Source organism: Arachis hypogaea, chromosome 6 (genome assembly GCF_003086295.3).
Source record: "Arachis hypogaea cultivar Tifrunner chromosome 6, arahy.Tifrunner.gnm2.J5K5, whole genome shotgun sequence".
In the NCBI taxonomy this organism is placed as follows: domain Eukaryota; kingdom Viridiplantae; phylum Streptophyta; class Magnoliopsida; order Fabales; family Fabaceae; genus Arachis; species Arachis hypogaea.
Window position 1 is genome coordinate 64,987,241 of NC_092041.1, and position 72,089 is coordinate 65,059,329.

At 38.6% G+C, this 72,089-nt stretch overlaps 3 non-coding genes across 3 annotated transcripts; 2 read left to right on the forward strand and 1 right to left on the reverse strand.

Annotated features, from left to right (window-relative positions):
* Positions 1-33,024: 33,024 nt before the first annotated feature.
* On the reverse strand, positions 33,025-33,128 carry LOC112699600 (small nucleolar RNA R71). The gene has a single exon (XR_003152545.1). It is a non-coding gene; the product is annotated as a small nucleolar RNA R71 (small nucleolar RNA).
* Positions 33,129-40,924: 7,796 nt separating this feature from the next.
* On the forward strand, positions 40,925-41,028 carry LOC112699601 (small nucleolar RNA R71). The gene has a single exon (XR_003152546.1). It is a non-coding gene; the product is annotated as a small nucleolar RNA R71 (small nucleolar RNA).
* Positions 41,029-67,461: 26,433 nt separating this feature from the next.
* Positions 67,462-67,569, forward strand: LOC112700199 (small nucleolar RNA R71). The gene has a single exon (XR_003153113.1). It is a non-coding gene; the product is annotated as a small nucleolar RNA R71 (small nucleolar RNA).
* Positions 67,570-72,089: the final 4,520 nt, after the last annotated feature.

The window sequence follows — 72,089 nt, forward strand, 5'->3', positions numbered from 1 at the left end:
GCATGCATCTTGTGTCTTGATCCAAAATTTTCATGTTTTGGGTCATTTTTGTGTTTTTCATTCAAAATTTGATTTCAAAAATATCTTTTCCTTATTTCCCTCCAAAATTTCGAAATTTTGGGATTGACTTGGTCAAAAATTTTTAAAAATTAGTTGTTTCTTACAAGTCAAGTCAAAATTTCAATCTTAAAAATCTTATCTTTTTAAAATCTTTTTCAAAAACCATATCTTTTTCATTTTTTTCTATTTTTCGAAAATTTCAAAAATCTTTTTCAAATTATTTTCAAAATCTTTTTCTTATCTTTATTTGATATTTTCGAAAATTCACTAATAATTAATGTGATTGGTTCAAAAATTTGAAGTTTGTTACTTTCTTGTTAAGAAAGGTTCAATCTTTAAGTTCTAGAATCTTATCTTGTAGTTTCTTGTTAGTGAAATTATTTTTAAAATTAAATCTTTTTCAAAATATCTTTTTCAAATATATCTTTTTATCTTTTATCTTATCTTTTTCAAAAAAATTTTATCTTTTTCAAAATTTGATTTCAAAATATCTTATCTAACTTCTTATCTTCTTATCTTTTTCAAAATTTGATTTCAAATCTTTTTCAATCAACTAACTAACTTTTTATTTGTTTCTTATCTTTTTCAAAACCATCTAACTACTTTTCCCTCTCTAATTTTCGAAAATTCTCCCTCTCTTTTTCAAAAATTCTTTTTAATTATTTTACATTTTAATTTTAAACTTATTTTGTTTTTAATTTTCGAAAATCACTAACTCTTTTTCAAAAATTATTTTCGAATTCTTCCTTCTCTTTTCTTCTTCTATTTAATTATTTAATTACTAACACTTCTCCTCACCTCTCTTCATCCAAATCCGAATCCATCCTTCCTCTTTCTTCTACCCCTTTCTTCTTCTACTAACATAAAGGAATCTATATACTGTGACATAGAGGATTCCTTTTTCTTTTCTTGTTTTCTTCTCTTTCTTATGAGCAGGAACAAGGATAAAGGCACTCTTGTTGAAGCTGATCCAGAACCTGAAAGGACTCTGAAGAGAAAATTAAGAGAAGCTAAATTACAACCATCCAGAAATAACCTTTCAGAAATTTTCGAACAGGAGAAGGACATGGCAGACGCAAATAATAATGATAATAATGCAAGGAGAATGCTTGGTGACTTCACAAAGCCAACATCCAAGTTTGATGGAAGAAGCATCTCCATTCCTGCCATTGGAGCCAATAACTTTGAGCTTAAGCCTCAACTAGTTGCTTTAATGCAACAAAACTGCAAGTTTTATGGACTTCCATCTGAAGATCCTTATCAGTTCTTAACTGAGTTCTTGCAGGTCTGTGATACTGTAAAGACAAATGGAGTTAATCCTGAAGTCTACAGACTCATGCTTTTCCCTTTTGCTGTAAGAGACAGAGCTAGAATATGGTTGGATTCACAACCTAAGGATAGTCTGGACTCCTGGGATAAGCTGGTCACTGACTTTTTGGATAAATTCTTTCCTCCTCAAAAGCTGAGCAAGCTGAGAGTGGATGTTCAAACCTTCAAACAAAAAGATGGTGAATCCCTCTATGAAGCTTGGGAAAGATACAAGCAGCTGACCAAGAGATGTCCATTTGACATGTTTTCAGAATGGACCCTATTAGATATATTCTATTATGGTCTCTCTGAATTTTCGAAAATGTCATTGGACCATTCTGCAGGTGGATCTATTCACCTGAAGAAAACGCCTGAAGAGGCTCAAGAACTCATTGACATGGTTGCAAACAACCAGTTCATGTACACCTCTGAGAGGAATTCCGTGAATAATGGGGTCCCTCAGAAGAAAAGAGTTCTTGAAATTGATGCTCTGAATGCCATATTGGCTCAGAACAAAATGTTGACTCAACAGGTCAACATAATCTCTCAAAATCTGAATGGATTGCAACATGCATCCAACAGTACTAGAGAGGTAGCTTCTGAAGAAGCTTATGATCTTGAGAACCCTGCCATGGCAGAGGTTAATTACTTAGGTGAACCTTATGGAAACACCTATAACTCATCATGGAGAAATCATCCAAATTTCTCATGGAAGGATCAACAAAAACCTCAACAGGGTTTTAACAATGGTGGACGCAATAGGCTGAATAATAGTAAGCCATATCCATCATCTTCTCAGCAACAGACAGAGAACTCTGAACAAAATAATTCTAATTTAGCTAATATAGTCTCTGATCTGTCAAAGGCCACTTTCAGTTTCATGAATGAAACAAGATCCTCCATTAGAAATTTGGAGGCACAAGTGGGCCAGCTGAGTAAGAAGGTTATTGAAACTCCTCCCAGTATTCTCCCAAGCAATACAGAAGAAAATCCAAAAGGAGAGTGCAAAGCCATTGACTTAGTCAACATGGCCGAATGCATCAAGGAGGAGAAGGACGAAAATCCCAGAGAGGAAGACCTCCTGGGACGTCCTTCAAGCAAGAAGGAGCTTCCTATTAAGGATCCTGAGGAATCTGAGGCTCATACAGAGACCATAGAGATTCCATTAAATCTCCTTCTGCCATTCATGAGCTCTGACTATTATTCATCCTCTGAAGAGGATGAAGATGTGACTGGTAAGCAAGTTGCTCAATATCTAGGAGCTATCATGAAACTGAATGCCAAGCTATTTGGTAATGAGACTTGGGAAAGTGAACCTCCCTTGTTCATTAATGATTTGGATACTTGGATTCAGGAAACTCTACCTCAAAAGAGACAAGATCCTGGCAAGTTCTTAATACCTTGCACCATTGGCACCATGAGCTTTGAAAAAGCTCTATGTGATCTTGGGTCAGGGATAAATCTTATGCCACTCTCTGTAATGGAGAAGTTGGGGATCATTGAGGTACAACCTGCCTTGTTCTCATTAAAATTGGCAGATAAATCCATAAGACAAGCTCATGGGATAGTAGAGGACGTGCTAGTAAAGGTTGAAGACCTTTACATCCCTACTGACTTTATCATCCTAGACACTAGGAAGGAAGATGATGAATGCATCATCCTAGGAAGACCTTTCCTAGCCACAGCAGGAGCTGTGATAGATGTCAATAGAGGAGAGTTAGTCCTTCAATTGAATGGAGAATATCTTGTATTTCAAGTACATGGCAATCCCTCTATGACAAAAGAGAGTAAGCATGAAGAGCTTCTCTCAGTTCAAGGCCAAGAAGAACCCACACAGTCAAACTCTAAGTTTGGTGTTGTGAGGCCACAACCAAGCTCTAAGTTTGGTGTTCAAACCCCATATCCAAACTCTAAGTTTGGTGTTGGGACTAGACAACATTGACTTGATTGCTCTGTGGCCCCATGAGAGCCACTGTCAAGCTATTGACATTAAAGAAGCGCTTGTTGGGAGGCAACCCAATTTTATTTATCTAATTTTATTTTATTTTGTTTCTTTGTTATTTTTGTGTTTAATAAGGTACATGATCATGAGGAGTCACGAAAAAAATCAAAAAAAATTAAAAACAGAGTCAAAAACAGAAGAAAAAAATTTTCACCTTGGAGGACGCACGGGCCGGCGTTCAGCGCCCAGAAGATGCATCTGGCCAGCGTTCAGCGCCAGAACAGAGCATCTTCCTGGCGCTGAACGCCCAAAACAAGCAACATCCTGGCGTTTAACGCCAGGATGCGCACGCAGAGGACAATCTGGCGCTGAACGCCAGAAACAAGCTTGAAACTGGCGTTCAACGCCAGAATCAAGCATCACATGGGCGTTTAACGCCCAGAACAAGCACCAATGGGCGTTTGAACGCCAGAATGGTGCATGAAGGCAATTTACACGCCTATAGGGTGAAGGAATGGTATTTCTTTTCACCTCAGGACCTGTGGACCCCACAGGATCCCTACCTCAGGATCTGTGGACCCCACAGGATCCCCACCTACCCAATTCTCACCTTCCCTCTTAATCCTACTTTTGTGATTTGAATATCCATGTCACAATTCCCAATACCCTTCACATCAACCTCCTCTTCCCCATAAACCCCACCTACCCCCATTACATTCAAATTCAATTTCCCACCCATTCCCACCCAAAATGGCCGAAAACACTACCCATTCTTCTCTCATATAGCCGAACCCACTTCTCTCCCTCTCTTCCAATTTCTCTTCTTCTTCTTCTTCTACTCTTCTTTTCTTTTTGCTCGAGGACGAGCAAATTTTAAGTTTGGTGTGGTAAAAAGCCTAGCTTTTTATTTTTCATTCACCATCAATGGCACCCAAGACCGGAGTTTCCTCAAGAAAAGGAAAAGGGAAGGCAAAAGCTTCCACTTCCGAGTCATGGGAGAAGGAGAGATTCATCTCCAAGAGCCACCAAGACCACTTCTATGATGTTGTGGCAAAGAAGAAGGTGATCCCTGAGGTCCCCTTCAAGCTCAAAAAGAATGAGTATCCGGAAATCCGACATGAGATCCAAAGAAGAGGGTGGGAAGTCATAACCAACCCCATGCAACAAGTCGGATTATTGATGGTTCAAGAGTTCTATGCTAATGCATGGATCACAAGGAACCATGATCAAAGTATGAACCCGAATCCAAAGAACTATCTCACAATGGTTCGGGGGAAATACTTAGATTTCAGCCCGGAAAATGTGAGGTTGGCGTTTCATCTACCCATGATGCAAGGTGATGAACGCCCCTACACAAGGAGGGTCAACTTCAATCAAAGGTTGGACCAAGTCCTAATGGACATTTGTGTGGAAGGCGCCCAATGGAGAGTAGACTCCAAAGGCAAACCGGTCCAACTAAGAAGACTGGACCTCAAGCCTGTAGCTAGAGGATGGCTGGAGTTCATCCAAAGATCCATCATCCCTACAAGCAACCGATCTGAAGTTACTGTGGATCGGGCCATCATGATTCATAGCATCATGATTGGAGAGGAAGTAGAGGTTCATGAAGTCATAGCCAATGAACTCTACAAAATAGCTGACAAGCCTTCATACATGGCACGGCTAGCCTTCCCCCACCTCATATGCCATTTATGCTACTCAGCTGGAGTTATCATAGATGGAGATGTCTCCATTGAAGAAGACAAGCCCATCACCAAGAAGAGGATGGAGCAAACAAGGGAAGTCCCTCACGGCCCCCAAGGAGAACATGAGGAAGTTCATCAACAAATGCCTCATGGAATGCACTTTCCTCCCAACAACTATTGGGAGCAACTCAGTACCTCCTTAGAAGACTTGAGCCAAAACGTGGAACAACTAAGGGTGGAACACCATGAACACGCCCTCACTCTTCAAGAAATAAGAGAAGATCAAAGAGCCATGAGGGAAGAGCAACAAAGGCAAGGAAGGGACATAGAAGAGTTGAAGAACATCATTGGTCCTTCAAGAAGAAGACGCCACTAGAGGTGGATTCATTCCTTGTTCTTTATTTTTTTTTCTGTTTTCGGTTTTTAAGTGTTATGTTTGTCTATGTTTTTTGTGTTTCTACTTCATGATCATTAGTGTGTAACCATGCCTTAAAGCTATGAATAAAATCCATTAGTCCTTCACCTCTCTTAAAAGAAAAATGTTTTAATTCAAAAGAACAAGAAGTACATAATTTTCGAAATTATTAGTGAATTTGATTTAATTATATTGATGTGGTGGCAATAATTTTTGTTTTCTGAATGAATGAATGAACAGTGCATATTTTTGATCTTGTTGTTTATGAGTGTTAAAATTGTTGGCTCTTGAAAGAATGATGAACAAAGAGAAATGTTATTGATGATCTGAAAAACATCATGAAATTGATTCTTGAAGCAAGAAAAAGCAGTGAAAAAGCAAAAGCTTGTGAAAAAAAAAAAGTGGCGAAAATTTTAGCAAAGATCCAAGGCTTTGAGCATTAATGGATAGGAGGGCCCAAGGAAATAAAATCCAGGCCTAAGCGGCTAAATCAAGCTGTCCCTAACCATGTGCTTGTGTCATGAAGGTTCAAGTGAAAAGCTTGAGACTGAGTGGTTAAAGTTGTGATCCAAAGCAAAAGAGTGTGCTTAAGAGCTCTGGACACCACTAACTGGGGACTTTAGCAAAGCTGAGTCACAATCTGAAAAGGTTCACCCAGTTATGTGTCTGTGGCATTTGTGTATCCGGTGGTAATACTGGAAGACAAAGTGCTTAGGGCCACGGCCAAGACTCATAAAGTAGTTGTGTTCAAGAATCAACATGCCTAACTAGGAAAGTCAATAACACTATCTGAAATTCTAAGTTCCTAGAGAAGCCAATCACTCTAAACTTCAAAGGAAAAAGTGAGATGCCAAAACTGTTCAGAAGCAAAAAGCTACAAGTCCCGCTCATGTAATTAAATTAATATTCATTGATATTTTGGACTTTATAGTATATTCTCTTCTTTTTATCCTATTTGATTTTCAGTTGCTTGGGGACAAGCAACAATTTAAGTTTGGTGTTGTGATGAGCGGATAATTTATACGCTTTTTGGCATTGTTTTCATATAGTTTTTAGTAAGTTTGAGCTACTTTTAGGGATGTTTTCATTAGTTTTTATGTTAAATTCACATTTCTGGACTTTACTATGAGTTTGTGTGTTTTTCTGTGATTTCAGGTAAATTCTGACTGAAATTGAGGGATTTGAGCAAAACTCTGAAGAAGGCTGACAAAAGGACTGCTGATGCTGTTGGATTCTGACCTCCCTGCACTCGAAATAGATCTTCTGGAGCTACAGAACTCCAATTGGAAAGTAGACATCCAGGGCTTTCCAGCAATATATAATAGTTCATACTTTATTCGAAGAATGACGACGTAACTTGGCGTTAAACGCCAAGTACACGCTGCTGTCTGGAGTTAAACGCCAGAAAAACGTCATGATCCGGAGTTAAATGCCCAAAACACGTCATAACTCAAACTTCAACTCCAAGAAATGCCTTAGCTCGTGGAATGATCAAGCTCAGCCCAAGCACACACCAAGTGGGCCCCGGAAGTGGATTTATGCATTAATTACTTACTCATGTAAACCCTAGTAGCTAGTCTAGTATATATAGGACATTTATCTATTGTATTAGACATCTTTGATCTCAGTTTTGTTTTATTCTTCATCTTAGGGGATCATTGATCACGTTAGAGGGGCTGGCCATTCGGCCATGCCTGAACTCTTTGCTTATGTATTTTCAACGGTGGAGTTTCTGCACACCATAGATTAAGGGTGTGGAGCTCTGCTGTACCTCAAGTATTAATGAAATTCTATTCTCTTTTATTCAATTCTCTCTTATTCTTATTCCAAGATATTCATTCGTACCCAAGAACATGATGAATGTGATGAGTCAAAATTACCCTCATCATTATTCTCACTTATGAATGTATGTGATTGACAACCACTTCTGTTCTACATGCAACCGAGCTTGAATGCGTATCTCTTAGATTCCCCAACAGAATCTTCGTGGTATAAGCTAGATAGATGGCGGCATTTATGAGGATCCGGAAAGTCTCACCTTGTCTGTGGTATTCCGAGTAGGATCCTGGGAATCCGGAAAGTCCAACCTTGTCTGTGGTGTTCCGAGTAGGATTCCGGTAATGAGTGACCGTGACGTGCTTCAAACTTTAACCTGCTGGGCGTCAGTGATAGACGCAAAAGAGGGATTCTATTCCAGTAGGAGCGGGAACCAACCGGTGATTAGCCGTACTGTGACAGAGTGCGTTAGCATAGTTTTCACTGCGAGGATGGGATGTAGCCATCAGCCATGGGTGATGCCTCCAGACTGGTTAGCTGTGCGAGTGACAGCCGCACAGGTTATTTCCCCGTGAGGAATGAAAGTAGCCACAGTTGATGGTGAACCCCTATACAAAGCTTGCCATGGAAAGGAGTAAGAAGGATTGAGTAGAAGCAGTAGGAGAGCAGGCGTCCAAGAGCTCTACAGCATCTCCATCCGCTTATCTGAAATTCCTACCAATGAATCTGCATAAGTCTTCTATCCCTTTTATTATTCCTTTTTATTATTTTATTTTGAATCTAATCAAGTATCATGTTTAATCTGCCTAACTGAGATTTACAAGGTGACCATAGCTTGCTTCATACCAACAATCTCTGTGGATTCGACCCTTAATCACGTAAGGTTTATTACTTGGACGACCCAGTACAATTGCTGGTTAGTTGAACGAGATTGTGAAGGAAATAAACAATGTCCTCAGAGTATACATCCTACAAGTAGAAGAAACAAGTGATCACAATTTCGTCCACCAGAGACACAAGAAATTCCAGTGGATAGCATAGAGCATAACTTCGTATTGGAACAAGTAGAGGATGCTGTCATTGAAGAAGAAGAAGAGTTGGTTGAAGATTTAGGAGACGCTGAACCCCCACATGAATACAGAGTTGTGGAGAATTTCGACGAAGACGTTACAATTGATGCTAAGGAGGATAGTGCACAACCCCCAAGGCAGGTATCTTATGAGGAATTGGACGGAATAACACATGACACATGTTTCCTGATGATGATTATCACAAGTCAAGTTCTCTTGGTAATGAACTTGCATCCGCAAGTGAATTCTGTGAGATAGAAGAATCTTCCCCAAATGAATACGAAGATAATGCAGAGATCAACTTTTCTCAACCTTCCAATTATGACTCAAGCGATGAGGAAGATATCAGTGACTTTGATCAAGACATGGTTGAAATGGAAGAAATTTGCTAAGAAGTGGAGGAATTCACAAGAGACCACAAGGGAGTAGAGCTTGCAGAACCACTGAAAACACTGATCCCAAGGCCATTACCACCCAACACAAACTTCAAGTGGGTAAAATCCTTGACCTTTATCTTCAATTTTCCACTTGAATATGGTTTGCTTGAGACAGATGGCCAACTTAGAGCTCTATGCGGCTTCAAGAGTAAAAGGGAAATGACTCGCACTCAGAGCTGGTATGCAAGATTCAATGAGGTTTCACACTTCAATTTGAGGTGCAACAATTGGTGTCAAACTCAATTGAAAGGATCTCAGAAGCTATTTGGTCACTGCAGTGAGAATTCAGATTACTCACCACCCGACTGGAAAAATGAAGATCAAGACAAACACGGGTGTAAAAGTAGAGTTTGGGATCCTGGAATCTATTCTGACATTCAACACCCCGGGAGCCTGGAAGCCTGTTTGAAACTGCTCAAAGGCTTTACGTACCCTGTTTGGGACCCCAGAGGATACTGGCATTCCAAACACTGGTGTAGATTTCTGGACGAATTCAAGCACAAGCCACCATAGCAGGAAGCTCATCAAATGTCCAACTTAAGGACTTTAACTAAAAGTGCTAGGTGGGAGACAACCCACCATGGTATGATCATTCCTTCTCTATTTCACTCAGTTTTTGAATTTTGTTTGAACCTGAATTTCTGCATAACATTCATTGCATTTTGCATTCTGCATATTGCATAGAAAAAGAGAGATAGCACGCGACGCGACAGCGTCGCTGACGCGTCCGCGTCACAAGTGCAATAAAAGAACAGAGAGTCATGCTGGAGCGTGGCTGGAGGCGTGCCAATGACACAACTCAACCCACGTGACCGCGTCACATGGGAATAATGGCCTCCCACGGGACCGCGTGACCCACGCGGCCGCATGACCAAGATTTCGACGTCAAAGTGGTGCACACCCGAAAGTTGTGCGAGAGTGGTGCTGGATTGGTGCTGAACGCATAATCCTTCCCACGCGACCGCATCATATTCCTTTAGAGCCCACTCACGCGATCGCATGCCCCATGCGATCGCGTCACTTAAAATTTGGCACTAATAATAAATTGAACAGAGAGTTGTGCGAGCGCGAGGCTGCCCTCGCGCCAGTAGCATGAATTGCGTCACGCGACCGCGTGATTGACGCGATCGTGTCAATCAGTATCAGCGCAAGTTGCGCGACCGCGTGCCCACGCGGCCGCATCGCCAGCATCGCACACCTTAACCTTATATGCCAAAATATCTTATCTTTTCTTCCCCAATCCTAATTTCTTCTATCTTTTCTTCTTTCTTCTTTCTTTCTTACTTTATTTCTTTCACTTCTCATTCCTTTTCACCTTCATCCTATTTTACTTCATTTATTTGCATATTTCATTCATTGCATTTTAAAATTGTGCATATTTTTCTTTCCTTTTCTGAATTTTTTATTGGTGTTAAAAATTTTTTCTTATTCAACCGTTGCATATTTTCTTGAATTTATTTTGGTAACTTGTTTTACACTGTGGGATGATATTAATTATCTGCCAATGCCAATCTTTTATGATACTTGCACTCCATTTGCATTGGCATGAACTTGTATTGATACTTCCATTACCCACTCTCCTCCCCTATGTTACAAATTTTATACCACTGGTATGCCATGGCTTCTATTATTTTCTCACGTACATGTTGAAGCTTCCATGTAAATGAGACCCTTATCATTTGGCATTACCCCACTCATACTTTATTTATTTTCTTATCTTTATTTATGGGTTACTTTTTCTTCCCTTTTTCTTTCAGGATGGCCACCCGGAGGGGAACCGGAAGACGTTTACATGGGGAGACAGACAAGTCCATCTACAAAATCTTGAAGAAAAGCATCAGTTGGAACAACCCATCCACCTGCACATCTCAGCATGCACCGAGGATGGTGTAATCTTCAAGTGTGGGAAGGTCGATACCGATCTCCATGGGTTAGTACTTTCTTGTCTCAAACACCAATGTTTAAATTTTCTTTGTAGATTAGTTGTTGCATTTGCATACTTGTTTGATTTTTTCATATTTTACCACTTGGTTAAAATAATATTTTCTTTTTCAAGAAACCTTTTAGAGCATTTCACTAATTTAAATAAAATTTAATGTTACATTTGTTTGAAGAAATATTATTTTGGAACATGGTTTAGAGTTCGGACACACAAAACCTGTGAGATTTTGAGCCTATTTGAATTGGTTGCATTTTATCAACCAAAATTTTGCTTTAGTGTGTATTTTTCTCTCTAAAATTGTGATATTTGTCTTGCTTAATTCTATATTTCCATTATTTGATGTATGCATGCACTTACATGATTGAGGCATTTGTTTCACTGAGCTTACATACCCATATGGCCTTACCTTTCATTATCCCTTGCAAACCAATGTTGAGCCTATTATACCCCTTTATTCTTTACTTTAGCACATCATTAACTCTAAGCGGAAAACAATAATATCCTTAATTTGAATCCTTGGTTAGCTTAGACTAGTGAGAGTGCTCATGAATTAAGTGTGGGGAAGTGAATTTGGAAATATTTGGTTTGAGAATTGAGTATGTTAGAATTTTCTGAAAATGTGAAAGAAATGTGTAGGACATGATTCATGCATCCAATAATTTAATCATATGCATTGAAAAAAAAAAGAAGAGAAAAAGAGCAAATAAGAAAAAGGGGACAAAATGCCCCAAAGTAAGTAGTAAAGGCAATGCATATGTACTGTACTTGAAATTAGAATGCATGAATATGTGGAAAACATGGTTAATGGATGGTTAGATGTTGTATTATGATTACATGGATTGTTTAAGTTAGGTGGGAAAGTTTCAGTTAATTAAGGATTCAGATTTTAGTCCACTTGGCCAAATATAATCCTACCTTGACCCTAACCCCATTACAACCCTTAAAAGACCTATTGATATGTGCATTTATGCATTAAATTTTTGTTGATTGGTAGAAGAAAAACAAGCCTTAGAAAGCAAGGTTAGTAGAGAATTGAGAGAATCGAACCTTAAACACTTGAGTGATTAGAGTGTATACACTACCAGTGAGGGTTCGATGCTCAATCCCTTGTTCCCGGCTTTCATGAGCTATTTTCTCCTTGCAAGTCTATTTGTACTTCATTTTTATGATTTGAATTAGTGAAATCCAGTTCATATATGTTCTTAAAAGAATTGTTTACTTTTAACCAAGTAGGTAGAAGCATGTTGCATTTAGTTGCATTCATAGGTTGCATCTCATACATTCTATCATTCCTCTTCATCTTTATAGCTTTTCTTGAGCTTAGCATGAGGACATGCTAATCTTTAAGTGTGGGGAGGTTGATAAACCACTATTTTATGGTTTATCTTGTGCTCAATTGAGTGGTTTTTATCAACTCTTTACCCACTTATTCATACTATTTGCATGTTTTATATTTTCCTTCCTGATTTTGTGCATTGATTGAAAACATGCTTCTTTGGACTTATATTTGCTTATTATTAATCCTCTCTTATTACCATTAGATGCCTTGATATGTGTGTTAAGTGTTTTCAGAGATTACAAGGAAGGAATGGCTCAGAGGATGGAAAGGAAGCATGCAAAAGTGGAAGGAATACAATAAGTTGGAGAAATTGCTAAGCTGTCCAGCCTGACCTCTTCACACTCAAACGGCTATAACTTTACCTACAGAGGTCCAAACGACGCGGTTGCAGTTGTGTTGGAAAGCTAACGTCTGGGGCTTCGATTTGATAGATAATTTTCCATAGCTGCCTTGACGCCAAGCGATGACAAAAGAAATGTAGAAAAGAATTCATAAACTACAACTAAATACAAAGAAACTAAAAGGGAAGTAGAATGCTACAACTACAAGGAAATAATTAAAGATGAAAAAGGAAATTAGAAGAGAAGAAGAAGTAGATCTAGATCTACGAACTAAGAACTCTAATCTAGAGAGAGGAGAGAGCTTCTCTGTCTAGAAATTAACTAAAGCATGATGAAAACTAAACTCTCAAACTCATTAAATAACTGATTCTAAACTCCCTTATCACTAAGTCTCCCATCCCCCTTCAGTTATTGGGTTAAATAACATCAGAAATGAGTTAGATTGGGCCCAAAATACTTCAGAAATTGTTGGCCACAAGTTACCTTTAGTGAGTCACGTGTAGCTTCCCACGCGTACACGTACATCACACGTAGGCATCTTTAAACGCCAGGTAACTATAGCAAATCTTATATCATTCTGAAGCCCTAGATGTTAGCTTTCATACGTGGCCAAAACCGCCTCATTTGTACCTTTGTAGCATAAGTAATGGCCGATTAAGTGAGAAGAGGTCAGGATTGACAGCTTTGTGATTCCTTCATTTCTTCATGAGTTCTCCATTCTACATGCTTTTTTTTCATTCCCACAATCCAATCTTTGCCTCCTTAACCTGAAATCACTTAACAAACATATCAAGGCATCTAATGGAATCAAGGTGAATTAAATTTAGCTATTTAAGACCTAAAAATCATGTTTTCACTCTTAAGCACAATTAAAGGAGAATTTACAAAACCATGCCATATTGAATAAATGGAAGAAAAGTTTACAAAAACCTCTAAATTCAATACAAGATAAACCCTAAAAATGGGGTTTATCAACCTCCCCACACTTAAACGATAGCATGTTCTCATGCTAAACCAATAATGAAACAAGGGGTATGACATTTATTCAATGCAACCTATCTATATGCATCCTCTCTAATTGAATGCAACTAAATGCAAAATGATTCTACCTACTTGGTTAAAAATAAATCAATCCTCCAAGAGCATGTATAAATGGTAGGCAAAATTGTGATCATCAACAATGGCATTCAACTTGGTATGTTCATTTATAACTCGGCACTTTCTTCACAACCTCGCACAACTAACCAGCAAGTGCACTAGGTCGTCCAAGTAATAAACCTTACGTGAGTAAGGGTCAATCCCACAGAGATTGTTGGTATGAAGCGAGCTATGGTCATCTTATAAATCTCAGTTAGGCGGATAATAATTGGTTATGGAGTTTTCGAATAATAATAATAAATAAACAAAAAATAAAGATAGAAATACTTATGTAAATCATTGATGGAAATTTCGGACAGGCGTATGAAGATGCTGTGCTCCTTCTGAATCTCTGCTTTCCTACTACCTTCATCCAATCCTTCTTACTCCTTTCCATGGCAAGCTGTATGTAGGGCATCACCATTGTCAATGGCTACATCCCATCCTCTCAGTGATAAAGGTCCAAATGCTCTGTCATAGCACGGCTAATCATCTGTCGGTTCTCAATTATGTCGGAATAGAATCCATTGATTCTTTTGCATTTGTCATTACACCCAACAATCACGAGTTTGAAGCTCGTCACAGTCATTCAATCCCTGAATCCTACTCGGAATACCCCAGACAAGGTTTAGACTTTTCGGATTCTCATGAATGCCACCATCAATTCTAGCTTATACCACGAAGATTCTGATTAAGGAATCTAAGAGATATGCATTCGGTGTGAGGTAGAACGGAAGTGGTTGTCAGTCACGCGTTCATAGGTGAGAATGATGATGAGTGTCACATATCATCACATTCATCATGGTGAAGTGCAAGGAATATCTTAGAACAGGAATAAACTGAATTGAATAGAAAATAGTAGTAATTGCATTAAAACTTGAGGTACAATAGAGCTCCACACACTTAAGCTATGGTGTGTAGAAACTGCACCATTGAAAACACATAAGTGATGGTCCAGGCATGGCCGAATGGCCAGCCCCCAAAATGTGATATGAATTCAAAAATAGGGAGAAGGACCCTTAGTACAATTGTAAAAAGTTCTATTTATACTAGACTAGCTACTAGGGTTTACAGAAATAAGTAATTGATGCAGAAATCCACTTCCGGGGCCGACTTGGTGTGTGCTTGGGCTGAGCTTGAGCTTTACACATGTTTCTGGTGTTTGACTCCAGAATGCAGCTTGGAACTGGCGTTGAGCGCCAGTTATCGTCATCTAATCTCGAATAAAGTATGAATAATTATATATTGCTGGAAAGCTCTGGATATCTACTTTCCAATGCCGTTGAGAGCGCACCATTTAGAGTTTTGTAGCTCCAGAAAATCCATTTCGAGTACAGGGAGGTCATAATCCAACAGCATCAGCAGTCCTTTGTCAGCCTTTTATCAGAGTTTTGCTCAGGTCCCTCAATTTAAGCCAGAAATTACCTAAAATCACAGAAAAACACACAAACTCATAGTAAAGTCCAGAAATGTGAATTTAGCATAAAACCCAATGAAAACATCCCTAAAAGTAACTGTATCCTACTAAAAACTACCTAAAAACAATGCCAAAAAGCGTATCCGCTAATCACAACACCAAACTTAAATTGTTGCTTGTCCCCAAGCAACTGAAAATCAATTAGGGTAAAAAGAAGAGAATATACTATAAAGCTCAGAATATCAATGAATATTAATTCTAATTAGATGAGCGGGACTTGTATCATTTTGCTTCTAAACAGTTTTGGCATCTCACTTTATCCTTTGAAGTTTAGAATGATTGGCATCTCTAGGAACTTAGAATTTCAGATAGTGTTATTGATTCTCCTAGTTAAGTTTGTTGATTCTTGAACACAGCTACTTTCATGTGTCTTGGCCGTGGCCCTAAGCACTTTGTTTTCCAGTATTACCACTGGATACATAAATGCCACAGACATATGACTGGGTGAACCTTTTCAGATTGTGACTCAGCTTTGCTAAAGTCCCCAGTTAGAGGTGTCCAGAGCTCTTAAGCACACTCTTTTTGCTTTGGATCACGACTTTAACCACTCAGTCTCAAGCTTTTCACTTGGACCTGCATGCCACAAGCACATGGTTAGGGACAACTTGATTTAGCCGCTTAGGCCTGGATTTTATTTCCTTGGGCCCTCCTATCCATTGATACTCAAAGCCTTGGATCCTTTTTACCCTTGCCTTTTGGTTTTAAGGGCTATTGGCTTTTACTACTTGCTTTTTCTTTTTCTTTCTATTATTTTTTTTTGCCACTTTTTTTCGCAAGCTTTTGCTGTTCACTGCTTTTTCTTGCTTCAAGAATTAATTTCATGATTTTTCAGATTATCAATAGCATTTCTCTTTGTTCATCATTCTTTCAAGAGCCAACAATTTTAACATTCATAAACAACAAGATAAAAAATATGCATTGTTCAAGCATTCATTCATAAAACAAAAAGTATTATCACCATATCAATATAATTAAACTAAATTCAAGGATAAATTCAAAACTCATGTACTTCTTGTTCTTTTGTATTAAAAACATGTTTCATTTAAGAAAGGTGAAGGATTCATGGAATTATTCATAGCTTTAAGACATAGTTACTACATAATAATGATCATGTAATAAAGACACAAACATAGATAACATAAAGCTTAAAAATAAAAAAACAGAGAAATAAGAACAAGGAATGAGTCCACCTTAGTGATGGTGGCACTTTCTTCTTGAAGAACCAATGATGTCCTTGAGCTCTTCTATGTCTCTTCCTTGCCTTTGTTGTTCCTCCCTCATTGCTCTTTGATCTTCTCTAATTTCATGGAGAATTATGGAGTGTTCTTAATTTTCTACCCTTAATTGATCCATATTGTAACTCAAGTCTTCTAGAGAAGTGTTGAGTTGTTCCCAATAGTTGTTGGGAGGAAAGTGCATCCCTTGAGGCATCTCCGGGATTCCTTGGTGATGAGCTTTCTCATGCATCTCTTGGGATCCATGAGTGGGCTCTCTTGTTTGCTCCATCCTCTTCTTAGTGATGGGCTTGTCCTCTTCAATGAGGATGTCTCCTTCTATGATAACTCCAGCTGAGTAGCATAGATGGCAAATAAGATGAGGAAAAGCTAGCCTTGCCAAGGTAGAGGGCTTTTTGGCTATTTTGTAGAATTCAAGGGGGATGAGTTCATGAACTTCTACTTCCTCTCCAATCATGATGCTATGGATCATGATGGCCCGATCCACAATAACTTCGGATCGATTGCTAGTGGGGATGATGGAGCGTTGGATGAACTCCAACCATCCTCTAGCCATAGGCTTGAGGTCCAGTCTTCTTAATTGAACTAGCTTGCCTTTGGAGTCTCTTTTCCATTGAGCTCCGTCAACACATATGTCCATAAGGACTTGGTCCAACCTTTGATCAAAGTTGACTCTTCTTGTGTAGGGGCGTGCATCTCCTTGCATCATGGGCAAGTTAAACACCAACCTTACATTTTTCGGACTGAAATCTAAGTATTTTCCCAGAACCATTGTAAGATAATTCTTTGGATTTGGGTTCATACTTTGATCATGGTTTCTAGTGATCTATGCATTGGCATAGAACTCTTGAACCATTAAGATTCTGACTTGTTGAATGGGGTTGGTCAGAACTTCCCAACTTCTTCTTTGGATCTCATGTCGGATCTACGGATACTCATTTTTCTTGAGTTTGAAAGGGATCTCAGGGATCACCTTCTTCTTGGCCACAACATCATAGAAGTGGTCTTGATGGGCTTTAGAGATGAATCTCTCCATCTCCCATGACTCGGAGGTGGAAGCTTTTGTCTTCCCTTTTCCTTTTCTAGAGGTTTCTTTGGCCTTAGGTGCCATAGGTGGTTATGGAAAAACAAAAAAAAAGCTATGCCTTTACCACACCAAACTTAGAATATTGCTCGCCCTCGAGCAAGAGAAGAAAGAATAGATGAAGAAGAAGAAAATATAGAAGAGAGGGAGAGAGGGTTGTGTTTCGGCCAAGGAGGAGAAGAGAGGGTTGTGTTGTATGAAAATGAAGAAGAATGAAGGGGTTTATATAGTGGAGGGAGAGGGAGTAGGTTCGGCTATTTAGGGTTGGTTTGGGTGGGAAACAGATTTTGAATTTTGAAGGTAGGTGGGGTTTATGGGGAAGAGTGGAAGGATGTGAGTGGTGAAGAGGTGATGGGAAGAGAGAAATTGAGGTGATTGGTGAAGGGTTTTGGGGAAGAGTGTTATTGGATTGTGTGAAGAGGAGAGAAGGTGAGTTGAGGTAGGTGGGGATCCTGTGGGGTCCACAGATCCTGAGATGATCCTGTGGGGTCCATAGATCCTGAGGTGTCAAGGATTTACATACATGCACCAATGAGGCATGTAAAACGCCCTTTTCATGCAATCCTGGCGTTCAACGCCAGATTGATGCTTGTTTCTGGCGTTGAACGCCAGCTTCATCCTTGTTTTGGGCGTTCAACGCCCATTTGCAGCATGTTTCTGCCATTGAACACCAGTTCCATGCTTGTTTCAGGCGTTCAGTGCCAGCTCTCCTCAGGGTGTTTTCCTGGCGTTTAAATGCCAGGATGTTGCTTGTTTCTGGCGTTCAACGCCAGATCCATGCTCTGTTCTGGCGTTGAACGCCAGCCAGATGCTCCTTACTGGCGTTTAAATGCCGAAAGCCCTTCCTCCAGGGTGTGCTGTTTCTTCTGCTGTTTTTGATCCTGTTTTTATTTTTGTATTTGTTTTGTGACTCCACATGATCATGAACCTAATAAAACATAAAAGAACAATAAAAGAAAAATAAAATAAGTTAGATAAAAAAATTGGGTTGCCTCTGAAGAACTGAAGATTGATGGTTTAGAAGTTATAGTAAACTCTCGTTGTAAGTATAGTTACTAAACCAAGCAATCAACCTTTCTTACAAACGTTTTGATTGTCACAAGTAACAAACCCTTTTTAAAATTGATAACTCAGTATTCAAACCTCGGGTCGTCTTCTCAAGGAATTGCAGGGAGGTATGTTCTTATTATTGGTTATGGGTTTTGTAAATTGGGGTTTTGAAAGTGAGGAACAAGTAAATTAAATGACAAATAAAATAAATAATTAACTATAAAATAAACTCTTGACAAGATATGAAACTTCGGAAGTCCTATCCCAGTTACTCCTATAAGAATGGAAGTTAATCCCACTTAGTTAACCTTTGCGTAAGCAAGGGAAAGTCAAGTGAACTAATTGGTTAGATTTCCCAAGTCATAGCCAAATCCTAAGGAAAGACTAGAGTTAGTGGAATTCTAGTTAATTAGCCGACATAACAATCAATCATGAATAGTTGATAACTCAAAAGCTTCCAGTTAATCAATTAAAGCCAATAATATGAAAAAGCTAAATATGAATCTTAGATCTGAAATACCTCAAATAACATACATTCAAAGCAATAAAATATAACATGGACAATATTCATAAGCCAATTGGGCAACATAAATCAAATACAAATAAAAGCATTAAAGTATCTCAAAGTAGAAGAGAAGTTAAAATAAAGGAATATTGAACCTGGAGCTCAGAAGAAAAATTGGGAGTTAAAGTAATAAAAATTCCTAATTTCTAAAAATCCTAATCCTAATCCTAAGAGAGAGGAGAGAACCTCTCTCACTAAAAACTACATCTAAAATTACAAATTATGAGCTGATGATTATGAATGAATGGATTTCCCCACTTTGTAGCCTCTAATCTGTGTTTTCTAGGCCGCAAACTGGGTCGAAAACAGCCAGAAATCGTTGGAGAAGAAATCTGCCACGCTGATTTTCGTCACTGCGACGCACCCGCGTGGAGAACGCGTTCGCGTCACCTATCTTTACAGCCACTATAGCAAATTATATATCAAATCGAAGCCCCGGACGTTAGCTTTCGAATGCAACTGGTAAAGCGTCATTTGGACCTTTGTAGCTCAAGTTATCTACGTTTGAGTGCAAAGAGGTCAGGCTGACAGCTTAGCAGTTTCTTCAACTTCTTGTATTCCTTCCACTTTTGCATGCTTCCTTTCCATCCTCTAAGCCATTCCTGTCCTATAATCCATGAAATCACTTAACACACATATCAAGGCATCGAATGGTAATGAAGGATAATTAAATTTAATATTTCTAAAGCATAGAAAACATATTTTCACATATATGATATCATGAGGAAGGAATTGTAAAACCATTCAAATAGTATGAATAAGTGTGCAAAGGCTTGATAAAAACCACTCAATTGAGCACAAGATAAACCATAAAATAGTGGTTTATCAATCTTCCCACACTTAAATATCAGCATGTCCTCATGCTAAGCTCAAGAGAAGCTATAAAGGAATGAAGAGGAATGGTAAAATGTATGAAATGTAACCTATCTATATGAATGCAAAAATGTTTCTATCTACTTGGTTAAAAGTAAGCAAGTTCTTCAAGACAGATATGAATCAATTTCACTAATTCAAATTATACAATGAAAGACATGTAAACTTGTAAGAAGATAGCTCATGAAAGTAGGGAACATAGAATCAAGCATTGAACCCTCACTGGTAGTGTATATCACTTTAGTCTCTCTAGTGTATAGGGTAATCACTCTACTCTTCCCTAGTCATGCTTTCTAAACTTTGTTCTTCATCTAACCAATCAACAAGTATTTAATGTACCAATACAAACATCATGAGGTCTTTTCAACGTTGTAATGGGGCCAAGGCAAGGGTGAGGATATATGTATGGCTAAGTGAGCTATAAATTGAATCCTTGACTAATATAAGCTCTCACATAAACACACATACACTCTATATAACTTCTTAAATCATGCCTTGCTACCCATAATTTCCACTTCTGTATTACTTACTCATATACCAAACTTTTGATATTTCTTTACTTTTATCACATGTGCATTGATCTTTCTATTAAAGCTTAACATTGGGGTAATTTTGTCCCCTTATTTATTGATTTTTTTTAATCATAAAAATAAAAATAACATTGTCAATGCACATGGATTTTTTTTATTATTATTTTTCTATTTTGGTTTTTCATGAGTAGGTTCCCAAATTCCCAATATTAGAAACATGATACATTCCCTTATTAACCCATGTTCCCACAGTTTCCCCACACTTAGTTGATACACAATCTTTATCTTAAGCTAACCAAAGATTCAATTGGGATATTTAATTTGTTTTTCTGCTTAAGGCTAGTGATGTGGTTATAGAACAGAAGGGGATTAAAAAGTTTAAGGTGGCTAACAAAGGTAATTTAAAGGGTAGGCTTATTTGGGATAAGTGAGCTAAAACAAATAATGGCCTCAATCATATGTAAGCATGTAAATACACTAAATAATGGACATATAGAATGAAACAAAGTAAAGATTGCAATCATAGAGAAGAAAACACACAAGAATAAAATATTTATGGTTAAATAATGTAACCATGCAATTAAGCTCAAAGTCTCACAGGTTGTGTGTTCTAGCTTTTAACTATGTTCCAAATACAACTTCCAAACAAGTTTAACACAAATTTTTCAATTTAAATTAGTGAAATACTATAAAAATTTCTTGAAAAGGAAAATATTACTTCAACCAATTAGTAACTAAATGCATAAAATCAAACAAACATGCAATCAAATATGCAAATGCAGCAATGAACAAACAAAGAAAATAGAATATTAGTGTTGAAAAGAAGGTAACTAACCCCTGGAAGTCGGTATCGACCTTCCCACACTTAAAGATTGCACCATCCTCGGTGCATGCTAAGATGTACAGGTGGATGGGTGGCTCCGCAACTAGTGCTCTTTTTGTTCCTTTCCTTGCCAGTGGTATGGGAGTAGCTTTCTCTTTACCTCTCTTGGTGGCCATCTTGAAAGGAAACGAGAAAAGACATTAGCATTCAAGGTTTATAGCAAGGAAAAGAATAGGAAAGGTGGTAAGTAATGCACAGGTATGGATAATGATGTGAACACATGGTCATGACTACATGTCGCAAATCAACAGTGGAAATATAGCAAGTGCATGTGAGGAAAATTGAATGCAAGGTGTTTATTGGCATGCCTGCAAATGGCATGAGTAGCATAGGTCAAGCATTCAATGTCCAAATTAGATTACCAAGTCTCTCAAATTAATAATATGTTTGTAAAAACAATTATATTTAAATAATAAAATAGAGAAGGGGTTATGTGAAAAGCAGGCATTTAGAGTAGTAGATTTAAAAGAAATCTAAAAATAATGCAAAATGCCATATGGGCATTTTCACAAACACAAAGCAAGCATGTTAAATAAGTTATTGAAAGTGTTAAATTGAACAAGCAAGAAACCCTATAAAAATAATATATAATTGTCAAATAGTTCCTTTTAATAATTCACAAGCAAAATGTGGAAAATAATGATCCAAATAAATTTCCAACACCAACATAAAAATGCATGAAAATAAAAAAAAGAAGGAGAAAGAAGGAAGAAGAAAGAAGAAAAGATAGAAGAGATTAGGATTATAGAGGAAAAAATAAGATAATTGGCGCTGATCTGGATAAGTTGTGCAGCGCAGGTGACGCGGAGGCGTAGTGCACGCGAACGCGTAGGGTGTGATGAATTCAAGTGACGCGGATGCGTGGGGCACGCGGATGCGTGACTCGAATTGTCCTAGTGGCGCGAGAGTAGCCTCGCGCACGCACAACTCTCTGTTTAAATGCATTTTTGCCAAAACTTTGGGTGACGCGGTCGCGTGGGTAACGCGATCGCGTGGATGGCCTATTTGAAAAATGACGCGGACGTGTGGGGCATGCGTTCGCGTGGTAGGACTTGTGCTTCTAGCACGAGTCCAGCCCAATTCTAGCTCAACTTTCGGCCATACACCCTTTTTACGTCGAATTTAAGGCACGCGTTCGCGTGGGTGACGCGGATGCGTGGGAGGCATTTTTCCCACATGACGCGGACGCGTCAACGACGCGGTCGCATGGATCAATTTGTGCCAAAGGCACGCCTCCAGCCACGCTTTCGCGCGACTCTCTGTTCAATTATTCTTTCTTCAAAACGCACTGGTGACGCGGACGCGTCAGCGACGCACTCGCGTCGCATGCGGATTTTTTTTATGCAGTATGCAGAATGAAAAATGCAATGAATGATATGCGAAAATTCTAGGTTTAATCAAAATTCAAAAATAGACAAAAATTCAAACTGAAGAAGAAACGATCATACCATGGTGGGTTGTCTCCCACCACCCAGCACTTTTAGTTAAAGTCCTTAAGTTGGACATTTGGCGGGCTTCTTGTTATGGCGGCTTGTGCTTGTATTCATCCAAGAATCTCCACCAGTGTTTGGAATTCCAACAGCCTCCGGGGTCCCAAACTAGGCCCAGAGAGCCTTCAAGCAAGCTAAAGCAAGTAACAAGGCCCCAAGAGTATTGATTTCTAGATTGAATTCCGGGGTCCCAAACCTTGCTTTTGCACCCGTCTTCTTGTTGAGCAATATTGTTCCATCCGGGTGGTAAGTAGTCTGAATTCTCACTGAAGCAGCCAAACAACTTCCTAGACCCATTCAGCTGAGCTCTATACCAACCTTTACGTTTAAACTTTGAGCTTCCAACCATAATGAACCATGCAAGACAATTCTTACCACCGACCATCTTCCTCTTACTCTTAATGCCACAAAGAGCTCTAAGTTGACCATCCGCCTCCAGTAGCCCATATTCAAGTGGGATTAGAAAGCTAAGGGATATGAATTTTACCCACTTGAATGTTGTGAAGGATGATGGCAACTTAGGGGGAGGGGTCTCCAATAACTTTGGCAAGGTGATTTCAAGCTCCACTCCCTTATACTCTTTGACAACTTCCACCTCTTTGCAAACTTCTTTGATTTCAACCTCTTCCTCTTGTTAGCTTTCTTCTAATTCAAACTCTTCTTCATTAATTACCAAGGGCATGGGAGGTTGTGCTTCTTCTTCTTTAATTTCCATATCTTGATCAACCTCTTCCAAGTCTTCAACTATGATATGCCTTGGAGGTTGTACACCCTCATCAGCATCAATTTCAATCGCCTTGGAAGGAGGCTCTATGTCTTGACATTCCCATGGAGGTTCAGCATCTCCTAAGTCTTCAACCATTTCTTCTTCTTAATAATTCAGGCTCCCTCCACTTGTTCCAGTACAAATTCATGCTCTTTACTGTCCACCGGAGTTTCTAATGTCTCTTTCATGCTACGTTCTTCATTATATTGTCCACATGAAGCCATGGGGGTTCCTTGAGTATCCAAACGTCGGGAAGCCAATTGATTTATTGCTTGGTTCAACTGATGAAGGGTTGCCTGAAATCGATCCACTATTTCCTTGAGACGATCCGTTGATTCTTGTTCCGCTTGGGTATCATAAGTAGGACCATAAGGCTCTTGGATTGATGGATATGGATATGGTGCATGTGGAGGTGGTGGTTCTTGGGAGTAATTGGGTTGGAATTGGGGTGATTCTATATATGGTTCATATGGCTCATAAGGTGGTTGGTGTGGTGGATACGGGTTAGGGTCATATGGAGGTGAATGGTGGAAAGGGGCTTGTGATTATGGTGGTCCAAAGTCATGTTGAGGAGGGGGTTCATAGGCATATGGTGGTGGTTGTTGATAATCAAGAGAGTGCTCACCATAGCCATTGCCTTGATATGCATCACAAAACGGTTGTTGATAGTCCATTGGAGGTGGTTGTTTCCATGAGGATTGATTAAATCCTTGTGGCTCCTCCCATCTTTGATTATTCCAACCATGGTGCATGTTGTCATTATAATCTCCTCTTCCTGCAACATAATTATAACTAGACTCATAGCCAAAGGGGTGAGAGTTCATAGTAGTAGAAGAAAATAAAAACAAAAACTAACAAAAAAATATATTTTGAAAAAGATATGATTTTTGGAAAAAAAATTATTTGATTTTTGAAAATTGAAACTAAGATAAGATAAGATAAAAAATTTTTAAATAAAAATCTGAAATTTTTTTTTGAAAAATATTTACAATAACCAATAATAAGGCACACGTTTGCAATTCTCCGGCAACGGTGCCATTTTGAAGAACTGAAGATTGATGGTTTAGAAGTTATAGTAAACTCTCATTGTAAGTATAGTTACTAAACCAAGCAATCAACCTTTCTTACAAACGTTAGGGAGGTATGTTCTTATTATTGGTTATGGGTTTTATAAATTGGGGTTTTGAAAGTGAGGAACAAGTAAATTAAATGACAAATAAAATAAATAATTAACTATAAAATAAAATCTTGACAAGATATGAAAATTCGGAAGTCCTATCCCAGTTACTCCTATAAGAATGGAAGTTAATCCCACTTAGTTAACCTTTGCGTAAGCAAGGAAAAGTCAAGTGAACTAACTGGTTAGATTTTCCAAGTCCTAGCCAAATCCTAAGGAAAGACTAGTGTTAGTGGAATTCTAGTTAATTAGCCGACATAACAATCAATCATGAATAGTTGATAACTCAAAAGCTTCCAGTTAATCAATTAATGCCAATAATATAAAAAAGATAAATATGAATCTTAGATCTGAAATACCTCAAATAACATACATTCAAAGCAATAAAATCTAACATGGACAATATTCATAAGCCAATTGGGTAACATAAATCAAATACAAATAAAAGCATTAAAGTATCTCAAAGTAGAAGAGAAGTCAAAATAAAGGAATATTGAACCTGGAGCTCAGAAGAAAAATTGGGAGTTGAAGTAATAAAAATTCCTAATTTCTAAAAATCCTAATCCTAATCCTAAGAGAGAGGAGAGAACCTCTCTCACTAAAAACTACATCTAAAATTACAAATTATGAGCTGATGATTATGAATGAATGGATTTCCCCACTTTGTAGCCTCTAATCTGTGTTTTCTAGGCCACAAACTGGGTCGAAAACAGCCAGAAATCGTTGGAGAAGAAATCTGCCACGCTGATTTTCGTCACTGCAACGCGCCTGCGTGGAGCACGCATTCGCGTCACCTATCTATACAGCCACTATAGCAAATTATATATCAAATCGAAGCCCCGGATGTTAGCTTTCTAACGCAACTAGAACCGCATCATTTGGACCTTTGTAGCTCGAGTTATGTCTATTTGAGTGCAAAGAGGTCAGGCTGACAGCTTAGCAGTTTCTTCAACTTCTTGTATTCCTTCCACTTTTGCATGCTTCCTTTCCATCCTCTAAGCCATTCCTGTCCTATAATCCCTGAAATCACATAACACACTATCAAGGTATCGAATGATAATAAAGGATAATTAAATTTAGTATTTCTAAAGCATAGAAAACATGTTTTCACATATATAATATCATGAGGAAGGAATTGTAAAACCATGCAAATAGTATGAATAAGTGTGCAAAGGCTTGATAAAAATCACTCAATTGAGCACAAGATAGACCATAAAATAGTGGTTTATCAGCCTCCCAATAAGCGCTCCTTTAATGTCACTAGCTTGACAGTGGGCTCTCATGGAGCCTCAAAGGTGATCAGGTCAATGTTGTAGACTCCCAATACCAAACTTAGTGTTTGAATGTGGGGATTCAACACCAAACTTAGAGTTTGGTTGTGGCCTTGATGCTACGATTTTAGGAAATTGCACGATCGGCAAAAATTCCTTCCGGCAAGTGCACCGGTTATCGTCAAGTAAAAACTCACAATAGAGTGAGGTCGAATCCCACAAGGATTGGTTGAGTGAGCAATTCGGATTAGAAGTGTGTTCTAGTTGAGCAGAATCAAGATTTAGATGAGAATTGCGGAATGTAAAATTGGCGGGAAACGTAAATGGCAAGAAATTGAAATTGCGGAATCTTAAATTGCATGAATTAAAGAGCGAGAAGCTAAATTGCTGAAATTAAAAAGGGATCGGGGTGATTGCATGAATTTAATTGCAGAATGTAAAGAGAAAGTGGTAGATCAGAAATGGGGAATTCATTGGGTTTCAGGAGATATTGAGATCTCCGAATCAAAACATTTTTATCCCTTCCTCAACCAATGCGTTCATTGAATTTTGCTTGGCAATCTTATATGATTGGATCCCAATCCCTTGGCTCACCAATTCTCTCTAAAAACAAACAAATTCCCAATCCCTTGGTTTAAATGTTCATAAGAAGAGATGACGCTCGATCACTGATTATACCACACAGTTTCATGAACCACAATTTGGTAGGATTACATGTCACAATATCCATCCAAACCCCAATCCAATTCACTGTGAGAAAGCTTCTCTAGCATGAATCCTCCATTCCTTTCCCAAGGTTCCGAAGGATTCCAATTATGGATAGTTTCTTTCCCAAGACAACTAACCAATGGAATTAGATCGAGAAGCTTTCTAACAAAAATTCAAGAGAAAAGATTGAAGAAGAAGATAAAAACTATTATTGATTCATTGAATTACAATAGAGCTCCCTAACCCAATGAAAGGGGGTTTAGTGAGTCATAGCTCTGAATTCAATTACAAAAAGTATGAAAACTAGAAAAATGATCAAAAGTTCCCTAACAACTTAAATTCTATCCTATTTATACACTTTCTAAATTGAGCTTCTGTTGTGTTTCTTGGGCTTTGAGGCCTTTCCCTGATTTCCTTTTACTTTGGGTTTAGGATCCATAATCCTGATGAGGCTGCTGATCCAATTCTGTAACATTCATTGAGCCAACTTAGTGATAATCAAGTAATGACACATGACTCAACAAATTGAAATTCCAGACTCATCAATTCTTCAGGCCCAATCCCATAAACCATGATATTCAATTGGGTTTCATACCAGAGTACTTTTAAGTTAATGTTTGTGCTCAAATGCTAACTTAAACTGCAATATCTTTGGCCTAGAAACCTTTTCAAATAGTGGCGTTTAAGTTGCAGTTTAAGCTTAAACTGCAACTTAAACGCCAGACACTTCCAGTGATGCCTTTTGTGGAAGCACGTTTAAGTTCCAGTTTAAGCTTAAACTGGAACTTAAACGTTGGACACTCCTGGAGGTGGTATAACTCAAACACGTTTAAGCTTCAGTTTAAGGTTAAACTGAAGCTTAAACGTGGAAATGGAAGAAAGCAACCTTGGAGTGTGGAATGGTCGAACACGTTTAAGCTCCAGTTTAAGCTTAAACTGGAGCTTAAATGTGGAAATGAAGAAAGCAACCCTGGAGTGTGAATTTGGTCGAACACGTTTAAGCTTCAGTTTAAGGTTAAACTGAAGCTTAAACGTGGAAATGGCTCCCTGGTGCATTTCTCATTTCTGGCGTTTAACTTCCAGTTTAAGGTTAAACTGGAGGTTAAACGCCACTTTCAGCCTTTCCTCAGCTTTCATGATTTTGGCGTTTAAGCTCCAGTTTAAGCTTAAACTGGAGCTTAAACGCCACTGATAGTTCCCAGCATTATATGGCTTGGCAGTTTAAGTTCCAGTTTAAGCTTAAACTGGAACTTAAACTCCACATGTGATATTCAAGCTTCCTTTATTGATTTTGTTGCTTCCTTGCCTAGCCTCTTCTTCCCTGAAATCATCCAAACAACTGCATCAAAGTCTTGCAAAATTTCATGAGAAATCTTCCATTCATAGCATTCAAGTAATATAACTCATGGAATTTGCATCAAAATCATACTGTTTGGATGGTTCATTGCTTTGTTATTCATTTAACCATTCTTGGTTACTTTAAGCTCAAGAAAATGCATAAAACAACTAGAACTAACAGAAAAATGCTAGTGAAACTAGCCTAAGATGCCTTGGCATCACAACACCAAACTTAATACTTGCTTGTCCCTAAGCAAGTCCTGAGTTATTTGAGAAGAAAGTATGAAACAAAAAGCAATTACATTGGCTATATTAGCAAGCATTTGAAGTTCATCAGAAGGGTTTTATGCAGAAAGTTGCAGCATCACTTTTTCATTCTTATCAGGCAAGATTATCACTTTTTCACTGCATCCATTAAACACTGCTATGGCCTCTTGTTATTCTTATGTCCATGGCACTTTTCTCTTCTTTGTTTTTCTTTTTCTTAGAGCTCCTTTGCTCCTTGTTTGCTCAGTGTCATGTGTTGCACAAGCCTTTGGCATTTTCTTTTTCTTATCAGTGCACTACACATATCCACTACAGGCATTTTAGTTCACATTTCTTCTTGAGACATTGGTGCCCAGCACCTCTTTGTGTGACTAAATGTTTTGTATTTAGGTTGCTCTTGATAATGGACTTTTGGTTGATAATCCCGGGTTAGTTAACCCAAGTTACCAAGTGTTGAAACACTCCTCAGAACCTATTCATCCAAGCATATCCTTAATACATAAACACCACAGGCATTTGTCTCAGAAGTTCAAACCATTGGTGCCTAGCTTATTTTCTCAATTTTTTTTTTGCTTTTTGGTTGCCTTTTTCAGTGGCTTTTTCTTCTTCTTTTTCTTTCTTTTTTATGGCCAAAGACATTTATTCATCAAGATCCATAGACAGTATTCAACTTCTACACAAAAATGATAATTCTACACTCAATTTCCAGTGAGCTGACTAAACAATCAAGCATGCATACCACCACTTAATTCTACTTGATTTGTCACTAATTGAGCCAAGTTACTTTTGTTCAAACTTTTCTTTTATTTTTGGAAACAGAACAAGCATGGCAAGCATTTGTTTAAGAAGGTGAAGTTATATCCAAACATTTAGGCATTCACTTTATTCAAAGCAGTAAACCGACAAACATACTAGAAATTTCACATAAAACTTAAATGACTTAAAATGAAAGAAAGCTCATAAAGACAATTCACAAACTATTATTTGATTATTAAGGAACAAGACCACCTCTCATTTGTTGCTTGGTTCTTCTTGATTCTTGGGGTCCTGCTTCTTCTTGCTTCTTGCCTCTTTTTGACCAAGCACCGTACCTCCCCCTTTGTCTTTTTCATCCATTCTTATCCTTCCTTTTGTACCTGCACAAACAAACAACTTTGCTATCATTTTTTTCGGTCCATGTGAATAATGAATAGTACTTGCACATGTTTTTCATTCTTTTTGAATTGTAAATCAATGATTGACTTCATGAGCTTATAGCCGTGACCCTTGTATGTATGCACACTTATTACTGGACACCAAACTTAGTGTTTGGTAATGTCTCCTGATGACATGAAATCCATGTTGGTTGTCCTTAATGAATGTGCATAATTCTAATAAATCATAGTCACTTTGGCTCTTTGATCCTAAACAATTTTACTACCTAAAGTAATTGAAATCAAAGTATTAAAACATGCAAATGGTATACTTGTCATGAATTTCTAAATCCAGAGGAACTTCTTGCTTTTCATTAACTGTGTTCAAAGAGGAACACCAAACTTAATGTTTGGTTGTGCACCTTAAATGAAAGATTGAATACAATTTGAATAAGATTTGGGGTGCCTTCAGGCACACCAAACTTAGAGACCAATTGTATTTTACATGCAATGTTTAGTGCACCTTATCAATAGTTGTCCTGAGGATTCAAGTTCATGCATAAGAAACCATGCTTTATTAGATGCAAAGCAAAACAATAAAGAGTAAGGATACTAAAACATGGGTTGCCTCCCATGAAGCGCTTCTTTAACGTCACTAGCTTGACAGTTGTCCCTTGTTAGGGTGGATTGTAGTGCTTGATGTCCTCTCCTCTCACTATGAAAACGTCCCCATTTGATTCCTTCATGATTTCTAAATGTTCCTGATGCCAAGGCATCTTAGGCTAGTTTCACTAGCATTTTTCTGTTAGTTTTAGTTGTTTTATGCATTTTCTTGAGCTTAAAGTAACCAAGAATGGTTAAATGAATAACAAAGCAATGAATCATCCAAACAATATGATTTTGATGCAAATTCCATGAGTTTTTAGTTATATTACTTGAGTGCTATGAATGGAAGATTTCTCATGAAATTTTGCAAGACTTTGATGCAGTTGTTTGGATGATTTCAGGGAAGAAGAGGCTAGGCAAGGAAGCAACAAAATCAATAAAGGAAGCTTGAATATCACATGTGGAGTTTAAGTTCCAGTTTAAGCTTAAACTGGAACTTAAACTGCCAAGCCATATAATGCTGGGAACTATCAGTGGCGTTTAAGCTCCAGTTTAAGCTTAAACTGGAGCTTAAACGCCAAAATCATGAAAGCTGAGGAAAGGCTGAAAGTGGCGTTTAACCTCCAGTTTAACCTTAAACTGGAAGTTAAACGCCAGAAATGAGAAATGCACCAGGGAGCCATTTCCACGTTTAAGCTTCAGTTTAACCTTAATCTGAAGCTTAAACGTGTGCGACCAAATTCACACTCCAGGGTTGCTTTCTTCATTTCCACGTTTAAGCTCCAGTTTAAGCTTAAACTGGAGCTTAAACGTGTTCGACCATTCCACACTCCGGGGTTGCTTTCTTCCATTTCCACATTTAAGCTTCAGTTTAACCTTAAATTGAAGCTTAAACGTGTTCGACTACTTTACCCTCCAGGGTTGCTTTCTTCCATTTCCACTTTTAAGCTTCAGTTTAACCTTAAACTGAAGCTTAAACTGCAACTTAAACACCACTATTTGAAAAGGTTTCTGGGCCAAAGATATTGCAGTTTAAGTTAGCATTTGAGCACAAACATTAACTTAAAAGTACTCTGGTATGAAACCCAATTGAATATCATGGTTTATGGGATTGGGCCTGAAGAATTGATGAGTCTGGAATTTCAATTTGTTGAGTCATGTGTCATTACTTGATTATCACTAAGTTGGCTCAATGAATGTTACAGAATTGGATCAGCAGCCTCATCAGGATTATGGATCATAAACCCAAAGCAAAAGGAAATCAGGAAAAGGCCTCAAAGCCCAAGAAACACAACAGAAGCTCAATTTAGAAAGTGTATAAATAGGATAGAATTTAAATTAGTTATGACTTTGGATCATTTTTCTAGTTTTCATACTATTTGTAATTGAATTCAGAGCTATGACTCACTAAACCCCCTTTCATTGGGTTAGGGAGCTCTATTGTAATTCAATGAATCAATAATAGTTTTTATCTTCTTCTTCAATCTTTTCTCTTGAATTTTGTTAGAAAGCTTCTCGATCTAATTCCATTGGTTAGTTGTCTTGGGAAAGAAACTATCCATAATTGGAATCCTTCGGAACCTTGGGAAAGGAATGGAGGATTCATGCTAGAGAAGCGTTCTCACAGTGAATTGGATTGGGGTTTGGATGGATATTGTGACATGTAATCCTACCAAATTGTGGTTCATGAAACTGTGTGGTATAATCAGTGATCGAGCATCATCTCTTCTTATGAACATTTAAACCAAGGGATTGGGAATTTGTTTGTTTTTAGAGAGAATTGGTGAGCCAAGGGATTGGGATCCAATCATATAAGATTGCCAAGCAAAATTCAATGAATGCATTGGTTGAGGAAGGGATAAAAATGTTTTGATTCGGAGATCTCAATATCTCCTGAAACCCAATGAATTCCCCATTTCTGATCTACCACTTTCTCTTTACATTCTGCAATTAAATTCATGCAATCACCCCGATCCCTTTTTAATTTCAGCAATTTAGCTTCTCGCTCTTTAATTCATGCAATTTAAGATTCCGCAATTTCAATTTCTTGCCATTTACGTTTCCAGCCAATTTTACATTCCGCAATTCTCATTTAAATCTTGATTCCGCTCAACTAGAACACACTTCTAATCCGAATCGCTCACTCAACCAATCCTTGTGGGATTCGACCTCACTCTATTGTGAGTTTTTACTTGACGATAACCGGTGCACTTGCCTGAAGGAAATTTTGCCGATCGTGCAATTTCCTAAAATCGTAGCATCAAGTTTATGGCGCCGTTGCCGGGGATTGGTTTTCGATTGACAATTCTCAAATTGGAAGTTAACTAGATTGAGCATTTTTCTTGTTTTGTTAATTCAGTTCAAGTTATTTGTTGAATTTTAATTTCTGCACTCTGTTACTTACTTTCTTTCTTTATGCCTTTAAATTCAAGCAACTAACTCACTGACTCACTAACTATTTGAATTAATTCCTCAACTGCTCTAACCATACTCTTCCATTAACCAAGAGTATTTCACTTGTTTGTTGCCTGTGCTGTGTTCTTGTATGACAGGTAGGAGAGGAGAGACATCAACTCCTCCATATACCGAACCAGAGAGGACCCTTCATAAACTTAGAAGGGAAGCAAGAGGGAAGAGAGTACTGAGAGAAGAAGAATCTGAAGGAAAATCTGAGGACAATTTTGAGGAAGCTCTAGATCTCAACATGGATAGAGAAGTTCACAACCATGAGAGAGCTGATGGAAACAATGCCATTCCCGAGAGGAGGGTTCTTGGTTCATATATAAACCCAACCTCTGGGAATTGTGGTAGCACCTTTCAGAAACCACCCATTCAGGCCAACAATTTTGAACTCAAACCACAGCTAATATCACTGGTGGAGAATCATTGTTCATTTGGTGGGAGTGCTAATGAAGATCCAAACCAACATCTCACAAAATTCCTGAGAATTTGCGACACTGTGAAGTCCAATGGAGTCCAGGAAGATGCCTATAAACTGCTCTTGTTCCCATTTTCATTTAGGGACAAGGCAGCTAAGTGGCCCAACGGGGAGCCTAACAACCTGGGATGAGGTGGAAAGCAAGTTTCTGGCACGTTTCTACCCCCCACAAAAGGTCAATAGGCTTCGATCTGAGGTTCAGACTTTTAGACAACAAGATGGTGAAACTCTCTACGAGGCATGGGAGAGGTTCAAGGATTTGACAAGGAAATGCCCACCAGACATGTTCCATGACTGGGTGCAATTGCATATTTTCTATGATGGACTTTCTTATGAATCAAGGAAGGCTGTAGACTATTCATCAGGAGGTTCATTGAACAGGAAAAAGACTGTGGAAGAAGCCATTGAAGTGATTGAGACAGTGGCTGAAAATGAGTACTACTATGCTTCAGAGAGACACAACACTAAGGGAGTCATGGAGCTGAAGCATGTTGATACAATTCTAGCCCAAAACAAGGTGTTTGCCAAGCGACTAGCAGAGCTCACCAGGAAATTAGAAACAAATGAAGTGGCTGCAATACACACACAAGATCAAGAGGAAGTAAGCACCGAAGGAGGTGATTGGAAAGAGGCCAACTATGTGGGAAATCAACAAAGGCAACCATATGATCCACATTCCAACACTTACAACCCAGGCTGGAAAAACCACCCAAACTTTGGGTGGGGAAACCAGCAAACCCAACCACAAAACCACAAACCTTTCAACCCCAACCAACATAACAATTCCACATACCAAAACTCCAACCAAAGATCATACCAAGCCACACAAAACACTTACTCCCAACCACCATATCATGGCCAAAATAATCAACCTGCCCAACCTAATCCGAACCAACAATTTCAAGATCAATTAAACAGGATAGAAGGAATGCTTGCAACCATGGGTCAAGACATAACCGAATTGAAAGCCTTTAAGGAAGAAGTAAATTCTAACTTGCAAAACCAAGGAGCTGCCATCCAGAAGCTAGAAAATCAAATTGGGTATTTGTCTAAGCAAACCCCTGGGCCAAGCGTTTCTCATGCTGCCAAGGCTATTGCAAGGGAAGAATGCAAGGCCATCACCATATTGAAGGAAGTCTCAGAAGAAGAAGGAATCAGACCCTCAGAACAGGAGCCAGAAATCTTGAAGGAAGGTGTGGAAGAAGCTAAGCAGGAAAGTGAAACTGAGCAAGCCAAGGAACTGCAAAATAAAGGCATGCTGGAAACATACCAACCAAAAGCACCATTTCCTCAGAGGTTAGGAGGAGGTGAAAAAGGGAAAACATATTCAAGGTTTTTAGAGACATTTAAGTCTCTCCATATCAATATTCCCTTTCTTGAGATTCTCCAGCAGATGCCTACACATATCAAGTATTTGAAGGAATTGCTGACCAAGAAAAGAGTTTTGAAGGGAGGTCAAACTGTAATAATGAACAAAGAATGCAGTGCCCTCATCAAGAAGGACATAGTCTCTAAGAAAACAGACCCAGGAAGTTTTCATATCCCCTGCATCATAGGGGAAACAAAAATTGACAGAGGATTCTGTGATCTAGGAGCTAGCATAAATGTGATGCCTCTGACTCTTATGAAGAGGCTACAACTGAATGAGGTGAGATCCACTGATGTAATCATACAACTGGCTGACAAAACTCAGAAGCAAGCTGAAGGGGTAGTTGAGAATGTGCTGGTGAAAGTGGGAAATTATTTCTTCCCCACAGACTTTGTCATTTTGGACATGGAGGAAAGCTACCTACACCCTATCATTCTGGGAAGGCCATTTCTAGCCACTGCTAGAGCGCTCATAGATGTAGAACAAGGAGAGCTAATTTTGAGAATACATGATGAACAGCTCATTTTCCATGTTTTCAAACCTGCATCTGAGCCTGAACCAGAACCTGAAAAGCCTAAGGATGATAGTAGCCATCTGTGTTTGGAGGAAAGCAATCCAGCAGCTAAAACTATGAAACAGTCCTTGGAAGGCAAACAAGAATTGCAAGAGTTAAAACCACAAGAATCAATAGAAACAGCTCAGAAGGATCCTCCTGGCATAAGGGTCAATGAAGAAATCCTCAAGAGAGAGAGAAGAATTGTAAAGAAATTGCCAAGAGGGTGGAGAAACAAGAAAATTCCCACTGAAGGTTTCTCTCCGGGAGATAAAGTGATATCAAGTCATTATCTGCCAATCCCACCTGGCCTCAAAACCATTCCTTCCCAGCTCCCTCAAGTGTTCACAATCAGGAAAGTTCTTTCTATGGAACATTTGGAAATCATGAAGGAATCAAATGGGGACGTTTTCATAGTGAGAGGAGAGGACATCAAGCACTACAATCCACCCTAACAAGGGACAACCGTCAAGCTAGTGACGTTAAAGAAGCGCTTGTTGGGAGGCAACCCAACCTGAGGTAATACTCCTTTGCTGTTTCTTTTATTTGTTTCAATAAAAAGGTGAAGTAGTTTCTGTGCATTGTAAAGAATTAAGTTTGGTGTTTCACACCAAACAATGAATTCATGGATCAATAATTCAAAGGGGAATGTGTGACTCTAAGTTTGGTGTTCCACCATACAGATCAACTGAACACAACAACCTTTGAATTATATGAAAGGAACAACCATTCTAAGCAATCACAGAAATGCTTAAAATCCTTAGCAGCAACTTCATTCCAAGAAGAATTCAAGGATTCAAAGAGCAGAGGAGTAAGTAGGAGACTAAGTTTGGTGTTCACACACCAACATAAGACTCAGACACTTGCCCATACATAGTTGAGCTAACCACTCAAGTGCTTGAGAAGCAAGCAACTTCATCACTCTTTGCAGGAAAGGAAACAAGGATCTTAGAAAGAACATGAAGCAACAACTAGGAGAAGAAGGAGAAATCAAATTGTTTCCTGGCAACAAAGAGAAAACAAGAAATTTCACAAGGTGGTGTTGTTCCTTGACCATTCTTTAAAAGGCAAACAAAAGCATGCTTGTTTGGTTTAAACTGTAATTGTTGAATCTTTCTGGAATGTGAAGTTTTTAGTATGAGTGTTGGTTTACTGCTTTGAATAAAGTGAATGCCTAGATGTTTGGATATAACTTCACCTTCTTAAACAAATGCTTGCCATGCTTGTTCTGTTTCCAAAGATAAAAGAAAAGTTTGAACAAAAGTAACTTGGCTCAATTAGTGACAAATCAAGTAGAATTAAGTGGTGGTATGCATGCTTGATTGTTTAGTCAGATCACTGGAAATTGAGTGTAGAATTATCATTTTTGTGTAGAAGTTGAATACTGTCTATGGATCTTGATGAATAAATGTCTTTGGCCATGAAAAAGAAAGAAAAAGAAGAAGAAAAAGCCACTGAAAAAGGGCAACCAAAAAGCAAAAAAAAATGAGAAAATAAGCTAGGCACCAATGGTTTGAACTTCTGAGACAAATGCCTGTGGTGTTTATGTATTAAGGATATGCTTGGATGAATAGGTTCTGAGGAGTGTTTCAACACTTGGTAACTTGGGTTAACTAACCCGGGATTATCAACCAAAAGTCCATTATCAAGAGCAACCTAAAATGTGTAGTGCACTGATAAGAAAAAGAAAATGCCAAAGGCTTGTGCAACACATGACACTGAGCAAACAAGGAGCAAAGGAGCTCTAAGAAAAAGAAAAACAAAGAAGAGAAAAGTGCCAAGGACATGAGAATAACAAGAGGCCATAGCAGTGTTTAATGGATGCAGTGAAAAAGTGATAATCTTGCCTGATAAGAATGAAAAAGTGATGCTGCAACTTTCTGCATAAAACCCTTCTGATGAACTTCAAATGCTTGCTAATATAGCCAATGTAATTGCTTTCTGTTTCATACTTTCTTCTCAAATAACTCAGGACTTGCTTAGGGACAAGCAAGTATTAAGTTTGGTGTTGTGATGCCAAGGCATCTTAGGCTAGTTTCACTAGCATTTTTCTGTTAGTTTTAGTTGTTTTATGCATTTTCTTGAGCTTAAAGTAACCAAGAATGGTTAAATGAATAACAAAGCAATGAATCATCCAAACAGTATGATTTTGATGCAAATTCCATAAGTTTTTAGTTATATTACTTGAATGCTATGAATGGAAGATTTCTCATGAAATTTTGCAAGACTTTGATGCAGTTGTTTGGATGATTTCAGGGAAGAAGAGGCTAGGCAAGGAAGCAACAAAATCAATAAAGGAAGCTTGAATATCACATGTGGAGTTTAAGTTCCAGTTTAAGCTTAAACTGGAACTTAAACTGCCAAGCCATATAATGCTGGGAACTATCAGTGGCATTTAAGCTCCAGTTTAAGCTTAAACTGGAGCTTAAACGCCAAAATCATGAAAGCTGAGGAAAGGCTGAAAGTGGCGTTTAACCTCCAGTTTAACCTTAAACTGGAAGTTAAACGCCAGAAATGAGAAATGCACCAGGGAGCCATTTCCACGTTTAAGCTTCAGTTTAACCTTAAACTGAAGCTTAAACGTGTGCGACCAAATTCACACTCCAGGGTTGCTTTCTTCATTTCCACGTTTAAGCTCCAGTTTAAGCTTAAACTGGAGCTTAAACGTGTTCGACCATTCCACACTCCGGGGTTGCTTTCTTCCATTTCCACGTTTAAGCTTCAGTTTAACCTTAAACTGAAGCTTAAACGTGTTCGACTACTTTACCCTCCAGGGTTGCTTTCTTCCATTTCCACGTTTAAGCTTCAGTTTAACCTTAAACTGAAGCTTAAACTGCAACTTAAACACCACTATTTGAAAAGGTTTCTGGGCCAAAGATATTGCAGTTTAAGTTAGCATTTGAGCACAAATATTAACTTAAAAGTACTCTGGTATGAAACCCAATTGAATATCATGGTTTATGGGATTGGGCCTGAAGAATTGATGAGTCTGGAATTTCAATTTGTTGAGTCATGTGTCATTACTTTATTATCACTAAGTTGGCTCAATGAATGTTACAGAATTGGATCAGCAGCCTCATCAGGATTATGGATCATAAACCCAAAGAAAAAGGAAATCAGGGAAAGGCCTCAAAGCCCAAGAAACACAACAGAAGCTCAATTTAGAAAGTGTATAAATAGGATAGAATTTAAGTTAGTTAGGACTTTGGATCATTTTTCTAGTTTTCATACTATTTGTAATTGAATTCAGAGCTATGACTCACTAAACCCCCTTTCATTGGGTTAGGGAGCTCTATTGTAATTCAATGAATCAATAATAGTTTTTATCTTCTTCTTCAATCTTTTCTCTTGAATTTTGTTAGAAAGCTTCTCGATCTAATTCCATTGGTTAGTTGTCTTGGGAAAGAAACTATCCATAATTGGAATCCTTCGGAACCTTGGGAAAGGAATGGAGGATTCATGCTAGAGAAGCTTTCTCACAGTGAATTGGATTGGGGTTTGGATGGATATTGTGACATGTAATCCTATCAAATTGTGGTTCATGAAACTGTGTGGTATAATCAGTGATCGAGCATCATCTCTTCTTATGAACATTTAAACCAAGGGATTGGGAATTTGTTTGTTTTTAGAGAGAATTGGTGAGCCAAGGGATTGGGATCCAATCATATAAGATTGCCAAGCAAAAATTCAATGAATGCATTGGTTGAAGAAGGGATAAAAATGTTTTGATTCGGAGATCTCAATATCTCCTGAAACCCAATGAATTCCCCATTTCTGATCTACCACTTTCTCTTTACATTCTGCAATTAAATTCATGCAATCACCCCGATCCCTTTTTAATTTCAGCAATTTAGCTTCTCGCTCTTTAATTCATGCAATTTAAGATTCCGCAATTTCAATTTCTTGCCATTTACGTTTCCAGCCAATTTTACATTTCGCAATTCTCATCTAAATCTTGATTCCGCTCAACTAGAACACACTTCTAATCCGAATTGCTCACTCAACCAATCCTTGTGGGATTCGACCTCACTCTATTGTGAGTTTTTACTTGACGATAACCGGTGCACTTGCCGGAAGGAAATTTTGCGATCGTGCAATTTCCTAAAATCGTAGCATCAGTTCCATAGAAAGAACTTTCCTGATTGTGAACACTTGAGGGAGCTGGGAAGGAATGGTTTTGAGGCCAGGTGGGATTGGCAGATAATGACTTGATATCACTTTATCTGCCGAAGAGAAACCTTCAGTGGGAATTTTCTTGTTTCTCCACCCTCTTGGCAATTTCTTTACAATTCTTCCCTCTCTCTTGAGGATTTCTTCATTGACCCTTATGCCAGGAGGATCCTTCTGAGCTGTTTCTATTGATTCTTGTGGCTTTAACTCTTGCAATTCTTGTTTGCCTTCCAAGGACTGTTTCAGAGTTTCAGCTGCTGGATTGCTTTCCTCCAAACACAGATGGCTACTATCATCCTTAGGCTTTTCAGGTTCTGGTTCAGGCTCAGATGCAGGTTTGAAAACATGGAAAATGAGCTGTTCATCATGTATTCTCAAAATTAGCTCTCCTTGTTCTACATCTATGAGCGCTCTAGCAGTGGCTAGAAATGGCCTTCCCAGAATGATAGGGTGTAGGTAGCTTTCCTCCATGTCCAAAATGACAAAGTCTGTGGGGAAGAAATAATTTCTCACTTTCACCAGCACATTCTCAACTACCCCTTCAGCTTGCTTATGAGTTTTGTCAGCCAATTGTATGATTACATCAGTGGATCTCACCTCATTCAGTTGTAGCCTCTTCATAAGAGTCAGAGGCATCACATTTATGCTAGCTCCTAGATCACAGAATCCTCTGTCAATTTTTGTTTCCCCTATGATGCAGGGGATATGAAAACTTCCTGGGTCTGTTTTCTTAGAGACTATGTCCTTCTTGATGAGGGCACTGCATTCTTTGTTCATTATTACAGTTTGTCCTCCCTTCAAAACTCTTTTCTTGCTCAGCAATTCCTTCAAATACTTGATATGTGTAGGCATCTGCTGGAGAATCTCAAGAAAGGGAATATTGATATGGAGAGACTTAAATGTCTCTAAAAACCTTGAATATGTTTTCCCTTTTTAACCTCCTCCTAACCTCTGAGGAAATGGTGCTTTTGGTTGGTATGTTTCCGGCATGCCTTTATTTTGCAGTTCCTTGGCTTACTCAGTTTCACTTTCCTGCTTAGCTTCTTCCACACCTTCCTTCAAGATTTCTGGCTCCTGTTCTGAGGGTCTGATTCCTTCTTCTTCTGAGACTTCCTTCAATATGGTGATGGCCTTGCATTCTTCCCATCTCACTCCCTTTTGTTCCCCTTTAGGATTCTTTTCTGTGTCACTAGGGAACACTGCAGTTGACTTGGGGGCCTGTTGAGATAGCTCTCCTACTCGAGACTCCATCCTCTTGAGTTTTTCACCATGGTTCCTTAAGGTAGATCTCACATCATCCCTAAAGCTTTTCAACTCACTTATGTCCTGACCCATGTTTGCAAGCATTCCTTCTATCCTGTTTAATTGATCTTGAAATTGTTGGTTCGGATTAGGTTGGGCAGGTTGATTATTTTGGCCATGATATGGTGGTTGGGAGTAAGTGTTTTGTGTGGCTTGGTATGATCTTTGGTTGGAGTTTTGGTATGTGGAATTGTTATGTTGGTTGGGGTTGTAAGGTTTGTGGTTTTGTGGTGGGTTTGCTGGTTTCCCCACCCAAAGTTTGGGTGGTTTTTCCAGCCTGGGTTGTAAGTGTTGGAATGTGGATCATATGGTTGCCTTTGTTGATTTCCCACATAGTTGACCTCTTCCCAATCACCTCCTTCAGTGCTTACTTCCTCTTGATCTTGTGTGTGTATTGCAGCCACTTCATTTGTTTCTAATTTCCTGGTGAGCTCTGCTAGTCGCTTGGCAAACACCTTGTTTTGGGCTAGAATTGTATCAACATGCTTCAGCTCCATGACTCCCTTAGTGTTGTGTCTCTCTGAAGCATAGTAGTACTCATTTTCAGCCACTGTCTCAATCACTTCAATGGCTTCTTCCACATTCTTTTTCCTGTTCAATGAACCTCCTGATGAATGGTCTACAGCCTTCCTTGATTCATAAGAAAGTCCATCATAGAAAATATGCAATTGCACCCAGTCATGGAACATGTCTGGTGGGCATTTCCTTGTCAAATCCTTGAACCTCTCCCATGCCTCGTAGAGAGTTTCACCATCTTGTTGTCTAAAAGTCTGAACCTCAGATCGAAGCCTATTGACCTTTTGTGGGGGGTAGAAACGTGCCAGAAACTTGCTTTCCACCTCATCCCAGGTTGTTAGGCTCCCCCTTGGGAATGATTCCAGCCACTTAGCTGCCTTGTCCCTAAGTGAAAATGGGAACAAGAGCAGTTTATAGGCATCTTCCTAGACTCCATTGGACTTCACAGTGTCGCAAATTCTCAGGAATTTTGTGAGATGTTGGTTTGGATCTTCATTAGCACTCCCACCAAATGAACAATGATTCTCGACCAGTGATATTAGCTGTGGTTTGAGTTCAAAATTGTTGGCCTGAATGGGTGGTTTCTGAATGCTGCTACCACAATTCCCAGAGGTTGGGTTTATGTATGAACCAAGAACCCTCCTCTCGGGAATGGCATTGTTTCCATCAGCTCTCTCATGGTTGTGAACTTCTCTATCCATGTTGAGATCTAGAGCTTCCTCAAAATTGTCCTCAGATTCTCCTTCAGATTCTTCTTCTCCCAGTACTCTCTTCCCTCTTGCTTCCCTTCTAAGTTTATGAAGGGTCCTCTCTGGTTCGGTATATGGAGGAGTTGATATCTCTCCTCTCCTACCTATCATACAAAAACACAGCACAGGCAACAAACAAGTGAAATACTCTTGGTTAATGGAAGAGTATGGTTAGAGTAGTTGAGGAATTAATTCAAATAGTTAGTGAGTCAGTGAGTTAGTTGCTTGAATTTAAAGGCATAAAGAAAGAAAGCAAGTAACAGAGTGCAGAAATTAAAATTCAACAAGTAACTTGAACTGAATTAACAAAACAAGAAAAATGCTCAATCTAGTTAACTTCCAATTTGAGAATTGTCAATCGAAAACCAATCCCCGGCAACGGCGCCATAAACTTGATGCTACGATTTTAGGAAATTGCACGATCGGCAAAAATTCCTTCCGGCAAGTGCACCGGTTATCGTCAAGTAAAAACTCACAATAGAGTGAGGTCGAATCCCACAAGGATTGGTTGAGTGAGCAATTCGGATTAGAAGTGTGTTCTAGTTGAGCGGAATCAAGATTTAGATGAGAATTGCGGAATGTAAAATTGGCGGGAAACGTAAATGGCAAGAAATTGAAATTGCGGAATCTTAAATTGCATGAATTAAAGAGCGAGAAGCTAAATTGCTGAAATTAAAAAGGGATCGGGGTGATTGCATGAATTTAATTGCAGAATGTAAAGAGAAAGTGGTAGATCAGAAATGGGGAATTCATTGGGTTTCAGGAGATATTGAGATCTCCGAATCAAAACATTTTTATCCCTTCCTCAACCAATGTGTTCATTGAATTTTGCTTGGCAATCTTGTATGATTGGATCCCAATCCCTTGGCTCACCAATTCTCTCTAAAAACAAACAAATTCCCAATCCCTTGGTTTAAATGTTCATAAGAAGAGATGACGCTCGATCACTGATTATACCACACAGTTTCATGAACCACAATTTGGTAGGATTACATGTCACAATATCCATCCAAACCCCAATCCAATTCACTGTGAGAAAGCTTCTCTAGCATGAATCCTCCATTCCTTTCCCAAGGTTCCGAAGGATTCCAATTATGGATAGTTTCTTTCCCAAGACAACTAACCAATGGAATTAGATCGAGAAGCTTTCTAACAAAAATTCAAGAGAAAAGATTGAAGAAGAAGATAAAAACTATTATTGATTCATTGAATTACAATAGAGCTCCCTAACCCAATGAAAGGGGTTTAGTGAGTCATAGCTCTGAATTCAATTACAAAAAGTATGAAAACTAGAAAAATGATCAAAAGTTCCCTAACAACTTAAATTCTATCCTATTTATACACTTTCTAAATTGAGCTTCTGTTGTGTTTCTTAGGCTTTGAGGCCTTTCCCTGATTTCCTTTTGCATTGGGTTTATGATCCATAATCCTGATGAGGCTGCTGATCCAATTCTGTAACATTCATTGAGCCAACTTAGTGATAATCAAGTAATGACACATGACTCAACAAATTGAAATTCCAGACTCATCAATTCTTCAGGCCCAATCCCATAAACCATGATATTCAATTGGGTTTCATACCAGAGTACTTTTAAGTTAATGTTTGTGCTCAAATGCTAACTTAAACTGCAATATCTTTGGCCCAGAAACCTTTTCAAATAGTGGCGTTTAAGTTTCAGTTTAAGCTTAAACTGCAACTTAAACGCCAGACACTTCCAGTGATGCCTTTTGTGGAAGCACGTTTAAGTTCCAGTTTAAGCTTAAACTGGAACTTAAACGTTGGACACTCCTGGAGGTGGTATAACTCAAACACGTTTAAGCTTCAGTTTAAGGTTAAACTGAAGCTTAAATGTGGAAATGGAAGAAAGCAACCCTGGAGTGTGGAATGGTCGAACACGTTTAAGCTCCAGTTTAAGCTTAAACTGGAGCTTAAACGTGGAAATGAAGAAAGCAACCCTGGAGTGTGAATTTGGTCGAACACGTTTAAGCTTCAGTTTAAGGTTAAACTGAAGCTTAAACGTGGAAATGGCTCCCTGGTGCATTTCTCATTTCTGGCGTTTAACTTCCAGTTTAAGGTTAAACTGGAGGTTAAACGCCACTTTCAGCCTTTGCTCAGCTTTCATGATTTTGGCGTTTAAGCTCCAGTTTAAGCTTAAACTGGAGCTTAAACGCCACTGATAGTTCCCAGCATTATATGGCTTGGCAGTTTAAGTTCCAGTTTAAGCTTAAACTGGAACTTAAACTCCACATGTGATATTCAAGCTTCCTTTATTGATTTTGTTGCTTCCTTGCCTAGCCTCTTCTTCCCTGAAATCATCCAAACAACTGCATCAAAGTCTTGCAAAATTTCATGAGAAATCTTCCATTCATAGCATTCAAGTAATATAACTAAAAACTCATGGAATTTGCATCAAAATCATACTGTTTGGATGGTTCATTGCTTTGTTATTCATTTAACCATTCTTGGTTACTTTAAGCTCAAGAAAATGCATAAAACAACTAAAACTAACAGAAAAATGCTAGTGAAACTAGCCTAAGATGCCTTGGCATCAGGCCTCCCAACACCAAACTTAGAGTTTGATTGTGGGGGCTCTGTTTGACTCTGTACTGAGAGAGGCTTTTCATGCTTCCTCTCTATTGTTAAAGAAGAACACCCTTAGGTCTTAAACACAAGGTAGTCCTGATAGGTAAAAATTAGATTTCACGTACAACCGGCAAGTATAACGGCTCGCATCAAGTAATAAAACTCACTAAGAGTGAGGTCGATCTCACGGAGATTGGTAGATTAAGCAACTTTAGTTAAATGGTAAATTTAGTCAAGCAAACATGGTTTTGATTTCATGAGCATTGTGATCTTTTTAACATAATTGCAGGAACTTAAATGGCAAGGAATTTAAAGAACTGGAATATAGAAATAAAATGAAAGTAAATAACTGAAACTTAAAATGCAAGAAACTTAAAAATAAGACTTAATGATGGAGAGGATCATTAGGGATCAGAGATACAAGTTCTCACGAATTGATGTTGATCAATTCCTTCTCAATCATGGGTATAGATCCATGGCAAGTGGGTAATTGAATCCCAATCTCTTGGTGATTCAATTTCTCTCAACATAACCAATTGCCACTCTCGTGATCTAATTGTTCATGAGAAGAGATGAAGCTCAATTTCTAATCCAAGCCACACAATTTCCAGAATCTCAACTTAGGGAGGTTACATCTCACATACCAACCAAAGTGTATTGATTAAGAAGATTATGAGAGGATGAACTCTAAACTGAACTATGTGGTTCATTTCTCAAGTTCACCACATAATTCATATAGATTAACCCCTCTCTTGATGGTGGTTGAATCTTTGAAGAACAAGAATTTCCTCTTGGATTAACCACTTGAATTGAGAAGGAGAAGATGATGTATCAATGCATTCAAACAAGCAGAGCTCTTCCCCCTAATGAAAGTGGGGTTTAGTGAATCATAGCTCCAATTTCAACAACAATTGCCATAAATGAAAATTAAACTAAGTGTCAAGAAAGATGAAGAAGAAGAAGAAAATGCTTAAAAACTCAAAACTCCAGAAGAAAAGTTCCAAGAGCAACCAAAATAGCTCTCCGGGTATCCTCCCGGAAGTGCTAGAGAGTTCTCCAAGTAAAAGTGCTAGTAAGTTCTAAAAGTCTAGAAATCTAAGTGTCAAAAGTTCCCCCCAAGTACAAACTCCTTCTCTATTTATATTAGTCCTAAAACTCCTTCAAAGATCTTCAATTGGGCTAGCAATGTGGGCTTTCTCTTTGTTGAATTTCTGGTTCAATTGAAGAAGTTGCTGGCCTTTGTGAGGAACAGAGGAAGCAGAGCAAGTTGGCAACAATTCTCTGCTTCAATATGGACTATCATACATCATTGGAAAGCTCAGAGTGTCTTCTTTCTAATGCACTTGGAATCATCTTAATTGGAGCTTTGTAGCTCAAGTTATGCTTCCTCAAAGAAGGTAAGGTCAGGCTGCCAAGTTGTTGCCGAACACGCCCCTTTCTTCTCAAGTTGGCAATGTGCCAAGCCTCCCAAGGCTAGAACATGGGGTTGGCATTGTCCTCAAACACGCCCCCTTGTTGGCACGTTGGCAACGTGCTCGTGCTCCCTTCCAGGGCTGCTTTCTAGCCTTCAACTTTGCTTGTCACGTTGCCTTGGAACACGCCTTTAGAATCTGGCGTTGGCAACGTGCTCGAGCCTTCCTCCAGGCTTCATGCTTGTTGCTTGGCGTTGTCCTTGAACACGCCTATGTTTCCTGGCATTGGCAACGTGGGTAGAGATCCAAGGCTTGGTGCCTTCCAAGCATTACTTCCTGGCGTTGCCTTGGAACACGCCAATGAAAATGGCGTTGGCAACGTGCTCGATGGGTAAGATCCAAGGCTTGGTGCCTTCCAAGCATTACTTCCTGGCGTTGCCTTGGAACACGCCAATGAAAGTGGCGTTGGCAACGTGCTCGATGGGTAAGATCCAAGGCTTGGTGCCTACCAAGCAGTCCTTCCTGGCGTTGCCTTAGAACACGCCAATGAAGGATCTTGTATTAAGAATTTACCAGGATCTTGTTTCTTTTGAGGTAAAGTTTGCTGAACCCATGTATCTAGTTCACCAATGAGCAAGGGAGGTTCACTTTCCCAAGTCTCATTACCAAACAACTTGGCATTCAGTTTCATAATAGCTCCTAGATATTGAGCAACTTGCTCTCCAGTTACATCTTCATCCTCTTCAGAGGAAGAATAGTTTTCAGAGCTCATGAATGGCAGAAGGAGGTTTAATGGGATATCTATGGTCTCTATATGACCTTCAGAGTCCTTTAAGTCCTCAATAAGGAACTCCTTCTTGCTTGAGAGACGTTCCATAAGGTCTTCCTCATTGGGATTCACGTCCTCTCCATCCTCTCTAGGTTCGGTCATGTTGATTATGTCAATGGCCTTGCACTCTCTTTTTGGATTCTCTTCAATATTGCTTGGGAGAGTACTAGGAGGAGTTTCAGTGACTTTCTTACTCAGCTGGCCCACTTGTGCCTCCAAATTTCTGATGGAGGACCTTGTTTCACTCTTGAAACGTAAAGTGGCCTTAGACAGATCAGAGACTATGTTTGCTAAGTTAGAGGTGCTCTGCTCAGAATTCTCTGTCTGTTGCTGAGAAGATGATCGAAAAAGCTTGCTATTGCTAAACCTGTTTCTTCCACCATTATTAAAGCCTTGTTGAGGCTTTTGTTGATCCTTCCATGAGAAATTTGGATGATTTCTCCATGAGGGGTTATAGGTGTTGCCAAAGGCTTCCCCCATGTAATTTACCTCTGCCTTTGTAGGGTTTTAAGGATCATAAGCTTCTTCTTCAGAAGATGCCTCTTTAGTGCTGTTGGATGCATTTTGCCATCCATTCAGACTTTGAGAAATCATGTTGACTTGCTGAGTCAACATTTTATTCTGAGCCAATATGGCATTGAGAGCATCAATTTCAAGAACTTCCTTCCTCTGAGGCGTCCCATTATTCACGGAATTCCTCTCAGAAGTGTACATGAATTGGTTATTTGCAACCATTTCAATAAGTTCCTGAGCTTTTGCAGGCGTTTTCTTTAGGTGAATGGATCCACCTACAGAATGGTCCAGTGACATCTTAGAGAACTCAAACAGACCATAATAGAATATATCTATCATAGTCCACTCTGAAAACATGTTAGAAGGACACTTTTTGGTCATCTGCTTGTATCTTTCCCAAGCTTTATAGAGGGATTCACCATTTTTTTGCTTGAAGGTCTGAACATCCACTCTAAGCTTGCTCAGCTTTTGAGGAGGAAAGAATTTAACCAAGAAGGCCATGACCAGCTTATCCCAAGAGTCCAGGCTATCCTTAGGTTGTGAGTTCAACCATGTTCTAGCTCTGTCTCTTACAGCAAAATGGAAAAGCATGATCCTGTAGACTTCAGGATCTACTCCATTAGTCTTAACAGTCTCACAGATCTGCAAGAACTCAGTTAAAAGCTGGTAGGGATCTTCTGATGGAAGTCCATAAAACTTGCAGTTTTGTTGCATTAGAGCAACTAGTTGAGATTTCAGCTCAAAATTGTTTGCTCCAATGGCAAGAATTGAGATGCTTCTTCCATCAAACTTGGAAGTAGGTGTAGTATAATCACCAAGCATCCTTCTTGCATTATTGTTGTTGGGTTTAGCTACCATCTCCTTTTCTTCTTCGAAAATTTCAGCAAGGTTGTCTCTGGATTGTTGTATTTTAGCTTCTCTTAATTTCCTCTTCAGAGTTCTTTCAGGTTCTGGATCAGCTTCAACAAGAATGCCTTTTTTCTTGTTTTTGCTCATATGAAAGAGAAGAGAACAAAAAAAGAAAATGAATCCTCTATGTCACAGTATAGAGATTTCTTTATGTTAGTAGAAGAAGAAAGGGAATAAGAGTGAAGAAGAATGAATAATCCAAACACAAGGATGGGGATAGGAGCAGAGATTTGAGATGAAGAGACGTGTTAGTAAATGAATAAATAAATAGAAGAAGATCAAAGGGGGAGAATTCGAAAATTAATTTTGAAAAAGAGTTAGTGATTTTCGAAAATTAAAGGAAGAATTAAAATTAAAATTTAAAACAATTAGTTAATTAAAAAGAATTTTGAAAAAGGATGAGATATTTTTGAAAAATTGATAGGGAAAATTAGTTAGGTGGTTTTGAAAAAGATAAGAAACAAATAAAAAGTCAATTAGTTAGTTGAAAAAGATTTGAAAATTAATTTTGATAAGATAAGAAGATAAGAATATATTATTGAAATCAAATTTTTGAAAAAGATAAAATTTAAAAAGATATGATTAAAAAGATATGGTTGGAAAAGATTTAATTTTTAAAATTAAAATTACTTACTTGACAAACAAGAAACTAAAAGATATGATTCTAGAATTTAAAGATTGAACCTTTCTTAACAAGAAAGTAACAAACTTCAAAATTTTGAATCAATCACATTAATTGTTAGTAAAGTTTCAATTTTGAAATAAAGATAAGAAAAAGATTTTAAAATCACTTTAAGAATATTTTCGAAAATAATAAAAGAAAAATGAAAAAAGATTTGACTTTTGAAAAAGATTTTGAAAAGATAAGACTTTTAAAATTGAAAATTTGACTTGTCTTATAAGAAATCGCTAAGTTTTAAAATTTTTTTGACTAAGTCAACTCAAATTTTCGAAAATTATGAGCAAATTAAGGAAAATGTATTTTTTTATTTTTGAATTTTGAATGAGGAGAGAGAAAAACACGAATATGACCCAAAACATGAAAATTTTGGATCAAAACCAATGATGCATGCAAGAATACTATGAATGTCAAGATGAACACCAAGAATACTTTGAAGATCATGATGAACATGAAGAACATATTTTTGAAAAAAATTTTGATGCAAAGAAAAATGCAAGACACCAAACTTAGAAATTTTCAATGCTTAAACACTATGAATGCAAGAATGCATATGAAAAATATCATACAACACAAAACAAGAAAATTTAAAGATCAAACAAGAAGACTTACCAAGAACAACTTGAAGATCATGAAGAACACTATGAATGCATGAATTTTCGAAAAATGCAAGAACAAGATGAATATGTAATTGACACCAAACCTAAAACATGACACAAGACTCAAACAAGAATCACAAAATATTTTTTTATTTTATGATTTTATGATTTTTTTTGTATTTTATTTTTTTTTTCGAAAACAAATAGGAAAAAGGAAGTAATGAATTCAAAGTCCTTAATCAAAATTCCAGGAATCATACCAGGATAGTCTAAAGCTTGATGGCCAGCCAAGCTTCAGCATACCATTTTGTAACTCTAAAATTCATTCTTAAAAACTCTTAAGGATTTTTCGAAAACAGAGGGAGAAAATTTTTTGAAAGAGTTTTGACAAATTTTTTTTTTGAAAATAAATGAAAAAAAATTACCTAATCTGAGCAACAATATGAACCGCTAGTTGTCCAAACTCGAACAATCCCCGGCAACGGCACCAAAAACTTGGTAGGTGAAATTGTGATCATCAACAATGGCATTCAGCTTGGTATGCGCGTTTATAACTCAGCACTTTCTTCACAACCTCGCACAACTAACCAGCAAGTGCACTGGGTTGTCCAAGTAATAAACCTTACGTGAGTAAGGGTCGATCCCACGGAGATTGTTGGTATGAAGCAAGCTATGGTCATCTTATAAATCTCAATTAGGCGGATAATAATTGGTTATGGAGTTTTCGAATAATAATAATAAATAAACAGAAAATAAAGATAGAAATACTTATGTAAATCATTGATGGGAATTTCAGATAGGCGTATGAAGATGCTGTGCTCCTTCTGAATCTCTGCTTTCCTACTACCTTCATCCAATCCTTCTTACTCCTTTCCATGGCAAGCTGTATGTAGGGCATCACCGTTGTTAATGGCTACATCCCATCCTCTCAGTGAAAAAGGTCCAAATGCTCTGTCACAGCACGGCTAATCATCTGTCGGTTCTCGATCATGCCGGAATAGAATCCATTGATTCTTTTGCGTTTGTCATCACGCCCAACAATCGTGAGTTTGAAGCTCATCACAGTCATTCAATCACTGAATCCTACTCGGAATACCACAGACAAGGTTTAGACTTTCCAGATTCTCATGAATGCCGCCATCAATTCTAGCTTATACCACAAAGATTCTGATTAAGGAATCTAAGAGATATGCGTTCGGTCTGAGGTAAAACGGAAGTGGTTGTCAGTCACGCGTTCATAGGTGAGAATGATGATGAGTGTCACGGATCATGACATTCATCATGATGAAGTGCAATGAATATCTTAGAACATGAATAAACTAAATTGAATAGAAAATAGTAGTAATTGCATTAAAACTCGAGGTACAACAGAGCTCCACACCCTTAATCTATGGTGTGTAGAAACTCCACCGTTGAAAATACATAAGTGATGGTCCAGGCATGGCCAAATGGCCAGCCCCCAAAATGTGATATGATTTCGAAAATAGGGAGAAGGACCCTTAGTACAATTGTAAAAAGTTATATTTATACTAGACTAGCTACTAGGGTTTACAGAAGTAAGTAATTGATGCAGAAATCCACTTCCGGGGCCCACTTGGTGTGTGCTTGGGCTGAGCTTGAGCTTTACACATGCAGAGGCTTCTTTTGGAGTTGAACGCTAAGTTGTAACGTGTTTCTGGCATTCAACTCTGGTTCGTGACGTGTTTCTGGCGTTTGACTCCAGAATGCAGCATGGAACTGGTGTTAAGCGCCAGTTTATGTCATTTAATCTCAAATAAGGCATGAATTATTATATATTGCGGGAAAGCTCTGGATGTCTACTTTCCAATGCTTTTGAGAGCGCACCATTTGGAGTTTTGTAGCTCCAGAAAATTCATTTCGAGTGTAGGGAGGTCAGAATCCAACAACATCAGCAGTTCTTTGTCAGCCTTTTATCAGAGTTTTGCTGAGGTCCCTCAATTTCAGCCAGAAATTACCTGAAATCATAGAAAAACACACAAACTCATAGTAAAGTCCAGAAATGTGAATTTAGCATAAAAACCAATGAAAACATCCCTAAAAGTAACTGTATCCTACTAAAAACAATGCCAAAAAGGGTATAAATTATTCGCTCATCAATAAACAGGTAGGGCTAAGGTCATATGACGATTCATGAATCCTACCAATTCAAGTGTAAAAATGAAGTTCAAATAGACTTGTAAGAAAAATGCTCATGAAAGCCAAGAATCAAGGAATCAAGCATCGAACCCTCACCGGAAGTGTTTGCACTCTAGTCGCTCAAGTGTATAGGGTCGATTCTCTTAATTCTCCCCTAATCATGATTTCCAACATTTGTTTTTCATATAACAATCAACAATTATTCAATGCATGCATACATTCATCATGAGGTCTTTTCATCCGTTGTAATGGGGCTAGGGTCAAGGTAGGATTGTATATGGTTAAGTGGACTAGAATTTGAATCTTTGATCAACTTAAACTTCCCACCTAACCTATGGCAACCTATACAATTTAAGTGCTAACCCAACTACCCATTCTTCACTTTTTCACATACTCATGCATTTTTTTTATTACCACACATATGCATTGATCTTTATTAATCTTTACCCGTGCTTGTTATTGGTTATGAAGTATGTTTGGGGTTTTTGAGATAAAAAAACAAGAATTATAAATTGCAAAAGAAACAAACTAACAACTAGAAAAGCTCTTGGCAAGGTATGAGAACTGGAAGTCCTATCCTAACTATCCTTATCAATTGTGATGAGAATTGTTTATTGCTCCCACTTAGTTAACCTCTAATCATTGAGGAAAGTCAAGTGGATGGATTACCTTGAGTCCACAAGTCCAAGCCAAATCCCAAGGAGAAGACTAGCTTTAGTGGCATTCAAGTCAATTAGCAACTTCTAATTATCATTTAACAAAAGAGTTAGATAACTCAAGAGTCACTAATTACTCAACCAAAGCCAAGAGGAACAAAACCTACCTCATAACTAGAAGATACATTTCAACAAACACATAGAAGGCAATAAAGGCAAACATTATTAATTGCATGAATTAAAGGAATCTACAACAACAAAAGTAAGAGATTAACAATAGAAAGGCAAAACAATTATGAAACAACAAAGAACTTACCAATTGCATTGAGAAGAAATGTAGATCTACAAAAGGATTCATAAATTACAACTAACAATACAAAGAAACTACAAGGGAAGTAGAATGCTACAACTACAAGGGAATAATTAAAGATGGAAAAGAAAATTAGAAGAGAAGAAGAAGTAGATCTAGATCTAAGAACTAAGAACCCTAATCTAGAGAGAAGAGAGAGCTTCTCTCTCTATAAACTAACTAAAACATGATGAAAACTAAACTCTTAAACTCATAAACTAACTAATTCTAAACAACCTTATCACTAAGTCTCCCATCCCCCTTCAAACCTTGGGTTAAATAGCATCAGAAATGAGTTGGATTGGGCCCAAAATGTTTCAAAAATCGCCGGCCACGAGTTGCCTTTAGTGAGTCACGTGTAGCTTTCCATGTGTACGCGTACATCACGCGCACGCATCCTTAAACGCTAGGCAACTATAACAAATCTTATATCATTTTGAAGCCCTGGATGTTAGCTTTCTAACACAACTAAAATTGCCTCATTTGGACCTCTGTAACTCAAGCTTTGATCGATTAAGTACGAAGAGGTCAGGATTGACAGCTTTACAATTCCTTCATTTCTTCATGAGTTCTCCATTTCTACAAGCTTTTTCTTTATCCCCTCAATCCAATCTTTGCCTCCTAAACCTGAAATCACTTAACACACATATCAAGGTATCTAATGGAATCAAGCTAAATTAAATTTAGCTATTTTAAGACCTAAAAAGTATGTTTTCACTCTTAAGCACAATTAAAGGAGAATTTACAAAATCATGCTATTTTATTGAATAAATGGGAGAAAAGTTGACAAAACCCTCTAAATTCAACACAAGATAAACCCTAAAAATGGGGTTTATCAACCTCCCCACACTTAAACGATAGCATGTCTTCATGCTAAACCAAGAATGAAACAAGGGGTATGACATTTATTCAATGCAACCTATCTATATGCATCCTCTCTAAATGAATGCAACTAAATGCAAAATGATTCTACCTACTTGGTTAAAAATAAATCAATCCTCCAAGAGCATGTATAAACAAGTAGGGATAAGGTCATATGACGATTCACGAATCCTACCAATTCAAGTGTAAAAAGGAAGTTCAAATAGATTTGCAAGAAGAATGCTCCTGAAAGCCAGGAATCAAGGAATCAAGCATCGAACCCTCACCAGAAGTTTTTGCACTCTAGTCGCTCAAGTGTATAGGGTCGATTCTCTCAATTCTCCCCTAATCATGCTTTCCAATATTTGTTTTTTATCTAACAATCAACAATTATTCAATGCATGCATACATTCATCATAAGGTCTTTTCATAGGTTGTAATGGGGCTAAGGTCAAGGTAGGATTGTATATGGTTAAGTGGACTAGAATCTGAATCTTTGATCAACTTAAACTTCCCACCTAACCTACGACACATATACAATTTAAGTGCTAACCTAACTACCCATTCTTCACTTTTCACATACTCATGCATTTCTTTTGATTACCACACATATGCATTGATCTTTATTAATCGTTACTTTGGGACATTTTGTCCCTTTTTATTGCTTTTTTTTCTTTTTCTATAATTTTTTCTTTTTATTCATATATATTTTTTTCTTTTTCTTTATCATTTTTTTCTTTTATTTTTCACAACAAAGCATATACGAAGGCATCAATGCATATGGTTTTACATAAAATTAATACACGAGCATGTACCCAATTCCCTAAATTCCCGATAGAAATATAAAACACTCTTTTATCCCAACCACTGTCCCAAGTTTTCTCATACTTGAATGATACTCACACTTACTAGCCTAAGCTAATCAAAGATCCAAAAAAGGACATTTATTATATTTCGCTTTAAGGCTTGTAATGTGCTAAATTAAAGAACAAAGTGGGTTAATCGTAGGCTCAAAGTTGGCTAACAACGGTTGGTAAAAGGTAGGCTATTTGGGTAAGTGAGCTGAATGAAATGATGGCCTCAATCATATAAATGCATGTATACATGGAATAATGGACATAAAGAATCAAACAAATCAATGATCACAATCATATAAAGAGAACAATTGCACACAAGTGGTTATAAGATGTAACCACATCATTGGGCTCAAGTCTCACAAGCTTGTGTTCTTAGCTCAAAAACATGTTCCACAAATATAAAATTCAAGCTAGTTCCACAAAAAAATTTTTCCAATCAATTCGGGTGGTGCCCTATAGATAAATTCCTTGAAAAAGCTCATTGTTTTGACTAGGCTTATTCTAAATGCAATATTGTGATTGAGAAATTCTAAAAAACTCCTTATTTTAACCCTTTTTCAATTAAAACAAATTTCACATGAAAAAAAGGTCAACTTAGGTTTCATCAATCCAAAATGTTTTTCTAATCACAACCAAAAAGCTAAAACAACTATATAAAGAAAATCAAACTAAAAATATGCAATGTAAAAGTATGCAACAACTAAAATTAAAGTATCCATAATACTAGTATATACAATAAACCCAAAAAGTGCAAAATAAAGCAAAATAACATAAACTAAGAGATAAATGTCCGAAAATGTTCACCCAAACTAGCTATCCACCGACAGCGACGACGGTAACCTCCCAACACTTAGAATGAAGCATCATCCTGGATGCTATTGCTTGGACTCCGGGTGAGGGTCAACGGTCGCATCTGGCTGCTAGGGCTGAGGCTGTGGCTCCTCTGAGGGCTACTGTGCCTCCAGGATAGCCTGTGTCTGTGGTGGTGCCTCTGGCTGAGCCTGCTCCTCCTCGCGCTCCTCCTCCTCGGAAGCGGAAGAAGGGTCAGGAAGAAGGGGCAACTCAATGCCCAGTGCTACAAACATCTAATCTAAGCTATCAAGGCATCACATGATGTGGCATTTACTACGCTCCATGAATCGGAAAAGATGTTGTACCAATAGATATGTTGGCTGTGGTGCTGGTGGTGGTGCTAAAGGTGCTGCTGGTGTAGACGGTCCCGCTGCAGCTGAAGAAGATGAAGGTCCAGCTGCTACTACTGCTCTGGCTCGAGCTCTAGATGGACGCCGGGATGGAGGATTTTCATTCACCCATGTCCCCCACGGAATAAAGTTCTCCTTCCCGTCGACTGGGGGTGGTGGTGACACATCATCCGGTCTCCATGGAGCATCGGCTAGCTGAGCCATCGTAGTGACCAAAGTCGGGAATGGGAGTATGCCACGGACATGTGCTCGCCATGTATATCTCCTGATCAATCGAGGAAAGTACACCTCCTTCCCCTTCATAACATATCCGATCGGGATGAGCATGTCATAAAATGTGTGATAGGCATGACATAGTGGGCAAAGATCTGCTGCCATGTCCTAGCCCCTCTCGACAGATGAGCAAACAACATCCCCTTTGGTTTCTGATTATTAGTATCCATCTTCTCGGGGTGGCAATAACACTCCTCAAGGCATCATAATCAAAAGTCATATAATGCATCTCCACCTCCACCTGCTTATAGGCATCTGTGGCACCGGTCTGAGGCAGACAATAGAGTGCATCCTCAATAGCAGCCTCTGTAACTAATATCTATCCACCACGTAGGTAAACCAAATCAAGGTTGTATCTGAAGAGATTACAATAAAATTCCTTGACCCATGATGTGTTCACCCTACCCAACTCCCTATCGATAAAACCTAGACCCATCCCCTGAATACGGGCCTTAATGGATTACCTCAGGTCGGTGGGAATGGCCAGTTTCTTCTCTATGTTGAGGTTCTTCTGCTGATAGGTCAGGAAGCGGAGCACACAGTATAGGTTAGGAAACCTGTCTGTATCGGTAGGCGACAGTTGCTGATCTGCTTTGTCCTTTTCCGAAAGAGGGTTTTTAGCATAATTGGCAAAAAGGTAAGCAGCGAAAGATTGAGGTTGCTTTATTTTCCTAGAGGTAACCTTTGCTTTTCCTCTATCAGACATCCTGAAAAACAGATATGACAGGATATAAAAAATTAAGCCAAGTAGAGGGATAGAAAGCAAGGATTGATATATGCATGAAGTGAGTCAAAAGAAAATAATTCTTGGAAGTCAAGAAACATAATTCTGAAATCAATGAAAGCCATAAACCAAGAATTCAAGCAATAATTGCACAATGCTTATTTGTTAAGCACATTAATCGTCATACCCAAAAGAATGGAAAAAGGGCAAGTTTTAAATTAAAAAGAAGAGTTAGTTGATTAATCAAGTTAGAAGTTAGAAAACTAGTTCAAAAATTAGTGGTATGACGGGTATTGGCTCAATAGAGATAAGTGCAGAAAATAAGGACAACAAGCACACTCACATTCATGAGGAAGATTCAGTCATTGATGATGAAATACAAATTTGGATAAAGCATATAATAGAAAGCAAGTCATCAACAATGCACAAGGTCACTGAGTTTATAATAATTGGCGTTGAAAGATTGAAACATGCACTAGTGTAACCAAAGGCAAGTTGAAAATCGTTTTGAATTAAAGGGTTACACAAGTGGAATGCACCAATTATTGCAAAAGAATGAACCATATTCAAGAAAAATGCAAGTTAAGGTCAAATGGTGAGCCTAGCATTGGCATCATTGGTCAAGTAAGTTGAAAAGTGAACTTGGACCAAGGAGCCATTTGACTTAACTTGAAAAGCAAAGACACACAAGAAGGTTCAAATTGATGAGTAGGGCAAGGGATTGTTCGACATAGAGATCCAACAAACAATTCCTTGAACTAACTTATTCAATGCAAACCACGGGAAACAAGACAAAAACAGAAATGCTAACCAAAGTAACCTGAGAATTGTACTTGGTGAAGTCAAGTAAATCTCAATTTTCAAAAGTGTCAAGTTCAATTCTAGGTAGCAAGGTTAAAAACAAAACAATTTCTAGAAATTTGGGCAGCATTCCGATAGTAAATTGGATGTTCTCGGATAACAAATTGTAGCAAAATACAAGCATATGAATCCAAAAATTGCAACAAACATGAAAAGAGCAAGAACTGTATATATTCAGGCAGCATCAAACACAACCATACAATGAAAATTCAGCAAAGCAGCAGTTAAGCAATACATAGGAACCGAAAACATAGCACAGCAATAACAAGAATGTACCACAACAGCAACCACTATTCATCAAAGCATGTAACATTCACAAGGTGAATAAGAACGGAGCACTTATCAGGCCTAAGATCATCTAACCACATCCTAACTACCTAACCACAAGTATTTCTATCTAACCTAAGTAAGAAAAATTAGTCAACAAATGGTGGAACCTGGAAGAGAAGCAGTGACGCAGGTGAAACCTGGAAGAGAAGCAGAAATTAGATTTGAAAATGAAAAAGGGTGGGAAGCATTGCAGTGCCGCCCAGTAATGGTGGCGGCGGTTGAGCTCATGGCGGCGCAGAGAATAGCGCGGAGCAGTACAGCAGAGAGTAGGGCAAAGGAACAGAATGGTGGCGTAAGGTAGAGGAGCAAAGTGATGGGTAGGGAAAAATGAAGGTGAAGGGGGCAGAATGGGGAAAGAAAAGAGAAGGGCTTGTGGTGATGGTGGGTGTCTCGTCGGCGGTAATGGAGTTGCTGCGGTAATTTGGGCTAGAGCAGAGAGAAAAAACGGTGAGAGAGAGAAGGGAAGATGGAAGGCGAAGAAAAGGGAGAAAGAAAGAGAAGGAGTGGTCGACGGCGGTGGGCAGTGGTTGTAGGTGGTTGTAGGAAGTGGCTATAGAGGAAGGGAGAAAGAACGTTGGAAGAGAGAAGTGGTTGAGGGATGCGAATGATTAGGGTTCTCGCGTCTCCGGGGGTTATGATTTTGAATCCATGTGTCTGTGTCCTATATGCGTTCTGTGTGGGTGGACGAAAAAGGGATGGACGCGGAAGCGTCCTGTGCGCTTAAGCGCGGAATGGAGATGTGTGCATAGACGCATACGCGTAATGTGCGCGTCCGCGTGGGTGGAGAGTTGGGCCAGAAGAATAGTGTTGGCCTCGGGTTAGCACAACTCTCAGGTCATCAGTATGGATGCTGCACCAACGCATCGACGCGTACACGTCATGTACGCGTCCGCATGGGGTGCAGCTTGCGCAGGAAGCTTAATGTTAGCGCAAGGTTTGCCCAACTCTCTGGATTCATGTATGGGGCTGCAACCACGTATTAACGCGTACGCGTATAGCATGCATACCCATCTTTGCCCCTCTTCTTCTTTTTTTTTTTCAGAAACACTAAAAACAGCTTAAAACCTCCCCTAACACTACCTACAACTCAAAACCAATGAAAAATGCAAAATTGCAAAAATCTTTTTAGCTTTTGAGGAATTTTCAAATATAGGCAAAGAAAGCTTGCCTCACAAGCAACTAGTAACCAAATTATTAAAATAGGTATAAGAAGAGGAAACTACCTATGATGGAAACTCAAACCACGTATTAATCAAAATCTACAAGAGAGTGGTAAGAGTTTACCATGGTGGGGTGTCTCCCACCTAGTGATGCATGAAAACTTGTCTCTCATTAAATTTCCCTTCGGCAAGTATACCGAATTTTCGTCAAGTAAAACTCACAATAGAGTGAGGTCGAATCCCACAAGGATTGATTGGTCAAGCAATTTTAGTTAGAAGAATATGCTAGTTGAGCTAAACAGAATTTAGATTGAGATGTAGAAATTTAAATGACTGGAAAGTAAATAACAGAAATTAAAGTGCAGAATCTTAAAAGGGGATTTGGGGTAATGAGCATGAAATTAAATGACAGAAAGTAAAGAGAATGGGTAAGATCAAAAATGGGGAAATCATTGGGTTCAGGAGATGTTGCATTCTCCGGATCAAGTTCATTCTCATCTCTTCCTCAATCAATGCATTCATTGATCTCCTTGGCAATCTTAACTCATTGGATCCCAATTCCTTGGCAATCCAATCTCTCTAAGCTTGAACAATTGCCCAATTCCTTGATTTAATTGCTCATGGGAAGAGATGAAGTGTGGTCACTGATTATACCACATGTATTTCCAAATCAAAGTGTTGGGAGGATTACATGTCACTATATCTGCCCATACCCCAATTTGGTCCAACATGAGAAAGCATTTCTAGCATGATCTCCTCATCCCTTTTCCAAGACTCAAAGGAGATCCAATTATGGAGAGTTTCTTTTCCAAGACAACTAACCAATTGAATTAAGATCGAAAGCTTTCTAGTACGATCAAGAGAAAAGAAAGAAGAAGAAGAAGAATGAAAACTATAATTGATCCATCAAATTACAACAGAGCTCCCTAACCCAATGAAAGGGGTTTAGTTGTTCATAGCTCTAGAAATGAAAAATGACAAAAAAGAAGAATCCATGCTAAAAGTACAGAAAAGTAAATCTATAGAGAGTAGTTCCCAAAAGTGCCAAGCTTCTCTATAGTTCCAAAATACTCCTATATATACTACTCCTCTTGATCTTCTAGTGAGTTCTTCAAGTCTTGGATGTGGGCTTTGGATCTTGAGTTGAAGCAGTTCTCATCTTTAGTGGGCCTAACTTGCAGAGAAATATGAATTAGGCCTTGGGTATTTAGTAAGATTTAACGTTGATTGCCATTGTGGGTTCGAGAATGTTAGTGGCATTCACTTTTTCCACTAACGTTCCAACCTCATATATCCACGTTAAATCCAACGTTAGTGGTCTTAACGTGACCACTAACGTTCCTTTCTCAAAACTTGGCTAACGTTATTGGGACTCACTTTTCCCAATAACGTTGGCTTATACCCCTTCGCAAACATTAATGGGAATCACTTTTCCTATTAACATTGCTTAGTGCCCCTATGTTCCCACGTTAGAGTCCACGTTAGTATAGCTAATGTGACTCTTAACGTAGGTGTGATCCACCTTCGAGAGCGTTAGTGACACTCACCTTTGTCACTAACGCTCCAAATGCCACATTCTCCATGTTGGGACTCACGTTAACTAAGTTAACGTGGCTCTTAACGTAGTAGTGATGCCACCTTCCAACATTAGTGACAAAAGTGAGTGTCACTAACGTTGGCTCTTTGATCTCAACTCCACGTTAACTTTCACGTTAATAGTCTTAACGTGAAAGTTAACGTAGGCAATGCTAGATGGTCCAATGTTAGTGACAAAAGTGAGTGTCACTAACGTTGGCTTTTGTTTCCTCTTCCACGTTAGAGTTCACGTTAACTAAGTTAACGTGACTCTTAACGTGGATCATTGCCAAGTTCTCCAACGTTAGTGGTGTTCACTTTTACCATTAACGTTGGAGTTCCTTTTTCTTCTACGTTAACTACCACGTTAACTAAGTTAACGTGGCAAGTAACGTGATCTTTGGATGGCTTCGCAAGCGTTATTGGTGATCACTTTTCTCATTAACGTTGCAAGCTTTACCATTCCACGTTAGTGTTCACGTTAACTAGACTAACGTGGTTCTTCCTTGCTTCCTTTGACCTGAAAACAGGCAATTAAAGTGCATCAAAGCTCTAGCCAAAGTCATGAGATTATGCATCATCAATTTATCATGCAATTCTAGCAAAATACTCATGAAATTATGCAAAGTTCACAAATGTTGCTTGAATCAAGGTGTAAGTGTAATTTCATCCAAAACTTACCTTATTCACTAAGAAAATGCATGAAACTACCCTAAAACAGTAAAGAAAAGGTCAGTGAAACTGGCCTAGATGCCTTGGCATCACAACACCAAACTTAAAGCTTGCTTGTCCGTAAGCAAGTACTGAAACATAAGAAGAATGAAATGAAATAACAAGAAGATAAGATAGAAGTAGCATTCTTGGTTTATGGGGTTTCATGCGTTGCAACTTAGGTTCTTTCCCTCTAGGTTTCAAGCCTTTATCAAATCCTTAGTCACCTTCTTGATTGCATCCTTTGAGGCTTCTTTCTTATTGATCTTTCCTTCTTTTTCATAGTTATTTTTCTTTTTGCTAAGTGCTTTGTAAGAGGGCGACTCTTTATGATAAGCTTTCAGCCAACACTCCCAAACCAGTTGGTTTTAAGGTGCTAGGTGTTAAGACACCCCTAAGGACTTACTCCCTCAAGTCTCTTTCCCTCATACATAGTACCTCTTTGGGTTACTAAGTGTTTTGTATCAAAGGTTACTCTTGATAGTGGACTTTCAGCTGATAATCCCTGATTAGTTAATCCAAGTCACCAAGTGATAATGCACCCCTAAGAGCTTATTCATCCAAGTATATCCTTTGAACATAAACACCACAGACATATGCCTCAGTTTTGAAACCCTTGATGCCTAGCATTGTTTCTTATTGTGTTTCTTTCCTTTTCACTTTTATTGCTCTTCCTCTTTTCTTATTGGGATCTTATTGTTTAGCTAGTCTCAAAGGGTGTGTTTCAAACAAATGACTTAGGATAGATAGTTGCTTTCTTTCCTTCTTTGGTGAACCAACTTAGCTTACTAATCAACCTACCACAAACATTCAGAATGCACTTCATAAAATAACTCCACTCTTGTTCTTTTCATAACATTTTCTTTTTGATTAACTTAAAGAGACAAGCATACAAGTAAGAGCGGTAAAAGTGAACACTTAAGACATTAAGCTAGCACACTTAGTCTAAGCAATAAAACTTAAATGCATAATTGAAAATCCTAAACTACCATGGAAGCATGTTCTATTTCATACATGATTTTCCTTATTTAAAGCTTTGAAAAAGATAAACTAAAAAGGAACTTCACCACCTTTCACTTATTGGTATGCTCACGTTCTTCTGCTCCCTTGGAATTCTCCTTGATTACTTGATTCTCCATTCCCCTTGCGCTTCCCCATCAGCTTTTTCCAGAAACCGGCATCCTCTATCTTCTTCTTCAATGCTTTCTTTTGCTGTTTCACCTTCCCCTCTTCTTGTTTTGTTAAGTTCTTTCGAACTTCCTCATAACTTGGGATGTTGGGGTGCAAGTGATGCACGTGCTCAGTCATATAGTTTAACCTTGCCTGAGTGTTGATGCTGAATTCTTCTCGATGCAGTTGCCTTCCTTCATTTAGCATGCTGAATTTGTTGAATGCTTTCATCTAATTTATCTGGCATTGATTGAGTTCCTGGAGGCGTTTATCTTGGCTTTCTTACCCTTCAGACACTTGATTGATGGCTTGAGTAAGCTAGGAGTAGTGCTCTTGTTGTTGCTCCATTAGCTGTTTTTGCCATTCCCTTTGTTGATTCATCCAATTTGTTAGCATTTCCTCTTGACGATCCATTCTCTGAGATTGAAATTGCAGTTGTTGTTCTTGTTCTTCCATGTGTATTCTTGATAAATCATCAATGGCTCCTTGGATATGACCCAAATTGATGTTGGTTGGGTCATAATACCCTTCTTGATGATGTTCTGTTGGTTGGGTTTTGGTGGACGAAATTGTGATAAAAGAGTTCCAGGCACTGTTAGAGAAGCTCACAACTCTGTTCAACTTAACCAGCAAGTGTACTGGGTCATCCAAGTAATACCTTACGTGAGTAAGGGTCGATCCCACAGAGATTGTTGGTATGAAGCAAGGTATGGTCATCTTGTAAATCTCAGTTAAGTGGATTCATAGGGTCAAATGTAATTGGATTAGATATTTAAAAGATAAATAAAATAAAAAGGGATAGAAATACTTATGTAAATCAATAGTGGGAATTTCAGATAGGCGTGTGGAGATGCTAGAATCCTTTCGAATCTCTACTTTCTTATTGCTTTCATCCAATCCTTCTTATTCCTTTCCATGGCAAGCTGCATGTAGGGCATCACCATCATCAATGGCTACTTTTAATCCTCTCGGGAAAATGGTCCTATGCGCTGTCACTGCACTGCTAATCGTCTGGAGGCATCACCCTTGTTGATAGCTACATCCCATCCTCTCAGTGAAAATGGTCCAAATGCTCTGTCACAGCACGGCTAATCATCTGTCGATTCTCAATCAGGTTGGAGTAGAATCCATTGATTCTTTTGCGTTTGTCATCACGCCCAGCCTTCAGGAGTTTGAAGCTCGTCACAGTCATTCAATACCGGAATCCTACTCGGAATACCACAGACAAGGTTAGACTTTCCGGATTCCCATGAATGCTGCCATCTATCTAGCTTATACCACGAAGATTCTGTTGGGGAATCTAAGAGATATGCGCCCAGCCTAAAGTAGAACGGAAGTGGTTGTCAGTCACGCGCGTTCATAGGTGAGAATGATGATGAGTGTCACGAATCATCACATTCATCAAGTTGAAGTGCAACGTATATCTTGGAATAAGAATAAAAGAGAATTGAATAGAAAGTAATAGTGATTGTATTGAAACTTGAGGTACAGCAGAGCTCCACACCCTTAATCTATGGTGTGTAGAAACTCCACCGTTGAAAATACATAAGTGAAAGGTTCAGGCATGGCCGAATGGCCAGCCCCCAAGAAGGTGATCAAAAGACCGAATGGTCCAAAAGATTCCATAATACACTAGTAAAAAGTCTTATTTATACTAAACTAGCTACTAGGGTTTACATGAGTAAGTAATTGATGCATAAATCCACTTCTGGGGCCCACTTGGTGTATGTTTGGGCTGAGCTTGATCTATTCACGAGCTGAGGCTTTTCTTGGAGTTGAACGCCAAGTTATAACGTGTTTTGGGCGTTCAACTCTGGATCATGACGTGTTTCTGGCGTTTAACTCCAGACAGCAGCATGTACTCGGGCGTTCAACGCCATGTTATGTCATCAATTTCCAAATAAAGTATGGACAATTATATATTGCTGGAAAGCTCTAGATGTCTACTTTCCAACGCTGTTGAGAGCGCGCCACTTGGAGTTCTGTAGCTCCAGAAAATCAATTTCGAGTGTAGGGAGGTCAGATTCCAACAGCATCAGCAGTCCTTTTGTCAGCCTTTTCCAGAGTTTTGCTCAAGTCCCTCAATTTCAGCCAAAAATTACCTGAAATCACAGAAAAACACACAAACTCATAGTAAAGTCCAGAAATGTGAATTTAACATAAAAACTAATGAAAACATCCCTAAAAGTAGCTTAAACTTACTAAAAACTACCTAAAAACAATGCCAAAAAGCGTATAAATTATCCGCTCATCAGGTTTCTTCTTGGATAGGTTCTTCCTCTTGTGCTTCTTCTGATGCCCTCTTCCTTAAATGGGGTCTTTTCTGATGTTGAGCTGGAGTCACATGGGTTATGCGTTGGAGTGTAAGTGATCTCCCAAGACCTACCCAAGTTGGATTGCTATCTTCAAAGAAAACCTTAGCTTTCATGCATAATCTAAGGATGGTGCTGGGGTACCGAAGTCTAGCACTTGAGTCTTTCTTCTCGGCTGATTCTTGAATTCCTTCAGCTATAATTTCTTGCACATTGAGGCTTCCACCCCTTATTAGACAATGTACCATGGTGGCTCGAGCAATATTGACCTCAGAATTGTTTGCGGCTAGAAGGATAAATCGTCTCACAAGATCAAACCATCCCTTGGATTCTGGGATGAGGTCTCCTCTCTTGATGAACCGGGGCCTCATATCCAAATATCTTTCCCAGTCAGATCCCACGATGCATATGTCACCTACAATTTCTTCCAATTCATCATTGTCGGGGCCATTGTTCATTCTTTCTTGGTACCCGAGCTCAACAAATTGTGGTTATTTCAGATGAAGAGTTCTAATTATAGCATTTGGGCTGAAATCTACCTCTGTTCCTCTTACATAGCTTTTGAAGGTGGGAGTTATGGTCTTGTCTTCTCTAACCACATTTGCATAAAATTCCTTAATGAGAGTTGCATTTACCCTTGCTTCCGGGTTAATGAGCTTTTACCAACCCCTTTTCTCAATCTTCTCCCGAATTTGTGGACATTCATCTTCATTGAACTAGAATGTTGATTCGGGCAGTATCTTCTTGTCCTTTATTCGTTTGAACTCGAGCTCATGGAAGGCTGTTTTGAATCTTCCGGCGTCGAAGGAAGGATGCTCCATGGGTTCCTTTCCTCTTCGCCTTTTGGAACTTGATGATGCCATGAGTGAGATTTGAATTGCGAAGATAGTAAACATTAGGGGTTTGAAGATAGAATTCAGTTGGGTTAAGGCAGAATGTGTTTTGGAGAAATGTATTTTGAGATAAGGAAGAGAAGTGGGTTGGATGAATATTTGAGGGGGACTAGATTGGTGAAGGTTCTTTATATAGGCTGGTGGTGACAGTTGAATGGTGTAGATCAATGGCACGACCTTGATAGTGAATGGTTGGGGTTTGGTGCAAGGTGAGCACAAGGATTACCTCCTTTATGGGGTCTTGGTTCGGTCTTCGAAATGATCTATTCCCAATGTTGCATGGCAATACTTCCAAGGACCTTCCCCATGAAGACAAGTGTAAAATTCCCTTGGCCGAATCTCCCTTCTTCAATTGCCCCATCAAGTACCATCAATGTACTTTTTGATTCCCTATATACGAAAAGAAAATGTAATGGGTTATTTGAAATTTTTGGTGGGAAAAATTTGTGAACTAACAAAATATTTATTTTTCTTTTGTTTTTACATGACTAAATGCTTTCCATTAATGTAAATCAATCAACCATTAAGCTTCCCATGCATGCACGTTGGTACACCAAACTTGTTTGTGATCACATGGTGCAACAAGTTTGGGGAATAAATCTTCCTCATAGGTGTGTTCAAACCTCACTTGATGTGCATTGAACACCAAACTTATCATGTACTATTCATTGCATGTAGAGGAGCTTTATATGAGTTGTCAAAATTGATTTGAAATTCCATCGAAATTGCCTTATTACTATTATTAGAGATTTAAGAAAAGAGGTATAGAACATGGGTTGCCTCCCATGAAACGCTTCTTTAACGTCATTAGCTTGATGGTTGACCCTTGTCAGGGTGGTTGGTAGTGCTTGAAATCCTCTCCTCTTGCAGTGAACCTATGTCCATTGGCTTTGTTGATAAGCTCCATATGCTCCAAAGATAAGATTTTGTTGATAGTGTACACAGGAGGCACTGAGATGGAATGTGGGGAGGTGAGGTGGTATAGATGGAAAGTATGTAGAGATCACTTCATCACCTTGCGAGAAATTTTTTGTAGGAATTTTCTTATTTCTCCATCTCCTTGGGACTTTCTTCTTTGTAGCTATTGATGCTTGTTTGTTCTCTATAGCTCCTTTCCTTAAGGGATCCTTGTTGTTTTCTCTGCATGAATCTGGTGGTTCTGGTTAGTAGCTCCTTTATTGTTTGTCCACCCTTCAATGGACTTTTTCTGGCTAGTAGCTCCTTTATATACTTGATGTAGAAAGGCATTTGCTGGAGAGCTTTAATAAATGGTATATTTACATCAATAGATGCAAACATATCAAGGAACCTTGAGTACATTCTCCCTGCTACACCACCTTTAAGCCTGTTAGGAAAAGGTGCATATGGGTTCAACACCTCCTTCTTCTTTAGCTCTTCCTTGGATGTAAGTTGAGTTGTATAGCTTCCTTCCTCCTGACTTTCCTTTTGGTTATTTTGGAGGTGTTCTACTCCATTCATACTCCCCTCATTACTTGTGGTTATCATTTTACATTCATCCCATCTTACCTTCTTTGTTTCTCTTCTTGGATTCTTCTCTGTATCACTGGGGAATCCATCCGTGGGTTTGGGAATTTGTTGAGATAAATACCCTACTTGGGACTCCAATCTCTTGATGTTTTCTCCTTGGTTCTTGATATTGGCTCGCACTTCTTCCTTAAACACTTTGTTGTCTTGGACTTCTCTGTATAAGTTTTCAAGCAGAGCTTCAATCTTTGAGAGCCTATCATCTGTTGATGATGGTGGGTTGAGATTAGGTGGTTGAGAAGGTGGGTTAGATGGATGTTGGTAATATCTCTGTGAGGTGTTTTGATGAGTAGCATTGTTGTTGGAGTTAAGGTTGTGGCATCTCTGATCTTGCCGTTGGTCTTGTTGGTTTCCCCATCCAAAGTTGGGGTGATTTCTCCATCCAGAGTTGTAAGTTTTGGAGTATGGATCATGGACTTGTCTAGGTAAATTTCCAACATAGTTGGCTTGCTCCCAGTCACCTTCTTCTCCTATGTTTACTCCTTCTTGAGCTGATAATGAGGTGATGGCTGCTGCAACTTGGTTCTCCTCCACCTTCTTGGTAAGATCTGCTAGCTGCTTGGTGATCATCTTGTTTTGAGCTAACAATGTATCCATGTGGTTCAGCTCCATTACTCCTCTGGTGTTACTTCTTTCGGGGGCATAGAAGTAGTCATTTTCAGCAACTGTTTCAATGACATCTATGACTTCTTCAATGGTTTTCTTCTTGTTTAGGGAGCCTTCTGATGAATGATCCACAGCCTTCTTTGACTCATAGGAAAGACCTTCATAGAAGATGTGAAGTTGAACCCACTCATTAAACATCTCTGGTGGGCATCTCCTTGTTAGGTCTTTGAATCTCTCCCATGCTTCATAAAGTGTCTCACCATCTTGTTGTCTAAAAATTTGCACCTAAGTTCTTAGCCTATTGATCCTTTGAGGAGGGTAAAATCTTGCTAAAAACTTGTTCACCGCTTCTTCCCAATTAGGGTAAAATCAAGCCATTTGGATGCCTTGTCCCTAAGTGAAAAAGGGAACAAGAGCAACCTATAGACATCTGGATGGACTCCATTGGACTTCACTATGTCACAAATCCTGATGAAGGTAGTTAAGTGTTGGTTAGGATCTTCTTGAGCACCTCCTCCAAATGAGCAATTATTTTGCACAAGAGTGATGAGCTGGGTTTTAGCTCGAAATTGTTGGCATGTATGGTGGGCTTCTGAATGCTGCTTCCACAGTTTCCTGCATTAGGATTGATATAGGATCCTAAAACTCTCCTTTCTTGCCCAGCCCAGTTTGCATGGCCTTCTCTGACATGATTATGAGCTTCTTCTTCATGAATGTTCTCCAAATTCTCTTCCATGTTGGGTTCAAAATACTCTTCTTCTCCTTCCTCAGCACCAATAATCCTTTTCCCTCTTGCTTCCCTTCTTAGTCTCCAAAGGGTTCTTTCAGGTTCTGAATCAAAGGATGTTGAAACCCCTTCTCTTCTCCCTATCATACAACAAACAGATTGCATAACAGGAGATAAAATGAAAAAACTATTCTTGTTAGAGTAATTGTTAGTGTGAGTGATACAAATTATCAAACAGTTAGTGGGTTAGTGAGCAGAATTATAATCAAAGGAGGAAAGAACAAAAAATAAAAGAGGGTGCAGGGGGTGAGGAAGAAATTAAAATAAACTAAAAGAAATTAACTGAATAAACTAAACAGAAAGAAAAAATGCTCAATCTAGTGATCTTCAAACTTAATCATTGTTGATTCAAAATCAATCCCCGGCAACGGCGCCATAAACTTGATGCATGAAAACTTGTCTCTCAACAAATTTTCCTTCGGCAATTATACCGAATTGTCGTCAAGTAAAACTCACAATAGAGTGAGGTCGAATCCCACAAGGATTGATTGGTCAAGCAATTTTAGTTAGAAGAATATGCTAGTTGAGCTAAATAGAATTTAGATTGAGATGCAGAAATTTAAATGACTGGAAAGTAAATAACAAAAATTAAAGTGCAGAATCTTAAATGGGGATTTGGGGAAATGAGCATGAAATTAAATGGCAGAAAGTAAAGAGAATGGGTAAGATCAGAAATGAAGAAATCATTGGGTTCAGGAGATGTTGCATTCTCCGGATCAAGTTCATTTTCATCTTTTCCTCAATCAATGCATTCATTGATCTCCTTGGCAATCTTAAAGTCATTGGATCCCAATTCCTTGGCAATACAATCTCTCTAAGCTTGAACAATTGCCCAATTCCTCGATTTAATTGCTCATGGGAAGAGATGAAGTGTGGTCACTGATTATACCACATGTATTTCTAAATCAAAGTGTTGGGAGGATTACATGTCACTATATCCGCCCAAACCCAATTTGGTCCAACATGAGAAAGCATTTATAGCATGATCTCCTCATCCCTTTTCCAAGGCTCAAAGGAGATCCAATTATGGAGAGTTTCTTTTCCAAGACAACTAACCAATTGAATTAAGATCGAAAGCTTTCTAGTAAGATCAAGAGAAAAGAAAGAAGAAGAAGAATGAAAACTATAATTGATCCATCAAATTACAACAGAGCTCCCTAACCCAATGAAAGGGGTTTAGTTGTTCATAGCTCTAGAAATGAAAAATGACAGAAAAGAAGAACCCATGCTAAAAGTGGAGAAAAGTAAATCTATAGAGAGTAGTTCCCAAAAGTGCCAATCTTCTCTATAGTTCAAAACTACTCCTATATATACTACTCCTCTTGATTTTCTAGTGAGTTCTTCAAGTCTTGGATGTGTGTTTTGGATCTTGAGTTGAAGCAGTTCTCATCTTTAGTGGGCCCAACTTGCAGAGAAATATGAATTAGGCCTTGGGTATTTAGTAAGATTTAACGTTGATTGCCATTGTGGGTTCGAGAACGTTATTGGCAATCACTTTTTCCACTAACGTTCCAACCTCATATATTCACGTTAAATCCAACATCGTGGTCTTAACGTGACCACTAACGTTGCTTTCTCAAAACTTGGCTAACGTTATTGGGACTCACTTTTCCCAATAACGTTGGCTTAAACCCCTTCGCAAACGTTAAGGGAATCACTTTTCCCATTAACGTTGCTTAGTGCCCCTATGTTCCCACGTTAGAGTCCATGTTAGTATAGCTAACGTGACTCTTAACGTAGGTGTGATCCACCTTCGAGAGCGTTAGTGACACTCACCTTTGTCACTAACGCTCCAAATGCCACATTCTCCATGTTGGAACTCACGTTAACTAAGTTAACGTGGCTCTTAACGTAGTAGTGATGCCACCTTCCAACATTAGTGACAAAAGTGAGTGTCACTAACGTTGGCTCTTTGATCTCAACTCCACGTTAACTTTCACGTTAATAGTCTTAACGTGAAAGTTAACGTAGGCAATGCTAGATGGTCTAACGTTAGTGACAAAAGTGAGTGTCACTAACGTTGGCTTTTGTTTCCTCTTCCACGTTAGAGTTCACGTTAACTAAGTTAACGTGACTCTTAACGTGGATCATTGCCAAGTTCTCCAATGTTAGTGGTGTTCACTTTTACCATTAACGTTGGAGTTCCTTTTTCTTCTACGTTAACTACCACGTTAACTTAGTTAACGTGGCAAGTAACGTGAGCTTTGGATGGCTTCGCAGGCGTTATTGATAATCACTTTTCTCATTAACGTTGCAAGCTTTACCATTCCACGTTAGTGTTCATGTTAACTAGGTTAACGTGAATACTAACGTGGTTCTTCCTTGCTTCCTTTGCCCTGAAAACAAGCAATTAAAGTGCATCAAAGCTCTAGCCAAAGTCATGAAATTATGCATCATCATATTATCATGCAATTCTAGCAAAATACTCATGAAATTATGCAAAGTTCACAAAAGTTGCTTAAATCAAGGTGTAAGTGTAATTTCATCCAAAACTTACCTTATTTACTATAAAAATGCATCAAACTACCCTAAAACAGTAAAGAAAAGGTTAGTGAAACTGGCCTAGATGCCATGGCATCACCTAGCACTTTTGGTTTAAGTCCTTAAGTTGGAGATTTGGGAAGCTCATTGTCAAGGTGGCTTATGCTTGTACTCATCCTTGAATCTCCAAGGATCTTTGCTTTTCGATTGGTTGTCAGAAATTCCAACCATCTTCACCAAGCTTGACTGAAGTTCTACCCAAGATATGAGCTCCCACAGTTGGTCTTCATGCTTCGATCTGGGATCCCATATCTTGTTTTCATACCCGTCTTCAAGTTGATCGTCATGATTTTTTCATTTGGGTGGTTGACACATAGAATTCTCTTTAGCACACCAAAGTCTCCTCCTAGACCCACACAAAGTAGCATTCTTCCAATCATGGTCCCTATGCTTTGAAAGTTGGACCTTAATGAGCCTTATACCACATTTTCGACTACTATATAACTCCCTTTTACTTTTAGTTCTATAAAGAGCTCTAAGTTGCCCATCCGTTTCAATCCAACCAAATTCAAGTGAGAAAGTGGAGCTTAAGGGTAAGAATTTCACCCACTTGAATGTTGTGTTGGCTACTGAGTTAGGAAGAGGAACTTCCCCACACTTAGATAGTGCGAGGTCTACTCCCTTATGCTTATCCTTAGTGATTTCCACCTCCTGACAACTGTCTTCAACTTCTCCTTGCTCGGTAACTTCTTCCAATTCCTCTCCATCATTAATCAAGTCAAACTTTGGAGGTTGTGTGAAATCTACTTTAACGTCGGCTTCACATTCATTGAAAGAGTCTTCAACAATGTCATCAATGTTACTTGATGGGGAGTTGTCTTCAATAACTTCAAGTTCAAATTCCATGGGGGAGGATTCCATTTTAGATAAGAATTCATTAATGATGGAATCTTCCTCTTGATTACCCTCTTCAAAGCCTCCAACTATGATATGCTTCGGAGGTTGTTGAAGTTCCCATGGTGGTTTCGCATCTCCTAAATCTTTAACCACTTCCTCCTCTTCTTCAACAATCATGGCTTCCACCAATTGTTCCAATACAAAATCAAACTCCTCATTCTCCACCAGATTTTTCAATCTCTCCTTTATGCTATGTTCTTCTTTTGATCCTTCACATGTGGCAATGGAAGTGCCTTGAGTGCATAGGTATCGAGAGGCTAAAGTTTTTACTACCTTCATCTAGGTGACCATGGATTCTTGTACCTCCCTTTTCATCTCTTCTTGCTCTTGAAGGAATAAAGTGAGAGAATCATCCATCAAGGCTTGGGATGGATTGGAGGGTTCATCATTTTGTAGGGAGGATTCATAATAGAAAGGTGGTTCTTCTTGGTGAGGGTATGAAGGTGGTTCTTGGGAGTAATTGTGATGGAATTGTAGCGGTTCTTCTATGTATGGTTCATGTTACTCATAAGGTGATTCGTATGGTGAATAAGGATTAGGGTCATATAATGGCATTTGGTAAAAAGGGAGTTGTGAGTATGGTTGAAGGCTATGT